Source organism: Echiichthys vipera (assembly GCF_963691815.1).
Source record: "Echiichthys vipera genome assembly, chromosome: 22".
NCBI lineage: Eukaryota > Metazoa > Chordata > Actinopteri > Perciformes > Trachinidae > Echiichthys > Echiichthys vipera.
Genome location: NC_139847.1, coordinates 11616636 through 11670413, shown reverse-complemented (window position 1 = coordinate 11670413; position 53778 = coordinate 11616636). Strand labels below are relative to the sequence as shown.

The 53778-nt window shown below is 39.9% G+C and overlaps 1 protein-coding gene across 2 annotated transcripts; it reads right to left on the bottom strand.

Annotated features, from left to right (window-relative positions):
- Positions 1–3360: 3360 nt before the first annotated feature.
- Positions 3361–51514, bottom strand: mpdz (multiple PDZ domain crumbs cell polarity complex component). 2 transcript variants are annotated; one of them, XM_083937594.1, is made up of 47 exons: positions 51464–51514; positions 48411–48495; positions 46382–46548; positions 42846–43007; positions 42351–42490; positions 41810–42023; positions 41221–41343; positions 40736–40933; positions 40087–40189; positions 39423–39511; positions 38567–38801; positions 36757–36843; positions 36361–36440; positions 34548–34694; positions 34013–34183; positions 33094–33279; positions 32482–32691; positions 31249–31407; positions 30328–30480; positions 28088–28432; positions 27702–27813; positions 26605–26803; positions 25353–25394; positions 23940–24047; positions 23455–23535; positions 23019–23196; positions 22712–22822; positions 18877–18939; positions 17424–17595; positions 16234–16430; positions 15970–16061; positions 15014–15092; positions 14558–14626; positions 13227–13322; positions 13068–13142; positions 12716–12908; positions 12486–12631; positions 11529–11612; positions 9972–10165; positions 7444–7591; positions 7249–7335; positions 7054–7150; positions 6453–6616; positions 5647–5751; positions 5187–5284; positions 4873–4996; positions 3361–4780 (listed from the first exon to the last, which is right to left on the bottom strand). In XM_083937594.1, exons 2-47 carry the CDS (start codon positions 48424–48426, stop codon positions 4634–4636), a joined length of 6246 nt encoding a protein of 2081 aa, XP_083793720.1. In that variant the 5' UTR covers positions 48427–48495; positions 51464–51514; the 3' UTR covers positions 3361–4633. The 2 variants fall into 2 exon arrangements, with proteins under 2 accessions (XP_083793720.1, XP_083793721.1); XM_083937595.1 differs by lacking the exon at positions 31249–31407.
- Between the last annotated feature and the right edge of the window lie 2264 nt (positions 51515–53778).

Below are 53778 nucleotides of genomic sequence, written 5' to 3'. Positions count from 1 at the left end.
TCTCAGGCAATATTCCCCTTAAAATTTGGGCTCATTTCCCAATGTCTGTTATCATTAATCCCATAGTTTAATCACCCAAACTAATCTTGTAAAAAAAAAAAAAAACTGTCAAAGTTAGTTGCTTCCTCCTCACATTCCAATGTTTATTAGCAATTAAATGATAATGATTTGCAATCATCAATTTAAGATAGAAAGTTCATCTCACGTTTGTCTCCATTATGTTGTCACCAACCATCTCCACCCAATTTGTCTGCAGTTTTGTTGAGAGGAAGGACTCTTAAAGAGCAACTGGTGTGTGCTGACTCAAACAATGCAGAGGATTGTGTGCGCCTGTGATGTGCTTATCTTTTTGACAGCTAAGTAAAGACTTGAGGCAACAGTCACCGTGCAGAGAGGTCAAATGATTGCCACAGAAAACTTGTTTGAGGAGCTCTCTCCTGCAAAGCCGGTGAGCTGGTGAAGGGGAAGTATTGTCTTTTTTCAGAGCGGTGTGTTCATCAAGCAGCAATTTAACACCGCCGCCACAGTGGAAATTTAATTCAGTTTACTAGTTTGTGTATGCACGGGCACGTCATTGTGAGGCCGGGCTTGGAAAAAGTGACCTTTTAAGACCCTCTGTTCTCCAAGTCACTGGCAGTGTAAAGGAGATGTCCGATTATATCTGACTCTTTCCGTGACGTTGAAGAAAGTGCAAGATGGATCAGGTAGTCAGGAAATGAATGATGTTGTTCAACCAAGCGTGCCAGCTCAAAGGTGTATGTGTTCTGAGTGACAGTTTAATGTGACGGGGCAGGTTTGAGAATGGCTTGATTATTTTAACGCTTGTTAGAACAACAAATAAATACTGGCTGTTGTAAAGATACTCAATTTCCTAATACTGTCAAGTGAGAACGTGCATCTGTGAGACTTGTTTCATGAGCTGCAAGTTTTTTAACAAGAATAATGGCCAGTCTGTTCTTACAGGCACAGCTAAATGCTAATGCTAGCATTGCAACAAGCTCACAATGACCATGCTAACATGCAGATGTTTAGCAGGTTAGTTGAGCTTTTTAGTATTCTTCTAACATTTGCTAATTAACACTACACACAAAGTAGTGGCTGATGGAGATGTCAATAGTTTTGCAAACCTGATGATGGCGCTAGATGAAAGGTTATAGTAAGTTAGTTTAGAAGTTAAAGTTAGAACTTCCAAAACTGAAAATCTAGTTTGGTTTGCCAAATGCACAGTGTGGGTATAAACCTGACATCCGGTGCTGGCCCCTCTGTCATCCCCACAGTCTCTTCTGGGGGGCTTAGCAACGGCCAAGATGACTGAGCGCTGTATACATTATATTTTTTATTCTTTAAAGAAATACAAACAGCCCAGAGCATTTTTTGGCAGAAAAAGCTGTGCTGTTATCAAATAATCTGTGCTGTGACAAGGATTCTGACGAGAGTTAAAAATAATTAACATAAACATTAATCTCAATCAAAATGTCGGTCAAAACAAAAAGGAAATATCGTGAGAAGAACATTGGAGTGGTGGACGGTAATGAGCTAATTAATGATGATGCCAATCAGCCAATACAAGCATGACTGTCATGCTCTTGTATTGATGAACCTTGATTTGAGTATTATTTACACCATGTTTGCTGATACAATGACATGTGGGCTTATGCGCTATAGAAACCATGTTTAAACGTTTCTCTGATGTGTTGCATGCCTAGCACAAGTTCATGGCCACATTTCTCAGATGATAAATGATAAATTCTCAAGTTCAAAGGAATTCACTGCTTTCAAGCCTGAACAAAACCACCACTTTGTCCCTATTTGCCTTCTGATAATCGAAACAATTGAGCAAAACCTCCTTTAGTGGTTTAACCGGCATGCTGGTGTCCCATTTGGCATGTTTGCTGAGTCATCACGGCCAACTCATCAACTATAGGTTTCAGTTTGCTTAACCTTTTGATAGCGAGTCTGGAGCTGTCATGAGTCACGATGACTGAACTGTTTGAACGGGCTGTGACAACCCTATCTCACAGGCTGCATCTAAAGCTGCGGGGTCCAACGCTTTAGCTATGGAGTTTTGCATGGAACAGTACATAAAAAAACGTCTTTGTTATAACTATTGTTTATGAGGTTGAAGAAGACTTGCTTGTGGTCAAATCCCATGAAAATATGCATAGGTTGACATCTTGATAATGTAGTCTTTTAAAGTGATTTAGCTTTGGCGCCATCAACATGGAAACTTTAAACCGTTTGCCCGCATTCAAGTCAAGCATGACGCAGTGGCAACATCTGATCTCACATCTGAAAGGCTTGTACAGACAAGCCTTGTGTAAACCGACCAGCGTCTCCTGAACCTTGAGGGAGACTGGGTAACCTCTAAACCCACTGGGGCCATTAAAACAACAGGTGCTAGAGGACAGCTCAGCTGTTGAGTGCAGGCGACAGCTAGCTAGTTAGCTTGTGCTTTAGCTAGCAGCAGCTGTAGGTAACTGTTGGGTCTTGTCTTCAGGGTGAAGGAGTCACCCAACTGTTAAGCATATCTACTATACAAGTGAGTGAGCCCACTGAATCTGAACAAACCCCAGATCTCATTAGACAAAGGGCTTCAGAGGTCTTGCATGACCTGCATGTTTAATTGGTAGCCCCCATGTTTGCTGTAAACCGACTTAAGAAATACACTTCTTGCACAGGACTCCACACAAACCATGACAGGCTGTGAAGCAGCTGTGCTTGTCAGTGTACAGACAGATGGGATGCCATGTTTTAATGAAGGGCTCTTTCTCTCTCTATCCAGGCTTTATTAAATCTCAAGTGCAAAACAGAGTCTATTCCAGCAAGTCCAGACGTGCTGTTGCACATGGACACATTATCCCATATCTATAAATCGTTGTTCATGTGCATTTAATTTCAACATGTTTTAGCTTCTGACTTTGAACCATTCGCCTTTGGTTTAAATGTGACTCCTGTGACAGTAAATTGCGTTTGTCTCCTGGAAAGAACATGTATTACTCTGAGGTATGGCAGGTGTGATGTATACTGTACAATAACCCAGGCATTCAGTACGGAGCAGTTAGATTGAATAACAGCTTGTTCACTGGGAAAGTTGCCCTGCTTTTCACAGTGCTCAACTATAAGGGAGGACATTACATTTTGAAGTTTAAAGTCACTCTGCTGATATTTAACAAGCTAGTTTTCTTGGTGGATTTAATTATTGTTTTTCAATTACTGTACAAAAGATGAGGCTGCAATAAGAATGCTGTCTCTTTAAGACATACAAAACACAAAAATGAATTGAATCCAAAGGTCACTTTTATTTAATTCAGTGTGAATAAATCCATTACTGTCACATTGACAGTGCTAGAGCTCTTATGAACTAGACCACACAACACATCCAAATGACTTTAGGAACTACACACTGTATGACTTTGTTTTGGGTAAACAATAAGGTCAAAATGAGATCAGGTCCATTGTATAATCTTAAACACTTAGGAAGAACCACTCGTCCACTCATACCTAAATAGCAGTTAATTTGCTTTTCTAGGCACTTCCATGAAGTGAACATTAATTTATACTTTAAAAAAAATCCAAATACTGACATAATACATTATATATCGGCTTTAGCAGCACTATACTTCAGTGGGTAGGTCATACATACACATAATTCCTCATCTAGTCAAATGTGCACTCAAACCACACTTCTTAGTTTAAGCATTTCACATAGTTATATATATACATCAGATCAGACTTCCAGCCATCAGCACATAAAAATGCTGTACTTTTTTTGTAAAATCCACCCTCTCTGCTAAAACAACAGTGATTTCATGTCGATTAACACCAGTTACAGCAGCATCAGGAAAGTCAGCATGGTGAATTGACAACAGCAGTGCAATGTAAAAGACAGATAATGCTGTTATCAGCTAATACAGCCATCACCCAACATTTGCTAATTGCCTCAAGGGGGTTTTCATGCTGTTTCATGCTCAAAATGTAGTGGGGGGTCACCCATATAAGTAGAGCCAAGACTGTTAAAAACCTTGAAAAATAGGACTCTCCTCTGTAGAAATTCTGATATTGCTTTAGGGTGCTCTCTGTTGTAAAATACTCCTGAAAATAAGGATCTCACAAGTCATTCATTTCAATAAAGGAAAATTGTGAAATACTTAAGCAACTGTATTTAGTGAATACTTCAAGCCAGAGCCATGGAATTTGAGTTGAGCTAAGATTCCAACCTCTTTGAGATTCATATAACAACTAATTAAAACTGTATGGCAAACTATTTATGAATTCCTCTACTTTACATTCTATTTTAGATGACTGTTTCAGTGATAAAAAAATCCTTTGTCACGACGCACTACATAAGTCTACTTGCTGTAGTCTTACATGGATCACAGTGTTCAAAGCTACATGGAGCAATAAGCTCCTTCATGATTATCAGTGTATGGTTGTTCCTATTTCAGTTTGCATATTTTCACAGAATCTGTTGATTTTAACACAATCTTCACGGTTGTGAAATATTGCTGATTTGAGTACCCAGACATCACACCTGCGAGTAGTATTTTGAAGTTTCAGTCTTCATTAACTTTCTGCTGTGATAAGAAGTGTAGGGACAGTAGTGAGCAGTGTGTGTGTGTGTGTGCATATGTGTCTATGATAGCACAGTGAGCGTGACAGTTCCTTTGGTCCTTTTAAGGATGCCAACGGCTTCTTCATGAGTGACCCCCTCCAGAGTCTGCCCGTTAACAGCCATTATCTGGTCTCCTCGCTTTAGTCGGCCGTCCTCCGCTGCTGCCCCCTAAGAGCGCACACACGCGCAAAATGGAGTTTAATTAATAACAAGCAATTTGTCTATTTTGCAAATGGAAAATGGAGAAATGTGCTACGTACCTTTCCAAAAACAGTTTTGACATAGATTGGCAAGTCTCCATGAGGGCTGCCGTACCCTCCGACTATACTGAAACCCAGTCCGTCTGGTCCTCTTTCAAGATTGATGGTCTTATACTGAGGTGGGCTGATGGAGAGACAGGCAGTGAAGGACTGTTATACAGATGACATCTCCTTCAGCAAAAAGGAAAAACACACAACCCTTCCCTTTGTGTGACCCCCACTAGTACTTTCCATCGTCCCTTAGACAGACATAGGGGTAAGATGGATGTTATGACTCAGTAAAGTGTTCTTTCTGTGTAACAACCAGCTCCTACCCGAGGTCATCCTGGAAGATGCAGCTGGGTGTGAGACCAACTCCAACTGCCTGCTCCTGAGAGGGGCCCGTCACGGTGGTGTCGCCGCCCGCTACCACCTACAGGTGCAAAAAAACGCATACACACACTTACACCACCACTCACTTTTACAGTATGGTAGACTTGCAAGATAAAGACTGATAGCATTGAGTATGAGGGACACAAGTTTTATGGTACTTAAAAGTCTGCTTCTGTGTCTGTGGTTTATCTAATTTCAGTAGAAAGGGTGAGAGAACAAGTGTGTGTGTGTGTGTGTGTGTGTGTGTGTGTGTGTGTGTGTGTGTGTGTTGTGTGTGTGTGTGTGTGTGTGTGTGTGTGTGTGTGTGTGTGTGTGTGTGTGTGTGTGTGTGTGTGTGTGTGTGTGTGTGTGTGTGTGTGTGTGTGTGTGTGTGTGTGTGTGTGTGTGTGCGCGCTTCAGGACCTGCAGCTGTATTGTGCCTGTGGCGTTCTTGAGCAGAGTGACAGCCTGTGAGTGGGTCATGCCATCAGCAGAGGTTCCACAAATACTGACAATGCGGTCCCCAATCTAGAAAAGTGTCAGTGTTGGAGACAATGGTAACAACAATACAAATGTCACAAATGTTGGCTCGGACCTATTTCATATAATGAACACTCTCAAATGCTTTCTTATTCACTAAAACAGCTGTCACTTTTAAAGGCATGCAGAAGTGCAGTCCTGTGATTTATATGATTTCAGTGTTACTTCACAAAAGTCTGAATAGCTCTGCATGATAACAGGATGTGGCTTATACTGTTTGAAAATGTAATTCACTACGCCATACAAAAGCAAAACTACAATTGTGTTCAGCTGAGTAATTTCATTATGTAGCATTCTCATCTCTCATTCTGGCTGAAAAGATAAGGCAGCATGAATATACTATCCAAGACTTCTCCCCCATTCACTTCAATAAGCCCTTCTGTAGGCTAAATGATCTGAATGCAGGAGTGGGAGATTTATTATCCATGTTAGGAATGGCTATTGTCCTCCTTTGGTCTGTGTCACAGAGCTACAATTGTCAGTCTCTCTGTCCTTTAACTGTGAAGGTCACTGCTAAGAGCTGTAGGCTCCTGACCTTTGGGAGTCACAAAGTGAGTAAAGTGAGTGGGAATGAGATCGCTGTAGATAATTAAGATTCACATTAAGTCCCACACAAGAATTACTGGCATGCAAGTTCTTAGTTTTGTATTCCGCTGGAAGCTGAATCAAGGGAGATGTAAATCTCTTACCTTGAGCTTCTGGGTCTGAGCAGCCAGGCCGACAGGATTCATCATGGCGATAAAGATGGGGATATCGCCCAGAGGGCTGCCAATGCCCCCTGCTATACTAATACCCAGAGAATCATTGGGACCTTTAGTGAACTCAACTGTTCTGGTGTCCTGATGCTCTGGAGCTGTAAGGAAGTAAACATGCCAAATGTTAGGACGCCTTTTCCATAACTAACATGGTTCCTGTGACTGTCTTACTCATGTTTCGTGATTTAAAGGTCCCATATCTTAAAGAGTGAGATATCCATGTCTTTTTTTATTATTATAAAGCAAGGTGCTATAAAGTTAATATAGATATAAAGTATCAAAACACTCAACCACAGAGAAATGCACACAGCCTGTATTCAGTAACTGTGTTTTTAAACAAGCCATCAGGACTTCTGTACAGTTGTGATGTCACAACTATATTATATAAAGGTAGAAAGTGCTGCTACAGTGCTGTTAGTCATTCCCTAACTGCAGAGACCCAAAGAGCTTCGATGCGAAAGACCCGGATACACAGACCATCAGAGCAGACTGGGCTTAATATGGTACCTTTAATATCAGTTCTGGGGATACTTACAATCTGGACTGCTACTTAGTTTGTCAGGGTCAGCAGGAAGATTCCCAGAGTCTGAACATGACTGAGAAGCCAACTTGGTGCTGCCTGTTTCACTCATCTGAAACAAATACGTTCAGCACGATTACTTCCTTCGTTTTGCCAAAGTAATTTCTATTCAACATTAAAATAACATCCTTAATTGTGGAATTACAGTACCTGACTACATTGAGACAGCCTCCTTTCCGAGTGGAAGGGGCCTGCCTTAAACCTCCCTACTTCCATGTTTATAGGCCCCACGCAGCACTGCAACACAAGGTACATTACTTTTAATGCTGTCATCCAACGCAGTTTAAAGCAGATGTATAATGCACTAACTGGGCCTCTTTCTGAGGGCCAGCGCGATAGATGTACCTTGAGTAGTGCAGCTACGGCCTCCTGAGTGGTCGACCTGACATCCTCACCGTTGACTGATAGGATCTGGTCGCCCTGCATCAGTCGGCCGTCAGAGTCTACCAAACCTCCTTTCACAATATCAGACACAAACACTCCTGTGTCATTCCTGGTAGGAAAGGTTGAAAGACAAAGACATGAAAGTGAGATAACATTTATTGCTGTGAAGTCACATTGGAGTTTTCTATACTTACTGACCTTTAGTGTATCATACTGCTGACTTCTGTTGTTCACCATGTAATTAGTAATACACTATTGATCCAGCAATTTCCTATTTTTCCAATGGACCTCTGCACAAATGCGGCAGACAGCTGGTATGATGGAATATTCAATAGCAACCGTGACCTCAATAAATGGATTTTCCATCTCCAATCCTGTTATGTTTATGCGTACTGTGAACTTGTAGCAGTCAGGCCCAAAAACACAATACTGACTTCAACTAACTTTAAGTTGTTTCTTTTCCTAGAATGTGTATTAGTGACAGTTGTAGGAGTCATCCTTCACCAGTGAGATGTTGAGGAGATTTTGAGCCTTTATGAGAAGCATGTCTTTGTGGTTGTTTGCTTGATTGACAGGTGTCTAAACCTGCCAAAGTCAGCTGTGGTGATTTCCACCTGCTTGTCTCACTTACACCCCTCCAAAGCTTTTACCTCTTCGACCAAATGTTCGGTTTGAGGCTCTATTATCTGCCAAAAAAGCAGTGAGTGTTTAAGCTTAATATGATCCTCTTATAAAACAGCGGGTTTTGTCAAAGAAATATAGAATATGTCCTTGTTTGTCTAAACTCAAAGGGCAGCATAGTCACAGAATCTGTGCGCTCTGTGAGCACAGGTCTCTGGGAAAGCATTATGCTCATTTTCAGTTTCATAATTGTATTTTGGGTTTCTTTAGAACTTGGCATATCTGAAGTGCCAATCTCCACGTGGATAAAACTAACAAACAGAAGCGGTAGAGCAAGGTAACTTGATCATACAATCCCCAGTGCCAGAGATACTTGGCTGTCACAACTCCTAACCACCAACTGCTAGCTTGCACTTTCCATTTTAGCCAAGGGTTTTAGGTTGTCTGTTATGTAGTTGCCTTTTCCATTTTATTGAGCATTTAAGTTTTTTTCCTCTTGTGTAGCAAAACCGCGGTGACAGAGGCTACGATGTACAACTTAATTTAAAGTTGATCTGTTCAAGTCATGACCCAAACTTCTGCCTTTTACCCCTTTTCTGACAAATCGGTTTAAACGTAGAACAGTCACACACACACACACACACACACACACACACACACACACACACACACACACACACACACACACACACACACACACACACACACACACACACACACACACACACACACACACACACACACACACACACACACACACTCAGCAGTGCATATGCATGTGCAGTCTGTGCAAGCCATTCTTGAGGGTTGTCTCAGAGGTGAGATCAATCACCACCCTTCACACACACGACAGTAAAAAACACTGTCAACATGCGTACGAGCAGGCCTTCTCCCACATGTGCCTCAACCCTTCAATGCTACTGCGAGAATAGGAGCCTGAGTTGTTTACGCGTAAGGCGGTCTGCAATTTTCCAGTCCTAGCAAAATTTCTGTAAATTTCCTTCCACCACTCTATGGGCACAAAAGTAGCAACATTCTAAGCCGTTTACTGTTGTTTACAGCCCTGTCTCTAGCAGTAGAGTCATAATCACCACTGGTGCCACTGAAAATGATCAGATGACTAATACGATGCTTTCTATGTCCTCATTAGAGGTATTTTTGGAATGTTTGGAGTGATGAAGAGAACCACAAACCTATTCTGGTGAAGTACTGACTCATTTGTGATGTATGTTTACCATGTTAGCAATCCAGTCATTTAGGCATATACGCGATGATTCAACCATGAAATAGAATTTAAAAACCACAATTTAGTCATGATGTGTTGTAGTTAGGTAAGGCAGTGCAGAGTCCTTTTTTCTAATGTTCGGACATTTCTCTGAATACAATCTCTACATGTAAACACCAACTATAACACCTTACTATTTGCATAACAAAAAGAACCAAAGATGGTAAAAACAAATACTTAAGACTACATATGGTTTATTATGTATTGGTAGATCTAAACACTATGCCTTTTTTAAACCCTTTCTCTGGCTCTAAACACTACACACTAAATAAACAGGTATCTTGAAAATGTTTACCTCTCGTCCCGTGATCTGCATTAGAAAAGGGAATTCATACAGTTACTGTCAAACTATGTTGACTATTACATTATTGATTATGGGTTTTTTATGTGATCAAGTGTTTTTTCTAATCTTCTATGCTCTCGCTACAGGTTACCAAGATTCCTAACTCTTTTTGTGACCCCCAAGAGCCACTTCATAATAATAATAATAATAATAATAATGATAATAATAATAATAATCATAATTGAAAACACTTAGTTCCCACTTCCCACTATGCATGTAGCAGTAATAAATCTCTCTCACCTCCTCCCTACGATGCTCAGGCCCAGGCCCTGGCCAGGTCTCTTGATGAGCTCCACAGTGAAGGAGTCCCACAGGTCTTCCTCCTTGTACTGAGCCTCATCCCTGTAAACCACCAGTCGAACTCTCTGCGGGGTCTGCCGCAGCACATTGATAGCTTCGTCATGACTGGCTGCCCGCAGGTCGATGCCGTTCACCTGTGACGAGATAAATGAGGTTAATATTTAAAATATGGCGTTGTCCTATTGTAGCAAGTATTGGCCTCTTTTATGAGAGAAACACAAAATATATAACTTCTGTATGATACAAGACAGAAGGGCCTATCAACTCTGATGTTTTAAAGGTCCCATATTATGATCATTTTCATGTTTAGTTTCGTATTTTGAGTTCTACTGGAACATTTTTACATGCTTTACTGTTCAAGTAACATATTATTTTTCTCATACTGTCTATCTAAATATATCTGTTTTCTTTAGGCCTCCCTCCTGAAAAAGCCCAGTGTGCTCTGATTGTCAGAGTTACAGGATCTTCTGCGTTTCGATCATTTCACAGTATTTCTACAGCACCTTGACCTGCATTACATACAAAAAATATAATAATAATATATAATATGGGACCTTTAAAAATCATAACCATTAGTCATGGCAAATATACATTTTTAAGCATTGTACAAAGTAACCAAGTATTCCTGAGACAAAGGGATTGCAGCAAAGGGCTATAAAAAAGTGCTAACAGCCTAATTTGATGCAAAAACAAAATTTTCCTTAAATCATTGAGGTCACATTTTTGCTTCAGAAAGTCAAACTGCTGAGCTATCTGAACACTGAGTCATAAAATGAAAACACTCAGATGTTCCTAAAGGATAGCAGCCTTCCCACAGTGAGAAGCTTGAGTGGTCAGTTTAAGGATTGATGTCCAGCTTCTTTTACTACATTAAAGGAGGGAAATGCCCCATTAGTTTTCACCATGGGCACGCAAATGATTTTTTCCCAAAGCAGCTAATAACACTGCTTTGGACTGGGAAACTTTTCCTCCCTGACCCTATTCTCTAAACACAACAGCGTGGCTCAAGGACAGAAATGAATAGTAGAGGGCAATTAAGTCATGTGGGTGTGTGCATGTGTGCGTGCATGCATATGTGCCTTTCATTTCAGGTCTACTGATTGAGCTACTATAACAAAACTGCTGCTCTCCGCCCCTGCCCTCCCTCTGTGACAAAGCATGAGGTCAAATGGAGGGCAAATCCAAGTTGAGCTGGGATACTTAACTTGTCTCTCCACATACAGGTTTCATACAAGTTGGTACCTCCCCCTGACTTTCTACTTAGAATCACTTCATTCTTACAAAAGCAATAAGTTTAATGGTTTAAGTTAGTTTTTTTGCTTAATAAATATATAAATTTAATATATAAGCCGTATATATGTAAATCAATGCATTTATCACACTATTTGATCCTTGAGTAAACATGTGAACTGAAGCTATCATGTTAAAGCTCCTCAAGCTGTGTTGTAATTTGTTAAGCCTCTTTTCAATCAGTGTCAAATGTGATGCTCATTTTACCTCTAGGATTTGGTCTCCTGCCCAAAGCCTGCCATCTTTGGAGGCTGCCCCTTCTTCATAAACTTCATGGATAATGATGGCCCCCTAAAGAGATAGAAAGAGGGCAAATAAGTACAGAATAGGAGAAGAGGGTAAGCAAGAACTTTCAGAGATGAAGTGAGAGCGGTGATGATTTATTTTGAGGGGATGTAGGAAAGTAAATAGTGGAGGGCAAAAAATATCAAGTAACTGTACAAGGACCATGTTAGTGGAGATCATTTAAAAACCTTTCTGCATTTGACAGCAGACATATATTATTATGGATTCTCATTCTGAGCGTGTATGTTCCTGACTTCCAGAGTGTTTTCACTGTGTTCCAGTGTGAGTGTCATTTAGGGTTCAGAGGTTACATTCCAGGGCTGGATATTGTCTGCTGCGGTCGAGGCCAGACAAAAACCTGCTCCCCCAAGCCTGACTGAGCATACAGAATAGATGGGCCGAGGAGAGGACGGTAGGAGGAGGAGGACGAGGAGGAAGGCTGTGACAACATCATTTCCTACATTCCTGAGCTGCCATGGCTATTTTGAACCTGGGTTATACCACCACCAAAGATTCTAAGTGGGTGGCATAGCGGTGCGAACTTAAAAGTGCAGTCATGCAACTTTTTTGTAGTTTTTAAAAATTAACCGTCTATTTTAAAGGATTGTAGTTTATAGAAGGTGCAAAAATACTCATTTCATGGTTCCCACAGGTCCTGGAAATCCTTGAAAGTTTGTGAATTTGAGGGAATAAAATTAAGGCCCGAAGGTTTTTGAGAATAGACAAACAGACATGGGTCTTTGAAAATGCTTGAATTTATATATCCTTGGCAATTGGACCTGGAAAGCCCTAAAAAGTCCTTGAATGTGATGCTGAAGAAGGTGTGGACACCCTGTTATTTATCAACCCAGACTGTAATTCATATTTTTTGTTTCCTACCAGCAGAGTGTCACAGCCTCCCACGATGCTAAGGCCCAGGCCTGTGCGGCCCTTTGAGATGTCGATGGTGGTCTCACAGCCAGGGATGATGGGACAGGTCGCTGGGTCACAGGCCAGAGTGGAAGGGGTGGATGACCGACTCAGACCTAAAATAAAGGAAGCATAGTAAGCCGCTTGATCTGTCATTCATCTTTCTGAATAAGAAGTCAAACTCTTTAAAGTAGACTCACTAGTGACTGCTTCTGCCTCTGGTTGGCTCAGGGTAGTCGTGGCAGTAGACAGAACGCTGGGTAGGCCGACAAGGACGTCATCTGAACAGTCCCCGTCTTGGCGGGTTGACTGGAGAGAGGAGGAGGAGGGGGTCTCATTTGTAGAGAAGGTAAGCTTCACTGGACCTTTGCTTTTTCTCAGTAGAGAATTCACCTAAAACACAGTCAAAGTACTATTCAGATTTTATCTTTAAACTGTGACTGTTATTGTTTTCTAAGTCATTCTAAAAGCAACTAATGCCATGTTTTTTACACTAGGATAAAAAAGTAAATACTATATGAGGATTGCAGTTTATTTCCAATGACACGGTACCTTTTCCACAGTGTATCCTAGCACTGATTCACCATTCACAGCTAAGAGTTTGTCCCCTGGTTTCATGCAGCCCTCCTGCATGGGGCACATATTGATTAGAAAATATGAAATCATCTGTATAATATACATGAACCATTGGCTGTAGTATGTAATGCATACTTTGCCTGTGTGTCCTTTCATTTCAGATATACTCTGAATCTCAACTCCACTTTCAGTGTTTCCCTCCTCGAAAGTGATGCCAAGTCCTCCGTCCTCCTATTGGAGAACATTAGTGCATACGTAGGATTTAAATTTAAATTTACACCATTTTACAGTAATATAACATCTGAGCATGCAGACTGACACACAGCTTTAACATGCTGTATAATAGAGTAATGGTAAATGGTAAATGGACTTGTACTTTCTAGTCTTCTGACTACTCAAGGCGCTTTCACAGTGTTTGTCACATTCACCCATTCACACAGACATTCACACTGATGGCAGTGGACATCTACATACCATCTAATCTAATGTAACCATTCACACCACATTTACACACCCATGCGCAGCACAGGGAGCAATTCGGGGTTCAGTGTCTTGCCCAAGAACACATCGACATGTGGACCGGGGGAGGTGGGAATCTATGTTTATGCTATGTGTTCTAGCATAGACTGTATAAAAAATGGACATAGCCTCTATGTCGAGGTCCGTTCTCTCAATTTGATCCAATCGTCCTCATCTATGGAAGTCGCTATCTTGTCAGACTTTGACTCCGCCTCATTTCCTCTTAACAAAAAAGGGCACTTTCTACCTATATATAGTTTCGTTGTGACACATTGTGACATCACAACCTTACATAAGTCCTAAAGGCTCTTTAAAAGGCACAGTTTCTGAATACGGGCTGTGTGCATTTCTCTGTGGATTGAGTGTTTTGATACATTTGCAGTTTTTATATAGCACCTCCACCTTCTCTTTAATAAAAAAAACCCCATAGAAATCCATCTTTCTACAATATGGGACCTTTAAAAAATGTACCTTAGCATAAATGCAGTTTTCTATGGAGAATATTTTCTGAAAAGATAGGTTGCTGCCATATCTTGACGTGTTATTTTTCAATGCTTGACATCTGAATACCTTGGCAAACAAAACATAAAAATATGTGACACCACAAGGGGTACAATTCTGTTCCTCTTTTTATTATTTGGGTGAACTGAGCCTTTATGTCTCACTGGAACTGCTCTTCTCCCAGTCATGTGTTGTTTTGTTTATTCACCCTTTTATTTGACATTTTTCTGTCTCTTTCCTGGCAGTTTGTCAGACTTGACTGCTCCTCTGTACTCTGTGTCTCTTTCTCTGTCATACCCCATTGACTTTTTTGTGGACACCTCCCTCATTATAGCACCGCTTCCAAGACTTCCTCTCTATTATTATCTTTATTTTGGTATTTCAAAAGAACGGGATTGTCCTATATGTGTGTGTGATGTGTGTATGGGGGGTCCAGTGTATCTCACCTTCAGCTTTATGGTGTGATGCTCATAGTTTGATGTATTGGCATCACCATTTGCATCAGTAGTTTCGAGCTGTGAGGAAACAGGCAGGAGTTGATACAGCATGAAGTAAATAGGCAAAACTTGTGTTCGTGTCTGTTGGCTCGTGGGAGTACTCTACTGAGTATGTTTGTGGTTTCAGGTTGTCTCAAGAGTTACACACGGGCCTGGAATAATGTGGATTCCAGGACCACACAAAGAGACTTTTAGGTGAAAACATACATGAAAACAATTCAGGAGCATGATACAGCTTAAAACCTGTATAAGACCTGGGTAGAGTCAGAGTACTAATAGTTATTTGTGTGAGTTTAATAGCTTCGTATGCAGCTAGAACACTCCCTAACATCTGCATAATGTTTCTCTGTTGTTGCGTTTGTGCATGTGTGCAGTGTGTATGTGTGGCCATGAGCGCAGTTATACCTCGGTGTGGGGCTCCACTGTGTCTCCCTCGTGTTCTCTCACAGGTCCCACAGCCATCTGGTGCAGCGCTTCCGTGTTCCTGTTCCAAAGAGTCATAACTCACTTAAATTGTTGCTCCTCTGCTTTGTGAAAGCAGAGCCATGATTTACGTGGGCCGATCACAGTGTCTCTTTCCCGGGTCAGGAAAGGGATGTGAGTTAAGTAGAAGGTTAAGTACTGTAATTTTGGTAAGGACTGTTGAGGAAGGGTTAAGGGTCAAACATGATATGTCAGCTGCAAGTGGCCCAATTCAATACTGCATACTTGGCTAAATACAGATTATACTACATACTAATCTTTATAGTGTTCTGTTTTTGCAGTTAATGCACAAAAGTGAGCATTCATTGTTTTATACTATCAGGAAATGATACAATCAACTGCGACTTTAAAGGCCCTCAAATTATGCTCACTTTCAGGTTCATATTTTACTATATGTGACCTTTAAAATGCCCCTCCCAATAACATATAACAAAGAGAAAAAAAAAATCTAAATATTTTAGATATTGTATTTAAATATATTGTTTAGGTGTTCCAAGAGCCTTTTCACTGCCATCCACACATTTTTAATTCTTTGCAGCTGCCCCTAATGGATGGTCAATCACTGTTTTCATAGTCAAAAGTCACATTGAGAAATGTGTTTTAAGCTAATAAATACGTTTCTTTTTCTTTGATATGTACATGAGGAAGAATCTGTTAGTCACAACTGAATGTGGATCGAATGTGGCCTTCAAGTGCATCCTTCTGTTGAATTATTGTACAATAGCTCCCTCTATTGAATTTTGAATGGCATTACAATAGACTTGAACTCTCTCAGGTCACTTTTCATCATGAGCAGGCTGACAATAAAATGTAGTTGCTGTTACCATGGAAATTTATTCATAGGAGCTTTCATAGGAATAATAACGTTTTTTTTATACCTGACAAAGATGATTGTGACTTTGGATGGAGAGCTCTTGATTATAGAGGATGCATTCTGGTGACTGTGGCCATACAGGACTTGCCCATTGATCTGAGAGGATACAAACATATAGATTTATACGGTACATGCTTTTTCTCCAAGGGTAAAAATGTAATACAAAACACTGCCAAACACCATAAAAAGACGTGAAGGAGTCACATATCCTGTCAACTTTGTTTACAAACCCACTGGAGTGGAGCACCACAATCAATACATATCTTACCTCCAGCAGCTCATCGCCCACTACCATACGTCCGTCCCTGCTGGCCGCCCCGTTGGGGTCTATTCCCACCACAAACACACTCATGCGAGAGCGGTCCCTGTTCCCCGCCAGGCTGAGGCCCAGGCCTGTCTTGCCTTTCTCCAGCTCAATCATGTGTAGGACACCCGGGAGGCTGCCATAGCGCTGGATTATGTTCTCTGAAAAAGGCAGGTGAAGTCGTGGAAAGACAGATGTAAGCTGACAATACTGCTGAATAGTGCCAGATTTGTCTTGAGCCTGGGCTTCCATATCAGTCATGTTGCTCACAAAAGGGCCAGGTGTTAGGACCGGGTGAGATGCACAGGCACAAAAAGTAAATGGTGAAAGTTTTAAATGTCAGACTGCTGAGTTTCTCTTTGTCTCAATCTTGTCTCCATTGTTATCCCTCCCATTCTCAATCCAGTACGCTCTCTTTCTCTCTCCTTCTCTTCCTGTCTCTGGTTTGTTAGATAGCCACTGTTCAGACCAATGGGCTCCTGTTGTTCTGGGCTCCCTGCCACTGTTGGACCATCAGTCCTGTACTAATCTCCACAACTCACCTCCCAGGGCCCAACCTCATCAATCTTATCCCTGCAGGATGGGTACACTCACACACACACATATTCATCACGGTCCCAGGTGTTTGGAGGCTGGAGGTTGGTCCTTTATGCTGGTTGCCTCATGTTGAATGTGACTGATTGTGACCCGTTCTCCTTGAACCGGTGAATTCATTGTACATTTGAGTGTCCTCGGGATGCTAATAGTCTAATTGGGACATTGAGTCCTTCAGGTTCTGCTGAGGTACAGCTGCCTCAAGCATGTAAATCAGTGCTTCTTTTATTGCAGACTCTGGATGGATTTATGGGCAGGCGAGAAAAAAAGTGTACCTTGGAGGACCTCTAGTGGCATTTAGTTGCCAGTAAGCAAAGGAATATACTGTACTGCCTGTTTCTTCTAATTAGTTCTATTTAGGTGAAACTCTGCTATACCTAAGCCTACTGTATCTAACAAGTCACATTCACACCAAGAATTCACACAAACCAGCATTTACTTAAGAGAGGCCAGGGAAATAAAATAAACCAATGACAAAAATAACAAAATAGAGACATTTTTACTGTTGTTCCTTACAGAGTATATAATTGCAACATCAGAATAAGATAAACTGAACTCACTCCAGTTGTATCCAAACTCATCCTCAACCTCCTCGTTCTCCTCCTCTGCCTCAGCAGGTCTGCCAGGAATCTCTGTCAGCGTGTCTGTATCAGTCTCTCCCACATGGGGCACCACTGGCAGGAGGAGGACAGTGCTGGTGGGAGATGCCTTAACCGCTTCACGCTGCACCGGCTGTCACGCCACAGATGGAGTTGGCAAATAGTTTATTAGTGAAAGGTAAAGAGAAATAAGGTTTTTTTCTTTGTACTTTAGTTTGAATCAACCTTATAGGAAGGCATGTGAACGCTGATAATGTAATCAACCAAAGAAAGATGCTTGGTTTACATAAACAGCTTCACTGTATTCAGCAGTATATGTTAGTTTCAGGCTGAGAAATAATAATGTGATATGGGTCCATATAAATGTCTATATACTAGATGCAAGAGGGTCAAATCACAATTAGGTCAATTAGGAAATAGCTTAATTATATAATTAAATCAGTATACTTCAAATCAAATATCCACTCAACATATGTACACTTACCTGAAAACCTAGAACAACAAATCGCACATTTGATTTGATTATTTTAATTAGGGCTGGGCAATATGTCAAATTGATAAGGCCTGTTTTGTATACCTTTTATGACCGTGACAAAAGAAAACTACTGAGCATTTTCTCACAGAGTATTAATAACGTCAGTGCAAAATGTATATAACGTGCAAGATTCCGACCACAAAGCATGGCCAAATTCGGTTAGAAATTGCCATAACGCAGTTCAGTCGCTTGATTTTTTAACACTGAGATAGAATCGATAGATCTATATTGTTTTGACAATATATATCTTCATATCGCCGAGCCCTAACTTTAATTGTTGTTTAAGTACAAAATCTGCGTACAAATGAGATATCAAGCTCAAAAATCTAAAAATTGCTTTTATCCTCCAATGAGGTGAGTATCAATTTGGTTGTTTTTGACAAAAAGCAAAGGACAAAAAACATTGTGATTCCACAAAATTGCACAAAGAAGTTTGGACAGAGGGAGATGTTAGGACAGGAACGAGTGTATGCGTGTACAGTACGTTAGAATGAATTCAATACATGAGCTGTATCATGGTATATATATCAACATATCTGTACAAGCACACACAGAAAAGTAAAGTGGAGAGCACAACACAGAGACCCACAAACCTTAAACGGGGTAGGAATGAAAGGGTTAGTTGGGGAGAGGCGGAGGAAAAGTCTACTGTGACTGTAACCCTCCTACGGAGAAGAGACAAAGGGCGACAACTTTAGCAGACACATACAGTACACCTACATCTATTGATAGACAGTGTTGCATTTGACAACATATTGGTGAACACATACTTGTTATATTTCAAACCTGGTTCCTATTGCGGTGAGCAACACTTTCCTGAAAGTTGGCTGTGGAACAACAATACATACAAAACACTGATACAAGCTGTCAAACACCAACCTTATCCTTGTTGTCCTGTGTCATAGCTGCAGCTCTCTCCTCACTGGAGTCTGCTACCGATGTCTGCGGCATATAAAACGGACATGAAGGTACGTTACTCTACTCTGCATCAGGCACTCACAGTAAGGAAGTTCAAATTTGTCACACATGCAGAGTCAATTCCTAATGTTCATGTCAGTGTCACCACACAGTTGAAGATAGTGTAATCATATTGTAATCCCATATTAATAATTCATACAAAGTTATAAGTGTTCTGAATGAATAAAGCCAAGACTATATGCTGTAGCATGAAAAACCATCTGTTTAGAAATGATGCTACTGAAGAAAAAGCCACATTTCTTGAATAAAATAAAAGTTTCACTTGTTTTTCTTCTGGCAAAACCAGACTAACACACACACACACACACACACACACACACACACACACACACACACACACACACACACACACACACACACACACACACACACACACACACACACACACACGCACACTCAACCATGCCAAAACATTGATGTGTTGAGTGAAAAAGCTCATCCAGCATCACATGTCTATCCAAGCTTGACCACTTCTACCCAATGATTGAGCTTAAAAGGTTTTGCTAGAAACTCTGGCATTTTGAAAAAGAGATATTGCAGTTTACAGTTCTTCACATATTTGTGTTGAGTGCCGACTGTCTTATCAAGTTGTCTTCTTTACATTGAAAGTGAGACGCTGTGAAAGACAATGTTTGAGGGATAATTGGGCAAGGCAAAATTGGGCCATTGAAGCTGGGGACAGGAGGAAAAATAAAATGCACTTATAGTAAAAGCCTTGACAGTGATTTAGCTGTTTGGTGCAACAGAAGGACACAGCAAAGCACAAAAGTAGAGATGTAAATAAGGTAAAATATACAAACAGATGAGAGAACAAGTGTAGATTCAAATTAGGCATAAAACATAAACTGATTAAAAACCTTTAGTATAATCATTTTCATGTCTGACAACAGAGGTTTAGTGTAAAGGGATTTCAAAGTTTGGTATTTGTAACAATTAATACAAAATGTTTTCCAACTCATGGCTATCTTGACTTTGAATTAAATTCCCATATGTGACAATGTTTAAAGGACCCATATTATGCTCATTTCTTGATTTGACCTCTATCAGTTTCTCCCTCTGTGTGAGATTAGTACTACCTGTCTGAGATCCCACTTTTTACAATATGGGACCTTTAACCCAAGTCTTTCTTTCATCATCTTCTTCATGTCAAGCAGCTCATTGTTACCACATTTCACCAAGTCAAAGCAGTACAGGTCAAGTGAAAGGCACACACATACACAAGCAGGCAGACACAGACATAGGGGAGCTTTCTAACCTGAGGGAGGGCAGGTGCTAAGAAGGTTTGATTAGTGCAGCAAAGGCTTGACCCGCGGTGGCTATTTAGCTGCAGAAAGGGCAGGGGCGGCCTCTAAAAGCAATACACAGGACCAACAAGCTGACGACATGACAAATATTGTATATGATGGCTGAGCCTTTCTGACAAAATTGAATCGGAGGCCGTCTGGTAGGGAAAAAAGGGGGAGTGTGTAGAGGACAGAGGTACCTCTGGTTTTATTTAAATGAGTAACCATTAAAGCAAGCCGCTTCATTGAGGACTGCCATTCGTCTACATCGAAAAAAAATCTGAGCAAAGCTTCTTTCTCTGAAATACTTCAACAGAAATGTTTCAAAGATTCCTCCAGGCTATCTCAAGATTATTCACTGCTTACATGAGAAAGATTTGAAAGTTGGAAAGGGATATAACATGTATGTGCTATTATACTCTCTGGGTGGACCCCAGTGGCTGCGTTTAAAAATGGCGCATCTGACCTGCTTACAGCAAGTGTCAACCAATCAAAATAATATTTGACTGTTAAGTACTTTGTTTGGATTTCAGTGGTGCTGCAACTCAATGTCAGTGACTTTTTAGTTAACTGAAAAGATGTTTTCCTCCTGAATTTGTGTAGAAGCAGTCTTGAGCATATTGTGACGCGTAGCCACACAGGTGGGAATGATTTCCTTATTTGCTTTGCCATCCTTTACGCAGGGAGTTTCATTATAAGATATAGTGATTAAATTGATATATCCCCTGAGAATCTAGTCTTAAAGTGTGTCAACATTACACACCTTCAGCACAGAGGTTTTAAAAATATTTGCTATTGCCAGAGACAAAATGAATTCATCGCTCACCCTTTAGATTAAAAACATAATTGTGAATCACTTCACTGTATTTTTCTCCCAGAAGGTACCTCCGATTCTACTTTGTCTTAATTTCCATCAATTCACACATTGCGTGTATATCAAAGTCAAAGATGCAGTTAAAAAGAAAGACTACACTAACAGTGGGAGAGACACAAAGAAAGAGGAGGCAGGAGAGATAATGCAACAAAGATTAACTGTGATGAATAGCTGATGCAACAGAAATGAGAGAGACAAAAAGGGACGGACAGATTACCTGACATGTGCGATGCGGCATGCATGTGAAATAGGTGGGGTGTTGCTCTACAGCAGGCGATGGAGCTGGGTTATATATTGACTCAGGCTGAGAAAGCAGTGCGGAGGAACATAGATGCAGGTTTGAGGCAACTCATAATGTAGTGACTGCAGTTAAAAATTAAGTATGAACACTATACATGAGGTATTAACATCAGAAGTATACTTATAGCTTACTTGCAGCAAAGAGCTGCCATTCTCATGTCTTTATGCTAAATCTGAAGCTATCGAGTAAGCTTAACTTAGCATAAAGACTAAAAATGTAACAACATGAAAAGTAAAGTATATTTCCCAAAATGACGTACAATTGCTTCAAGGGTAAGGTGCTATAGTTTTATTCTGTCATTTTTGTTCTTTTAAATTATATTGATGTAGCTAAGGTAATGTGCAACTGTTGTAACATTATTCAAACCTGCATAAGATAAGTGATAATTTAGCCACTTTAGGAGAGTGGAAACAAGCTGTAAATGCAACACTGACTTGTTATCACCTTTTTTCATATCCAGCAGACATGTAGCAACATTAGCATTTATTTGTTTCCGTCACCTGGCAAATGTAAGAATGTTCATTTGGCTGAAGGAAATATCTGGCTACTCAGTTAAGAGTATACAGTAGCTGCTTCAGACTCCACTGTTGTTATTAGCTAGTTGCTAATTTTCTCTCTGCTGTCAATTAGCATATAGTGGGTTTTAGGACTTTTTCACTCAAAAAGCTATCTCCTATGGCCGAAAAACAGAGTTATGAGAGCAACACCCTGTTATTATTTTTTTTTAAATGATTAAAGCAGCTTTAAAATGTTTTAGAGTCACCACAGTTCACAGAATTATTGGTCTTCTGGATGTCCTTCCCCTGCATGTGCTACATTACATTATGAGTTGCTACAAGGCTAAATGAATGACCACAACGTAACGGAAAGTGAGTGGAAAGCAGCATCTTATAGATGACAATGCAAGTGACTGACACTGGAGCAAAACCAGTTGCAGCCCCAGCAGGAAACTACTCATGTGTTACAAGCCTGAGGGCACTTCCAAACAAACAACACAGGATGTTGTTTATACAATGGGTTTTTTTTTAAAGTGGAGGTTAAAGGTTAAACCTTGCTAATATATGCCACAGAGAGTTTGTTGTTGCTCTCATGAAATAAATGGACTTTCTTTCAACAATCAAAAGCAAAATGGATTCTACAGGGGCTGTGTTTTGAAAGTGCCCTTAATGGCCTGCGCATTTAAACTTTTATATAAGGTGAATAGCAAAAAGCATACTGTGACCTTCAGCTTATGAGGTCGTTACTAGCAATTGGTTTGACACTATTAAACAGACTTACCCTGGGTCTGTGGATAATACTCTGGACCAAGAAGGAGACAGGGTTGCCTGCCCTGCGTATGGCCTCCACTGCCTCCTCGTGACTAGCATCTCTTAGATCTGTTCCATCGACCTAATGAAAAAATATCAGGAAAAAGACTGTCAGGTTCCCACAATCTCCACTCCAGTTTAGTTTTGAAGATTTCAAACTCTCCTCAGGCATTATTAGTTTTCTCAAATGCTCCTCAATAAAATAACAGTGGATTAAGTAGTTAGTTCAAAAAACAGCCTCAAGTTTATTTGGTCTGTGACCTGAAAAGTTCCTTTACCTCTACAATTCTGTCTCCAGTCTTCAGGGTGCCGTTCTGTCCAGCAGGACTATCCTCCAGAATGTGCTTGATAAAAATGCCTCTCATCACCTCTCCATTGCTCAGACGGCTGCCCATCCCTCGGCCCCCGACGATACTGATACCCAGGGACTTGCCTGGAGCTCGGAAGAGCTCCACTCTGAGGAAAGTGTGCATGCTAGATTTGAATATTTTCCCCTTCACAGCTGTGACTCTGCTACTGATTTGATACAGTAACCTTTATTGTATGCTAGACTTAAATTTGAATTTCATCTCAGAAATCTACTTTTTCTGAAGTTTCTTTGTGCCAGTTCTTCAAGCTTGTGAAATCATTCCGCCGTATAAGTTCTCTTAGCCATATCTATCATGGTCATGTTCACAGAATTAGATTAGATGTGGAAAAACAGTTTGTACTCACTTCCTAGGTTGGTTCCAGTTGCTGTAAGAGGCACTCTCCTCTCCCTCACCATCTTCCCGTTCAGGGAGGTTAGGAATATCTCTTAACAGATGAAAGTGGAAAAGAGTTTGGTGACATTCTAAAAACGTAGATTGACATTATGGTCAGAGGTTCATTGAAGCTCTATGGACCAAAAACAAATGATATGTCTTGTTTTTTAAGACTTAAAGGTACCCCGGGGAGTTTTTCACCAATAGTATGAAAAAATATGAAGCAATGGTATATCAAGTTTGTTTCATGCTATACCACTGATCAACAGTTGGTGACAGTAACACACAAAGAAGCATAGCAATGTGTTAACAAAGGCAGGGAGTAAGAAGACTACTGGCTAGCAAACATGCTTGTAAACATTGCACCAAAAAATTGGCTTTGCAGTGTTTTAAGAAAAAAAAGAAAAAAAAGGAAATGCATTTCACATGTTACTGGGGTAGAGACTGAGGACATACTTTGGATCTGGAACTGTGACTGGAGCTGTTTCAGAGAAGACATCATCTTTAGCCTGCTCTAGGCTGGCCTTATACTCCTCCAGATACTCTGCTGGAACATATGTAATGCTGCACACACACACACACACACACACACACATACAGACACATAAGCACAGACACACACATGCACACAAATGAGTTTCCTAAAGAAAGAAACTTGGCATCCCCCATTTTCAGACACTCCATTACCTTCCTTGGTAGTAATTATACCCCTGTTCACTATGGACTTGCATGGTTATTTACCAAAAATAGAGAAGAGACTGGCTTTCAAGTGCAAACGGGTATGAAAGCGCTAAAGCTACCCCTTTTTCACTGAACAAAATAGATTCCTTTAAATCTGCTTATCTACATTCAGACACTTGTTTTTCTTAACTCCAGCAAATTTACCTGAAAGCACAAGAGCGCAAAAACACTGAACTGTCTAGTTCTCAAATGCATTCTCTCTATAACCAGCCCGAGGTGAGATACAGTAAATTATATACAGTCCCTTGACATCTGATGGTTCAAAACAGATGTTTACCTTCATAAATGCCATTAATGTCTGAGCCGATGTGACAAATCTGAAGGGCGTCATGAGCAGGCTACTAATTGATGTTAAGAAATGAAGCAAAAGCTCGCTGACAAAATATGACACCCACTTAAAAGTCTAATTTCCAAACAATTGAGAGTGAAGTTGATTGTGAAGGGCACATTAACACATGTAAGTGAAGCTGGCAGATCTTCAACAGATGCGTTGATGTGGTTTTTCAACATGATGGCATGCGGACAGAGAGGGAAATGAATGCCAGTGAGATAATGAAATGGATGAGTCAGTTGAGAGCATGCAGTGAGAGTATTGGTGGAGCATAAATATAAATGGTTAATATAAAAACAGTGAGCTATAAATCGTGCAAAAGGAAATAAAGAACATTGAGGTAATAAGTGGACATGTTAGTGATAGAAATGAAAGAAAAGAAGCTACGCAGCAAGTGAAGTGATGCAGTCAATCAATAGATTTATCCAGATATTGTTTTGACAGTTTGTTAAAATGTGAAGTGACAAAGTTTTGGGGAGACAAATCTTAACTATAGGTGGTCAATACAGAGTTTAATAATCACAACATAATTAAAATGTTACGGTATCTGAATGATATTTATAACAGCATCCTCACCAATTAAATAGCAAAGCATTGAATTATTATATCTTGTTGTTTTCATGATGTTGTTTTGACACTTCACTAAATGGAACTGACTGTCTAATTGTGTGTCTGGATAAAGCTCTTTAAGAGAGTGAAATGAAGGCCGACAGCAGATGGAGAGAATGAAAAGATGGAAACCAAAGATGGCAGCTCCTTGCCGAAACACCACCAGCGTGGAGGTTAGTCATACTCACACATAAAATGGGCACAGATCGTCCTCAGGTGCACAAGCAGATCTAGAATGTGAAGAGTTGGCTTTTATGCACCCAGCTAACAAACTGCCAGCTTTTTGTTCAGTGAGCAGAACTTGTGAACCACCAAATTAAACGTTATTGTAGAACAGTAACTCCTTTGATGCAGCATATGACTTTTTATGCAATTTATGTCATTTGCAGGAATAACAATGTCCAGTTATGTGAGAGAATTAACTTATTTTGCTTTTAGAATGAATTGCTACACACTTAACTCTAAAAAAAAACAAAACTTTACGTCACCCAATTTATAGAAACAATAATGTGCATGTAGTACAAATATTAAATAGTAAATTCACAAAACTAAATATTTGATTACTTTAGTGTATTTGATATAATTAATTTACTTTAATTAATTTAATTAATAAATTCATTTAAGTTAATAAAAGTTGTTTCAAGTGTGCTTAAAGTATATTTTACATATACTTCTCAAAAGTGTGCTTCAAAATAGATGTCCTACATTTTGAGTATATTGTCCTGCATTTTAGTACATTAAAGCTGAACGCAATAATTCAACTTTAATGTACTAAATGTAAATATGCAAATTCTGCAATACTTAGAGTGGTATTTTATGAGAAATAAAGTTGTTTCCTAGTCCTTTGTATAACACTGTTGGCATGCTTTATTAAAGTGTACTTTAATTTAACTTCATTAGACGTGTATTTAAGTATACTTACAGAAAGGGTTCTTAATATAAGTTTATTTTAAGTTTAAAAGTATATTAAATTAAGAATTAAGTAGTATGGTGTATGGTGGTGAGTTTACCTAGGAGTCTACGTTCTTTAACAAGTATAATTTATTATTTAAGTGTTTGAGGAGGGTGTGAATCAGACATAAATGATGATATCAGATCAGCAGAGTTGAGGGATCAGACTCAAACATTTTAAATATATTCTTATTTTTTATCTATATTGTACTGTACGTCGATTCATTTAGAAAAAATCTGAGAGAGAGCAGAGCTAAGAAAACATTGAGCACAGGTAGCTTTCGGGGTTTGATTTTGTTATAAAAATGTTTTACCAAGCAAAGTATTGGAAAAAGATCATTTTAGTATTCATTCTAAAACTGTGCTGTGCCATATTTAATACCCGGCATTTGTGGCACAATCATCTACTTCCTTTACAGAGTTTAATCATGATGTGTAAACATGTGTACAAACATCTGTGACCACTGCAGTGTAATTTCAGTGTCTTACCCCAGGTCTGGTCCAACGAGTGAGTGCCGTCTAAGCATGGCGCGAGCCTGAGCATTGGTCAGGTTGTCTGTGGGCTCTCCATTGATGGCCAGGATGAGGTCTCCAACACCAAGACGACCATCACGGCTAATGGATCCACCGTGGATTACACTGCGGATCAGCATTCCCAAACCATCTTTCATGGCACTCACGGTCATCCCTTTGAGGTAGATTATAAAAAAACTTTTACACATAAGGTTCGGATTTCGATCTGAATAATTAACAAATAGTTTAAAGCTCTGACATGGAAGAGCAATCACTGATAACTGAAATGAACTGATCAAAACCCTTTATGGCACCAAGAGACATTTCCAGGACTAACTCCCTGTAAATGAAAAGGTACCCATAATACAGTAGAACCATATAGTTTCATTGATAATTTCCACTTAAAATAAATTCACAGTAGTGATCTCAGTTCTGAAAAAGGAAAACTTTATCATATCCCAGCACATTATCCAAGAACTGTTGTCACACATCTTTTTAAATCAGTCTCACTTGAGTAACTTTACAGTGTGGCATATTTGGAGACCAGTCTATCTTAAACTTTCAAACTCCTCACTTGTAGCACAGCTCTTCTGCAGCATCAGTATGTTCTATTAAGGAGTAGACTTTGGTTTTGAGTTCCATGTAGTAAAAATATTAGAAATACAAAACCCATATGTATTATGTAGAAATTTTGAATTGAGCATGAAATAGATCCCTTCACAGAAGAAAAATGAGGTACTGTTTTCAGTGAGGCACTGAGAATTCTAAACAGTGTCTTCATAACACCTCTGTGTTTTAGAAGCTAAAACTTAGTATTCTCTGAGCCAGAAGCAGCCCCATGGGTAGCTTTTGAAATGCAAATACCCTGCCTCGCAATGAAATTACCCTTTCAGACTGAAAAATAGGCAAAAATGTTTTTATCATTTTGCTTCAAAACTGGCATTCATTTGAAAAAAAGTCGTAAAAGTAAAAGGCCAATACGCCTCTCAGTTCTACAACCTCATTTACACTTCTGTGAAGAAGAAAATAAAATAAAAGAACAAATAAAAGAATGTGAAGAAATTAACACAAACCAAGGCTTGAGTTGCCCTTGACAACTGTGATAGTCCTTTCAAAATTGCTCCCTGAGGTCAGTACTTCCTTGACACCGTCTTCTGCTGATTTTTTCACGCCAGCCTCCTCGTCCTTGAGGGTGATAATTCAACATAGTTATTCATGTTCAAGTAAATGAAAATATGAGGCCGGATTCTAAAGAAAGCAGGGGTCTCTAAAAGGTAGGTGCAGCACACTGACTATGGAAATGACTCATAACAAAAAAAGTTTAGAACTTTGTGTATCTAATATTTGAAGGATGATTCGAGGATGATTATTTAGTAGATTCTATAATGCATCTCGACCATCTTCATGCTTTTCTTATTTTATCTTAAAAATGGTTTGTAATGAGACAGATAATTTTTACCTTCATGAAAATATTGATGTCTCCAATATCTTCAAAAGACATGGATGGCTCCTTCTGATAGTGAAGAGACTCCACAGGTTCATCTGGGACGGACAGACTGGTTCCTATTTCAGTAAATGGGCTGTGTGATTTTGAGCCCTCTATTTGTTCTTCTTTGGTCGAGTGCTGTGCCAGGAACTGATCAGAACTGCTTAGTATGGCATTAAAAGTCGGGACATGACCTCTTAACGTCGGAGGAGTGAAAGATGCAGACTTCTCCTGGGAGAACGCTTGAGTGTCGTCTGCAAGGCCGGACGGTGTTGCAAAGCAAGGGTGGTCATCCAACAAGTCCAGGCGAGCTGTCAGCTAGGGTAAAACAAAGCATAGCAGCTGAATGAACGTTCCACTCTGATAGTAAGACAATTGCCCAACAGGGGGAATTCATCTTGCTCAGTCGCCATCCCGCCCTCCTTGTAATGAGCCATAGAAAAGCCATCAGTGGCCAAGAGAGAGCGGCAGAAATTACTGGTGATCTAGAGCTTGCCATGCACAAAATGTAGTTTTATTGTAACAGCATTTAGGAATTTATTAGAACCAGACTGAGTAGTGATGAATCTCAGAAAGCACTTCCCTTTGGGAGACAGAACAGAAAGAATCTCTTGAAAAAAGTTCAAATATGCAAATGTGTAATACAAGTGGGGCTTCATAAGCAGACAGAAGAAGTGTAGTAGAACAAGAAATAGGAGGTTTCATTTTAATGAGGTGGTGCTATAAATTCAGGGTGAACTGGGCTGTGACAACTACAGGTATAAGTATTCATATACAGCAATTATGAAACTAGAAACAACATACAGGCAAAAGTGAAATGTGTTTAGTTTCTAGTATACTTTAGTTAAAAGCCAACAATCTAATTACTGTTTTATAGTATAATTTAGTATATGGTATGTCTGTTCACACCACTGAAAAATGTACATCACTTTATGTACAGGAATAAGCTATTGTATGGCATGTAGAGAAGAAGAACATTATTTTTTTGCAAATATCTAAGGGTATAATCAGACAGGCATCTCTGAGAAATTAATTACATATGACATTAACTCGTTATCATAAAAACAATTCAAATATCTGTCATGCTCCAGGCGTATCCAGATAAAGCTCAAGTTGTCATTAAATCCATGATCTTTTCTTTTTTTTTTTAAATCACTTTGAAAATGAATCTACTTCACAGCAAGATATTGTATTATTTGTCTGGTTTGGTCTGTTAAGTTCATCTAATCGCTTGCATCACTTTAAAAGGACACAGTCTTCCTTAGGGAGAGATGAGACTAGAGTGCCTTAAAAAAAGACTTCAAAAGTAGTTTTCTCCAGTCCTGAACAGAACAACCAATGCATGTGCACATGAATGGCTCTCTTTAAAGCTCGACACCCGAAAAGCAAGTAGCATGACTGTAATCTATCAATGCACTCATGAGAAAAAGAGCTGTCACTGCTTTATTGACAGTGGTTTGGAGGCTGACTTTGTGGACTCACTCGTTTTATCTTTAACACCCAGTCGACCTTTATAAGTATTGGCCAGAGAAGAAAAAGAAGTCATATTCCTCAAAATAAAAACTAAAAATCACCTCAGATACTGTCAGCAAGTCTTAAAAAAAAGCTGCTTCACCATTTACTGTCACTGAAGTACATCTGCAATTTATCAACAGACTTGATGTCTCTCTAGAGCTTTAGGGTAAAAGCCTGTTCATCACAAGAAGACTGAGCTACCTGACCTCATACATACATTTGAAAATACGTTTTGTGAAATCCCCCAGTAGTATTGACCTGGCTCATAACTGTCCCTCTAGGCTGCCCTATTATAATATACATTTCTGACGAAGACCCTACAAATAAGGTCAGCTGTAACCTTTGGGAAAACAGTTTGTGAACCCCTTGCTCTTCTTTGTTGATTTCCCTTATAATTTAATATCCATTTGGGAAAGTTGCTGCTCTAGGGCACTCGGAGCAGCAAAAACAGCCACAGCTACAACCCATAACAACAAAGTCAGTCTTGTTGTTACTGCCTTAACAAAATAAACATTTCTCATGACATTTGGCTTTCGATAGCAAAAACCAAATAATAATGAGTACATGCTTTAGAGCTCATTGTGGCAAAGGGCAGTTACTGTTCCAGTAGCATTTAATGAAATAAGGAAATCATTTCAAATTGTAATTTGGGTTTCAGTACTTCTTCCATCTATAAAAAAAAAAGAAAGGTTGCTTACCTTGGGCGTAGATGAGTGCAGATAATCCAAGTCTGGGCCACAGCTGCTACCATGAAGAGCAATCATGGATGCCTGGAAAGTGTCGTCCTCTATCCCAGAGTAAGTATGATCTAACAACTTTTCATCAGAAAGGTCTGCTTCGCTGGTGTCAATCTGTGGTAATGAATGGAAGAAGTGTTACCAACTTGGACACAAAACTGGCCTTTATTATTGATCAATTTGGTAAAGTAACCACTCACAGACAACTTATCTAACTATAAAATACTGCTGAGACAGCATATATGTATCCCTTTAAGGGATGTTTTTTTTTAAGTGGGGTTCTATGAGGTACTTATCCATATACAGAGGCAGTGTGTACGTCCCCAGTTTGGAGAAGAAGGCAGGGGGACAGGCACTGAAGCTAAACAATGCACTGCTGTGTACAGGGGCAGCAGCTAAAAAAACAACCTAAAATAGGGGCCCCTAAAAAACAGTATCAGTTAAAGTTAAATTAAAAAAATATTTTACCTCTTTACCTTTCTATCAGACAGACCTGTTTAAGTTTTCTAGGTGGCTACATTTATCACGTTTAGCTGCTGCCCCCATCAACAGCAGTGCATTGTTTAGCTTCAGTGCCTGTCCCCCTGCCTTCTTCTCCAAACTGGGGACGTACACACTGCCTCTGTATATGGGCAGCTATGGGCTTAGCTTGACTACAGATAAATACCTCATATCTCACTTCAAAAAGTCCAAACTATCCATTTCATCTATTTGTCAGAACAGCACTCATATAAGCTAACTGTATGTATGATTATAAACAAACTACCAGACATCTCTTGGTAAAATTAGGCAGAAGCAAATATCACATGTCAAGTACAACTTGTTTTCCATTTTTCAGGATGCTCTGATTGATTTTTAATTTTTTCCCAAAAGCTAACTAACCAATGCAGGCTCTGCTCGGTAAACGATGCCCTCAGTCAGTCCTTCTTCCTCTCCTTCTTCAACCAAAATATTGTTGAAGTCAAATGAATGGATGGTGGATGATGAAGTAATTTCCTGCTCACCATATGGGTGTGGAGAGGGGGAATATCCACATATTCCCTAGGAAAGTGGAGAAATTCTTTCAGTGTCTCCAGCTTCATGTTATTAGATTTTTCTTTGTTTGTGACCAAATCAAGTACAAATAAATTAGTATGGAATGGAAAAAGATGTTAGAAGTTAATGAGATTTTTATTTAATATGCTAATTATAGAGTTAAATATTGATTTTGGTGCACAAGCATTCACACAGAGAAATTGCTCATAACGGCACATTCATGACTGTTTGGATTCATTCTTAACAAAAAGCTCGTCATATGTATTCTTTAGTTATAGCTCTTGATATTGATTATGTGTGGCATGCCGCCCAGACAGAGAGAAGAAAACCAGCAAGGCATACTGGAGGATTACCCTCGTCAGACTCAATTCTGAGAGGCAATACAACAAAATACCCCTCAAAAGTACATTCCACGTCCTGCAGGAAAGCTGGATAACTCCACAGAGGCTTCCTACAGCTCTGTAATCCAGCTAACCTTGGCTGCTCAGAGGTCTCACTGTGTAATCCAATGGCAGGTTCAATACCAGAGAAATGCAGCTCTAAAGCTGAAAGAATGCAAGCAATTTTGCAGAGAGAAACATCCCGTACAAAGAGTGTAGGTGTCTGGAGTGATGAACATGCCATTGTACAGACCCCATATCTTGACAGCTGCCCCACTGTGTTTAAATGTACAATAGGGTCTGTGCATTTGGAAAATTCAATAAGATATTATATGAAACAAAGAGCGCAGAGGATTTAAGGCTGGTTGCCTCCTCTGAATGAACAGTGGGTAGATTGCTAAACCATGCACCCAACCTCCACTCTTTCTCCTGCATGAAAAATTCAAGCCCTAGTAAGCCGAGACGTCGTGACTGGATACTAAAGGAACAAAGACAACCGGACTCACAACCGTACTTACATAGCAAACGCAATGCTGAACAGTTTTACAAAAAAAGAAAATCTCTAAACTCTTAGTAACCCCACACATATGCATAAATTATATCACTTTATCCCCCCCACTACACAAGTCATATTCTACTTTAAATTTTCAGACAGGTTTAGAGCAAAGAAAAAAGAAAGAATACTAATTCTCATGCTTACAGGCAGTGGTTTGGCAACTCCTATCTGGACCTTGCCGAGGCTGGCTCCCTTCAAGGCCTGGACGGCATCCTCCAGGCTGGCGTTCTCCAGGTTGGTGGTGTTAACATACATTAGTCGGTCTCCTGGCAACAGTCTGCCATCCTGCTCGGCCACACCACTGGGAACCAGAGAGCGAATCACGATCACCGTCTTAGAAGGGTCCAGTGGGTCCTGTGGCGGAGCCGGTACAGTAAAGTTCAATGAGTGTACATCAACAGGTAAACTATCACAGAATTAAATTTAGATTTGATTCAAATCACACTTTTGGTTTGAATCAAATCGAATTTGATTTATTTGCATTATACATTATGTCCCTTTTCTTTTGGAAATACTTGTATGACTGTCAGAAAAAGCAATTTAATGTGGAAAAAATATCCAGTAAAAAAAACTATCAATAATGTCATAAGGACTTCTTTAAAGATTAAGTATTTATTTTTGTGCTGACGTAACTTACTTGCTCTATACGTTTATGACAAAAACAATACAAGACCGTCATTAAAAGTACAAATACATTGGTGTGAAAGAATAAAAATAACAATATAATAACTATAAATCCCAGGAAAGATATCCCACCTGGTAGTCAAGAATGCTGAATCCCAATCCCCCTTCTCCCTTTTCAAGTTCGATATTCTGGATCTCCAACTCCCACATAGCCAAAGGAGATGCGATCACCTCCTCTGTCACATTATCCTCTGTCGCTGCTGCTGCATTCACCTCTGAGTCTTCAGCAACCAGTACGCTGCTCAGGTCTATTTGTTTCTGCAGAGGAAAAGCCCCACATCTCTATGTAACAGCTTCCTCACTTTTACTCCCAACCCATAGGCTTCTACCCTCTAGTTGTGTTTCTGGCTCAGTTTTCTGGCAGAAGATAAAAGGGAAATATCTTTGGGATGCTAGGGCCTCAGTGCATTATCACAGATAAAGCTGGAGAGATGAAAACCCCTTCCCCAAAGGGAAACTGCTTTTGATGTCTCATATCTCTAGCAAATGCTATTGGCTGCTGCTGCTGAGGTATTACTAGAATTGGTCTTAATAAACTTTCAGCCTCCCCTGCTCATTGCTAAGTCTTAATCCATCATGGTTGACAATGTGGTAAGCCAATAGAGCGATTGACAGCTCGGACTAAGCTAATAACAGTTGATGGGTTATAAAGGAGGAGGAGGACTTGCAATTCGAGAATTGCTCTCCAATCATATTCTCTTGCTGATATGCAGAGGTGGAGAAACATTTATCATGATACATTAGTGCATGTTGAGATGATGTAGGGAGTTTCCAGCTCTACTTGCATTCATCTTCTGCTGCAACACACTGCATGTTTTAGCCTTGAGAATGCAAAGATTCAGTCACTTTCTTTTCTTTCGAGGGTTTTATCTAGGGTTAACATAACAATACTTCACAAATTCATGTAATGATGGGTTATGAAAGTGGAAAAACGTACATTTCAAAAATAATAAATCTGAGTAAATATGCTATAGCTCAGCAATACAAATACCTTTAATGTAGAGGTTGTTGCCAGAGTCCCTGATTCTGGTAGGACAACATCCATGACAGTCTGCATGTTAGGGACGGGCCTACAGCATGTCATGTATACACAAAGTGGAAGATCCTTCAAGATTCTCACTACTTCCTTGTGGGTTTCACCAATCAAGGATATACCATTGACCTAAGAACGGAGAGGTTATTATTGGCTTCATTCAAAAGTGTAGTAACTAATATTTAAAGCAATGTTTATTTATTTAATATTTTTCTTGAGGGCAGCAGAATAAGTTTCAACTTGTTGTGGCAAACGTGTAAGTAAAATGCATAGACAGAGCAACATTAGCATTCATATGGAGTCCCATCTCTGGCCACCTTTTACCTCTGCTATGTGTATACTGTATATCAAAATAACTTGTTCATTACTGCCCCATAAACAAACTAGCTTTAAATACATGTAGATAGTTAGGCCTCTGTAAGTGCAAATGTGATATGAAAAGGTCGGCACTGCTGTTAATTAAATGCTCTTTTTCAGTTAAGGGACCACACACCTCAAGCAATTCATCTCCACTGAACAGCTTGCCAGAGCACCCAACAGGTCCCTCAGGTAGAATAGAGCGAATGTAATGATGCCCACTGCTGGCTTCGAGACTGATGCCCAGGCCACTGTTCTCACTAAACTTTTCCACCTGAGCCACCTGTTATGGAAACAAGAAATCACAGCTCAGTTAGCATGTGATACATCATTATTTAGCTATAAATGTATGTATAATGACTCAATATATTTTCTAGGTACCAGTTTTGCGTTCTTTTTTTAAGAATATTTTTTTTGTTTTACAAGCCTTTACTATATAGAACAGACATGGAATGGGTTGAGAGAGGGGAGGCATGCAGCAAAGTCAAACCTGCGGCCGCTGCCTCAAGGACCTTCAGCCTCTTTGCATGGGGTGACTGCTCTAACCACTGTGCCACGCCCCCATAATTTACCATTATGAAGCAACTGGGAGGTATAACTTGATGCTTGAGAGATAGGAATCACTTTTAGGGTTTTCCCCGAGTTTTTAGAGCACAAAACAAAGCAAAACTTGGTAGAGCAGCTTGTCACTAAAATGGTATCAGCTGGTCCACCTTAGTTGTGCTGGCTGAAGTTGTTCCTACTGTAGCTTCAGCAGGTAACATTAGCAAGCAAGACACGGTAACTTGGCTTGGGAGTGGCGTGGAGTTGTACATTTATTTATTGACAAAACATACAAAGCAGTAAGTGCGGCTGGCATTGAGCTGCTATGCAGTGTCTATGAAAACCAGCGGTGGCTGCTCCGAGCTTGGCTCACCGCTGTCTTCGACAAAGTGAAGTTGGGGATGGTTTAACTTTTAGTGGCGAAGTGCGGCCAGATAAGACCTGTAGCCAATAACTAAGGGCGTACTCACACTGTCCTTCCGCACCGCGACCCGGGCTTTAGGGTACTTGTCCCCCCTCCCTCTCCCCCCGCGCCCCAGCCCCGTTTGTACTCACACTGCCAGGGCCGGCCAATGCTTCTTGCTGTCCATACACCATCACGCCGTAACACGTCACACGCATTGATCGCGTGTGTGTGGCTTTGTTTACAAATCTTTCCACAGACCACGGAGTTTTTGTGCGTCTTGTCGACTGTTTTTGAATATTTTCATCCGACCAAATCTGCAGTAAACACTCCACCTCCGCACCACCCCAACATGAACCTTTCACCGCCATTGTTGTTGTAGTTAAATGTCCGCGCATGGTCCGTCCTTCTATTTACATGTCCGAACAGGCGGACATAACGCTACTGCCGTAGGGCTCGTGCTCGTGCTCGTACACGTGCGCACGCTCATGCTCGTACATGTGCAAACGGCTCCGCTAAAGCCCACCTCTTTCAAGCGGGCCGTGGACGGCCCGCTGGCCGCAGTTATGCGCGGAGCGGGTGGACTCACACTGCTTAAAGGTACTAGGCTTTAGCTGAAAAACCGGTTTTGGCCCCGACCAGAAGGACAGTGTGAGTGCGCCCTAACAGAGTCCTGTGACACCTGTTAGATGTTGACCTGTGTTTACAAAGAATTTCTTCCCCCCTTGAAACAAATATACCTGCCTCTCAGCCACAGAATTTTGTTTAATATTAAATATTACATCGAGTGGCACTTCATCACTGGTTGATGTATTTTCGGTGTTACTGTTAATTTTAAACTCACCAACACACACATCCCTCTCTCTCTGTACCCTGTGTGGGTGGGCTGCAGCCACTCATTGTGTTTAGGTTCAAACACTTAGGCAGCGGACAATAACTCATAGGCGCTGCACCTAACCTGTATAATGGCAGGGAAAAACCTAAATTTGAAAAATAAACTTACTACAACTTCACTGCTTGAACCCAGAATTTCAAGCCACTTCCTCATTAGGTCTTCCTCTTCAAAGGGTGTTAGCTTCATCCCTTGGAAAACCCAATACATAAGTATTAATACATAAAACAACAGAAAAGGCATGATGATAAATGATAAACCATTTACAGCCAGCAAAGCAACATACATTTGTAACAAAACAAAGAAAGCTTTTATCCATGCTTATTTAAAATTTGAAATTCCTGCACTTCCTCTACTGTCAGTGAAAATACCACCAACACCCATCTTAGCATTTTCTAACCCTGTGTATTGCAAGTCAGTGTGTTCCTGACAACAATAACCCTTATCTGTCAGATGTGTGCCCAGTATCTCTGCCGGTATACTTAAAGAAGAATCCAAGCCTCCTACCACGTTTGTCTTCTGTTAGCTGGTCCTTGGCTAGGCTGATATCAGATCCTTCACTCTTTGTCTGGAGCAGCTTTTCATCTGTGGTGACTGTATACACACAATGAAGAGTGAGACCGACAGTATAGACACACAGACACTGGAACACGTCACCTACTTTCCACTAACAGCACACACAGCCACAAAATACAAATATACACCAATGCCAAATGTATTTGAAATAGTATCTTTTTATTTGACACTCTATGACTAAATTCTTCCAAAATAGTTTTAGCATTTCCTTCCCTTTTAATAATGACCCTAACTTTAGAAGAAGGGCCTATCTCTTTCCTTACTGGTCCGAAAAGGAGACATGCCCTTGCTGACGTTATCAATAATGACAGACTCAACAGATTCCAAGACATCAAATGTCTGTTTAATGATCCGTGTACTGTTCTTAACAACTTTATGCCACAGTTTATGTCTTTGGGGCTCCACAGGGCACAGAAGTCGTCGCCCATGAAATTACTACCATGCGCCTGGACAAGCCATGGCCTGTGCTGCACATCAGCATCTTTTAAGTGCTGACATAAAACTAATACTAGCTAGTCTGGTATGCCAAATGAGCTCAACAACATTAACACTGACTTAACAACAATTGAAGTGTTGTTAAATTTATTTTATTAATCCCAACCATCAAATGACCCATTAGAACTTTGTACATCAAACCTATAATTTCACGGCCAGTAAGTTAGCTAAAATCTATTCTTACTTATCAAACTATTGTGTTTTTACATGAAGCTCTAGTGACATAACCTTATATAATATATGGATGCACTGATGTAGTCCTATTTAATATCGTATCTGTAACACTCGATAGTGCAAACTGCAAAGTGAAACAGGATTCACAGCAGCCAAGAAAATCCTGGCCTCTTCAGTTTGTTGACTGCTGGCTGCTAGTTTTTCTGTAGATTTTTGGGCTGGAAATTCATGTCGCCAGATTGAATCACTTTCAAAGTCCATCTATCACTATTGTCAACTCTTGCAAGTTGCTTTTCTTGCCTTTGTACTACCCTGGAAGTTCTGTCAGTGAAGCTGGAGACAAGAGTCTTTAGGTTCACTCTCTGTCTGTCTTGTTTGATGTAAATATTCAAAAAGGTTTCAGTGTTTTAGTTGTGTGAATGTCCTTTCAAATGTTGCGAATCATATGCTGATTTATTACTGGATGTATTTCTGGGACTTAACAACATGATGGAGAAATTTGGGTTCTTAATTTAGAAATGTGGTTGTTGGGTCTGTCAAGCCACTGCAATATAATAATGAATGAGAAGGATAGGACTCGACAGAAATTGTTTTGCAACATGTTCAAGTCTTTTCTATGGGTTTTCCATAACTGAGAAAATGGTTTTGTCCTTGATTTGTCAGTGACTATTAATAATGAGTGAATTTCCCTCTCTTATTAAGTGACCAGTAACGTGGGTGTACTCATTCTCTTGCTATTATTCAGAGGATCTGGAAAAGAGGTAATTTGTTTTTCATAAATTAGAATGATGGATCAGGTTAACTGAAAATACTAATGCATAAACCATAATGTTGACATCAATTTGGAGTAAAACTCAAGTCAGTGTTTTGATAGGCAGCTGGATAAAGTTATGTTTGTGTATTTTGAACTATTGATGAAAGTGAATGAAATTTCCACTTGGAGTCACTCGTTACTGCGTCATGAAAACTCCTGTCTGAGGCATATTTACACATCAATTGACATGGTGATGAGTAATAAGGAATGTGTTTTTTATCTATGCTCATTAAATGTATCTCACTTCCTCATCCCTACCTTGAGCAGCCACCTCAGCCTTCTTCCTCTCCATCTCTAGCTCCATCATGACGGTGGTAGTGGTGGGGATGGTGGTGGAAGGGGGCAGAATTGTGACACTGGGGGCCACAGCAGGGGGGATCTCGTCAGGCCTGAAGTCCCGCCGGATCAGCTTAAGGTGGACTGTCTGGCTTGTGTGTCTCAGGACTTCTACTGCCTGTTGATTGGTGTATCCTTGGATGTTTACACCATCGACCTGCAGAGGGCGATAATTTGTGAGCCGATGGGTGAAACAAGGGCCAGAACAGCTTGTGCTGACATTGTGAGTGTGCTGAATTTTCATCTATATTTTTGTTTGATCGAGTTGAAATTAAAATAACATTTATCAAAGTGATTATAAACACCAGCAGGCATAGAAACAGAGCGCTGCACATGAGTGTTCCCATTCATTTTAGTCATTCACTTTATTTATTTAGATCATTAAGGACAGGTAAATCTGCAGAACTTTAATGAATCCCCATTCAATTAAGTATTTGCAAGAGTTTGTCTATAGAAAACATGGGGCAATATTTGTCATGATTCAAACCATGCAAGAAATTTACACAAGGTCATTCATTGTCAATGTCCTGCAGTAACAAAATGAAAAAAAAAATTCTCATTGGAGTAATTCAAGAATCTTATATTCACAGTCACAAGAAAAATCAGGAACTATCACTTCATTGTGAATTATTCATTATGAATCTCATAAATACCTTCAAGTGACTAAATGTGATCACTATAATTATTATAGATTATATTAAAAAATTCATTGCATATTTATACCACTAAATTCAGAGAAAATAGTCATAGCTAAAAAGACCATAATTGGGGTACTTACAGCTATTATCTGGTCTCCGACATGAATACGGCCATCTTGATCCACGGCACTGTCTTTTGTTATGCTCTTAACAAAAATGCCAGAGGGCTCTGAGAAGTCAGAACAAGTACAAAAATAATTGAAGAGATGAGGAACATAGCCATGAATAATGGCATTGAATAGAACCCAATGAGAAAAGCCAACAGATGTTTCAGTTTAAATTCAGGGTTAGTAAGCCTTCAATATTCAGTAAGCCATAAACGATGATGCGATGAACCCAGTGCACTTATGCTTACCTGGAAAATTCAAGACTTTTGTGCGATAGCAGTAACAATAGCATTCATCTGTAGTCCCGTTTCTGTCCACCCCAAAGAAATTTAAGTCAAAAGCAACTGGACTGTTTGTCTTGGAAGACTTTTTACCTCTCATCCAAGAGGCTTCATCCGTTCATTTACGCATCTGACCAAGCTGGGACTGGTCCACAAATTTAAGTAAAATATTTACCCAAAACATCATCTATAAGTAGCTGATATTAATATTGGGTTCATTCTACGAGCAACCCCTTTCATATTATACATCTGATCCATTGTTTAAAGTCTAAATACAAGCATGAACCTTAAAATGAGAATAATATGTCCCCTTTAAATGACCTTCTATTCTAATAAGGCAAGCTGCCATTTCTCACCTGAATTTTTATCTGCAACATAGCCAGCAATAGTAATCCCCAATCCCTGGGTGTTCTTGCTAAGGCTCACATCAAACGCTTTATCTTCCTCTTCCTCATAGGCCTGTGAAAGGAAGAATGGTGACAAATAAACACTCACTGATAACAAAATAAATGTAAAGGATGACTCATTTAACAGCAGAAAAGCAAGTCGTGGCACTTGCGCTACTGTGTGCAATCAAAAGGATATGATGTTATTCATAGTGAGTCACTGACTCATTCATGTTCAATTAGGGCTGAGTGTTGAGAATAGTAATGAAATCACTACTTTTTTAGTGCTGTTTCTCAGAAAGTAAAGCAACATTTGCTCTCCGAACTTTGAGTCACAGGTGTAACCTGCTCTTTCCTTTAATTGCATTCATTCAGCGCTGTCAAGAGTAAGAAAGGATAAAACTGGAGATAAAAGAGCTGAACCTTAGATCTCAAGTGTTTCTGATATAACTGTATAACTCTGAGGGTGTGTGATATATGGCTTGATGGCAATGATCATCTTGATCATTTGTGATAGAGAAACTGCTTTACTAACCTTATACTCCACATGATGAAATCAATTTGAATGCAACACATCTCCTGCCATATTTTAGTGAAATATTGAAATAGCACCTCTCACCTGTTCACTGACAGTGGGAAGCACCACAGGCATGACAGCGGAGACAGAGGGAGTTTCTTCCACGGGACCCCTGGTAACCACCAGCTTCACCCTGTTACCACACTGCCTGAGGACCTGGGCCACCTGCTCGCTGCCCATGCCGTACAGGTCGGTGTCTCCAATTCTGAGGATGTGGTCCCCACTGCGCAGGCGGCCATCCTGAGGTAGAAAAAGTATGTTTTCTGACTTAGTCTGTGTAGCTTGAGCAGAAATCAAACCCGTAATGACAGGATCAGTACCAAACAAAAGACAAGAGTGACAGTTAATTATGTGCTTGCTTACAATTCTCATTATATCTAACTGACAAGAGCCGTCTCTCTAGAACACTGAAAGTGTCATAAAACACTAACAAATTTCCTTGTTGTGGTAAACACTATGTAAACAACTAAACTAAGCCCTTTTAATTAAAATTCTCAAAGAAAGTAGGGATGCATTTATTCATATACCTGATCAGCTATGCCTCCAGGAAGGATGGTTTTTACAATAACCCCGGTGGTCTTTCCTCCTACAATACCGAAGCCAAGACCAGTGCCATCGTTGACCAGCTCAATTGTTTCCACGTGTTGCCACTAGGCGTTGTAAAAGAGAAGAAACAACAAAGCATATTAATATACTTGGAGCAAAAAGACTTCAATTCATTCAGTCATAAATGTGAATATGAGATGAATAAAGCAGATGGTGTTTTTATTGAATGTATAGTATATTTTATGAATAACTTTGAATTAGTAGTTCTAGCAAAGCTTTATTTTTTTTCCTGATGCCGTAGTCACATTTTACTGCCATGTTGGATTGCGGGAGCTGTTTCTATGCTCAAGTGTGTGTATGTGATTGTGTCTCTTGTGTGTTACACTCTTTCAAAGCATGCATGTGTGTGTAGTTTTTTGTACATCGCCACAAGAAAATCTTGTCAGATCATGTACCTATTCCACGTTCCTTGCAGTGATCTTTTTGCATAATTCTTGTTCTCCCAATTAGCAAGGGGGGTGGGGGTTGCAAGATTTCATGCATTATATTAGTGTGAGTGTTTTTCTGTACCGCGCTGGAGTTGGCTGACAATGTACTGGCAGCTGAGGGCGTGCGGGAAACAGCAGGACTTGCCAGCTGAGGTATTGGTCCTCTTGCCACCGTGAGCTGCACCGTCTCTGAAGCATTCTGTAGGATGCCTATAGCTTGCTGGTGGGTCACTGTCTGGTCCAGGAGCTGGCCATTGATGGCTAAGATCTGGTCAGCTTCTTTGAGCTTCCCATCACTGTAGGAAAGAGACATGGAATGTCATAGTTAGAGGGACATGTTGAGGTCAAAGGTGTCAGAGCCTCTAAAATGTGTACTATTAGTCTGCCCCTGATCAAGTAATTATTCTCATTGTGTTTCCTAATTCCACATGTAGTATATAGAACATTTCCTGTGTACTCATCAACATCAGTGTAACTTTATCATTTCTTCTTAGATGTTTTGCCAGATTTTGTCAAATTTCTCTCTGACAGGGACAAATATTGAAAGACTTTTTGTAAAAGTGACTTTGGTGTTGTGATATTTTAATCACTCTTTGGATGATGGCATGTTGACTCTTACGTACCAGTGGGCCACACTGCCTGGTTGAATTTCCTGGATGAAGATGCCAAGCTCTCCGCGGTTCTCACTCTTGAGGCCTACCACGCTGAAGCCAAGACCTCCTGACACTGGCTTCTGCAGGTCCACGTGTGTCACGTCGCGCCCCTGGATCATACACAGGCATACACACATATATGCAGTTTGGCCCTGTGCTGATTCACTTTAGTATCAAAGCTGCAGACAACCTTTAGAAGTCTGTTTGAAGTGCCTCAGGAGAGTGTGCAGCTTGTAGTTCTCTTCTTTAGATGTTTAGTTTGAGATAAGAAATACTTAATCAAGATACTTTACCTGTTTACAGATGAGGTGCTGATTTTTGTGCGTATGTAAAACAATGTGGTAACAAATCTACTGGGAACTCAACAACAGAGGAGCAGCAGAATGTCACACATTAGCTAATGTCTCGCATTGACATTAAACTCAAAAGCTGTGTAAAAAATGATTGTTTTGGCTTTACAGTTACCTGCGCCATGGAGTGAATAAGGAGTTCAAATTCTTCAGATGAAGTCTTGCCATTGATGAGTGTAGAAGCTGATATGTTTGAGTAGGAAACATGGTCGCCATTGGGCTTGACTGCTGCTACGTGATCGCCAAGATCACTCCCCCATGACGCTGGGGCTCTCTCCTGGAGAAATAGAAAGAAACATGTAGTGAGTGATTGTCAAAAACTGCAGATGTTGCAGTGACAGATTGTTCTAATGTGCCTTTTATGACTAAATACCTAAATATAAATGTTTGTGAGTACTTAACAGCTTTGAATTTCTGCAAAATGCTCCTGCAAAAAGCCTGAGATATAACTGTGGATAATCCAACCAAAAACAATTAAAAGTTCAAACAAAGAAATATCATGACTCATTCCTACTGTGGATGTAAACATTTAGCAAGTTTAATTTTAGACACCAAAACCCAGAAGTCTGGATATCTGAAACCTCTGGGATGCCAGATAGTTTGTTATCCCACCATGATTAGCTGGATCTATGACAGCCTAATCCTTCAGGGTATAATGGCTCTTAGCTGATGTTCCAACAATGACTAGGCTCCAAACACAATATTTCTATCATGGCGGGGGGAGAAGCATCACTGGCCATCTGGATGCCTTAATATGCTTGGGTTTTAATTACGGCAATGACTTTACTTGTGTGACAGATGAATTACATGAACAAGACAACTATATAAAACAGTGTTTTTCCAATTTCATTAGCCAAAGGGCATAATGTTTATGACCATCTGAATTGAATTCAAAAGGACGGACATAGAACACAGCCATATTTTCATAAACACTCCATTTGGCATATGGCATTGCCAGGCTAAAAACGTCCTAGCATTTTGGGAAGTCGACTGCACAACTTTGAGCTTTGGAAACATATACTCTAAATTATGCCTCCTTTAAATACAGCCCACTAAACAGATTAGTCCTGAGAAGAAAAAAAACTTCACTGGACACATTAGTGCTGCACACTGCAAACAAAACCCTATGGGCCAGGCTAACTTAGCGTAGCATGCTGCTAAGTTGCTGTCCTCATGCCTGAGCTTTGTTAGCTGGGGCCTGGCTAAGAGGATTAAAGTTCCAGTTTGGTTCTTGCACATTTAAGAAATTGTTTCTGCCCCACTTCACAGAGTGGCCTCTTTCTCATTGGAGGGTAGGGCCTTGTCACCATAGCGACATGGGCAGTGCAAGGCCTAACTAACAGAGCCAGAAGACAGACAGTGTGTGTTTATGTGTCTAGCTTTTGTCTCACAACAAAACATAAAAATGCACCCTTCCTCTAAATTGGTTTTGCATAAGGGGACCAAACAAGTGCAGTAGGGTTTGGAAGCTCTATAAAAAAACATAACACTGACTTGTTATAGTTTCTGAAATCTGTCTTTTTACAACATGGAATGGGTCCATTTCAAGATCAGAAGGGAATTTATGATGAAAGAATGTTTGATCAATTTCGCTTAGGAAAACAAACACATGCATCAACACACACAGTAGGAATGTACCTCTTTTGAAAGCTAAATCGCCAGCACAAAAAAATGCCAGCAGGGCTTTTATAATCTAAATTCCACAAGGGGTAAAAAAGCTTGAGCATCCCTGCCTCCCACTGCATAGCTCACATATTTTCGTCTATTTCTCAAACGCTTACCCTGGCCCCTTTCTACTGTGACTTAAGAGCTCTTTCCTTCCGCTCAAATGTTATATTCTCAATGGAGAGAATCAGCTTTAAAAAGAGTTCCTGACTTAGACCAACTATCTCTGCTCATGTACCCATATTATATCTTGCTCTTGTGAACCCTGACAGCAATTTGGCCATAACCACAACACTATTGGGGATGGGGATTTAAAGAAGGGTGTGTGTGTGGGTGTGTGTGTGTGTGCGCGTGTGTGTGTGTGTGTGTGTGTGTGTGTGTGTGTGTGTGTGTGTGTGTGTGTGTGTGTGTGTGTGTGTGTGTGTGTGTGTGTGTGTGTGTGTGTGTGTGTGTGTGTGTGTGTGTGTGTGTGTGTGTGTGCGCCAATAGAGTCAGCAAGGTCACCCAGGAAACCGAGAAGATAAAGGCAGTAGCAATTGTGGAGAGTATGGGTAACAAAGTCTAACCTTACTGTGATACAGGTAATGCAGGAGGAGATTCAATGTAACCTTCTTCTTGATGATGTTGTGGTATCATGTAACCATTGACTTCAACTCGGTGTTAAAACAATATTTCCTTCGTCTTATGCACATCAAAAGTGTTCCAACTCGTTGCAGTTGTTTTGCTTGTCCATAGCAGCTGTTCAGATCCCCCTCCCTAATGTGAATCCACACAGTCCTCTTTCTCTGCAAAAATGCATGCTAAAGTTCAGCCAGATAATATGAAAAAAACAAACTGCTGCTGAACTCCATCACGGCATTTGGACAAAGCTTTACATTCTGATCCCTACATGTTATATTTATTTTGCACTAGTTCTTTATAAAATTAGATAATATTTCATTTGTTTACTATTTATTTATTAAATTACCAGAAAAGAGAGTACCGTACAATTAAGTATTTCTAAAGGCAAAATATATGTTACCATATTGAATGTATTATTATAAGTACTGTGGTTCTGCAGAGATGTCCCGGCATACAGGTAATATAACTTAACAAAAAAAATTCTTCGTTTAGTACAGATCCTCGCAAAAATCACACCATGATACTTTTCAACGGAAATGACAATAAAGATGCAAAAAGTTTCATTACCTCCAATATTGTGAATCATAACGCAAGTGATGCAATCATGTATACATGTATACATATCATGTACACTAGTATTTTTTTTAAGATAAAAAAGATGCTAACATATCCTTTATATTAGATTTCATTGAACCAAATGTACATTGTGGTCGGAAAAATCCTTTCAGTGTTTCACCTTTGTTTGGTCGAGTCCTAAAGGTTAGTTTATATCTCAACATTAAAATGTCACCAGAGCTAAGCCATGAGTGTTTGTGTGTGGTGTCTACATTGGCTGCAGGGTTCAGGCACTTCACTACACAAACACAAGAACTATGACTGTCACTTTATATTACCCCTGCCTCAGCCCCACCTTATCGGACATTGTTGATAATAAAAAATAGACAAAGCATGTCTTATTTCTCACTAAACATGACTACTTCTATCTATATTACTTCTGTGCAAACAAAGTATGATGCTGCAATCTGGCATTTTGGTAGTTTATACTCATACACTAATAATTCAGAACTCCAAATAACTATAAACTTGTAAGCTTGTAATGACCTTCCACAGGGCCTTAGCACTCTGGGAACCTTGCACAACTAATTTGTATTCAGAATTGTCATTCTAATCCAACATGTTTATAGTCTGACAGGCCCAGTTAGGCTTACAATAAGAACTACTGCAGAATTGTTTATGTGTGAATTAAAACTAAACAACTTTTATTGATTAAAGTCCTGTAGTTGTGTTTATTGTATTATTATGGAAACCTCGCCCTACAAAGAACAAGGACAAAAAGTAGACACCCTGAAACAGTTTTGAGTTTACCTGGTCTCTGAGATGCTGGACGGACTTCTGCAAGGCGAGGATCTGGTGGAAGAGGGGGCTCTGGAGCACTGATTTGAGCAGGCTGAGCTTCTCCTCAGTGGGCACCTCCCCCCGCTCCTTCAGTTTGGCCTGGAGACGCTCCACCGCCTGCAAGGCACGCTGTGTATCTGCAAGCCGTCACATATTTCAGTGACAGCGCCAGTCGGAGTGAAGGAGGGATGCAACAACAAGAAGCAGGCATGGGAGAGATAGAGGTGGAGAGAGGCGATGAGGACAGAGGCTTTATCAGTACATGGGCAGAGATAATGAGACAGGGAAGGGCGTTCAGACATGGCCTCATTTATTCATTTAAATATCCTGATTTCATTTTTAATTTTTATAATATCCTTTTTAAAAACATATACAATATTCCATACTGCCTTTAACTTGTTTATTTATGTTCACAATGCCATGTAAATAAACAGACCTGTAGGCTTAGCTAAGGATGACTGGTGCTCAGCAGACCTTTTATATTGAAATCATATAGCATCAGGTATTGTATCAGAGGGGGAAAAATCTGCAGTGTCTGTCTTCAGAATAGCAATGTTTCCTTTTTTTTGTATTGAGGATCAATGTTGGGCTGCACATGAGCATTGAATGGGTATCAGAAGGAAAGATAAAAGAACCAGGCCTTCCACAGTTTGCTTGCTGGACCTTGCATAAGCCCCACAATCGAGCAACTCCAGAGTGGCTTGTTAGTGAGGATGGGCCAGACCAACGTCATCTGAACAAAAATGAAGCAATTTCCAAAGCTCACCAACTGTGACTAACACCTAATAGGGCGTGCGCAAGGTCCAGAGCACTTTTTGCCCTTAGAAGCTTTGTTGTTTGAACAAAGGTTGTAAACAAGCTTATAACACTCGGGTCTCAGCAGGTTTTTTTCTATTTGCCACTGGTTCTATGCAGGTAACTATCATTTTCATTGTACCTGCCTCAGTGACCATATCACACCAGAGAGTGGCATGTATGCATGTATAGCATTTCTGTGCATTTCAAAAGATAGGGTGGTCCTGGAGCAAAACATCTGCATGATACTATACAATTGTCCAAATTGATACTAGGGTGAGAGTGGGGCGCGGGGGTGACATCAGAGAGAGGCAACAAGGGGTTTTGTTGTGTTCGTGGGGAGTAAAGGAAATTAATGTGTTGCTCAGCTCCAAAGAGTATTCTGTTTGTGACTTTTTGTCAGCAGGAAAGAGTGACTTTATATGCCCTGTACACTTCGGAACGCCTCACTAATTTGATTAATTGAAAAAAGATATTTGATATGGAATTCAGTACTTCTGCATACAGTTATTTTAATTATAATGTAAAATGTAAATTGACATTATCTAAGCCTAAATAATCATATTACTAAGACTCACTGGTGTATCACGCCCCACTTCCCCAACCTACACATTTTAGTTGGTAGCACTTAAGTACATGGTCAACATGGCCATCTTGACAGTGACCACAGATTGCAGCTTTAAAGAAAGAAGCTGACAGCACTAATTTGGCTTCATGCTTGACAGTTGGACAAATAAATCTCTATGGGGGACAAACAAACAATCAAGTATATGGCAACATTATCAGATATGGCAACACTGGCAGTCCTTGAACTGAATCCAGTGTCTCTTATACTGGTTGAGAGAAACTCACAGCAGAAGCCAAAGGATGCAGAGCCAGCAAACATGGACACCCAACTGACTAGACCAAACCCCACTGCAAAATCCGCTCATTTTTGATATGATTAAAAATAAAAAAAAAATGGCACAGTGAGTGTGCGGAGGCAGTATTTAATGTTTTGCCTTGTTTATTATGGCCGTACTGACACATAGTATTTGGAGACACTAAAGCTTAGCCTGTTAAATTAAAGAACAAGGAAGGAGGTAAAACGACATTTGATAGCGACATCTTTCATTTCTTAACATGTATGTTCAATCATAACAAATAACACACTGACTCAATTAGTTGTATCTGACTGCCATAAATCAATCAAATGATTACTTACCCATTGTTTCTATCATTTTTAGAACTCCAGGTGAATGTAACGTCTCCCCATTAACAGCAATTTCAAACTCTTTCCTTTTCAAGGCCTGCAAAGAACAATACCACGTGTTATGTCTTTTTCTTAACTTAATCTCATAGCACAAATTGGTTCATCTTTTTTTAGCTTCCACAACACACTCGATACAAACAGGAAGTAAGGCATTCTCCTCTGAACCCAACTTCTGAAAACCTTTCTACTTGAAGGGTCAACATGAAAGGGGAAATTGACTCATATACATGCCTTATTTATCTCTTAAGAATGCTTCACCGTGACATCACAGACTAGCCATTGTTGCTGAAGGGCTGTAGTATATTTACTCAGCCTCATGTGCAATAAAGCAGTGTGTCTGTTTAAACACACTAGCTTGTTAGTTCCCTTATATTTGACGAATGCTCTTATTGATGGATTAGCACTTAGAAATTTACATTCTTGGGACTTCATTTACTGCACTTTGACAGTAGTTTTAATATGCACAACTTGTCTTCGGCGGGCATTAAATATGATTATCCATTTTACTCCAATCAGACAAATACTGTATAGCCATATTTTCTTCCTGAAACAACAGTCTGATGATTAATAAACAGGCAAACAGTCTTAGCAGTTATTGTAAAACTATCATAAGACCCTGTTTGCATCATTATAGGGCTGCAACAATTATTTTTATCATATATTAATCTGCCAATTATTTTTACAATTAATCGACTAATTGTTTTGTCTACAAAATGTCAGAAAGTCGTGAAAATGACCATTACAATATCTCACAACCCAAGATGATCTATTAATAGCTTGTTTTATTCAACCAACAGTCCAAACCCCAAAGATATTCAGTTTTTTGTTATATATGACAAAGAATGTTTGGCATATTTATCAAAATACTTGCAGATTATTTTTTGTCGCTTGACTAATCAATTAACCGTTGCAACTCTTGTTGTCATTTGTTTTATTTTTTCTTAGAATAAAATTTTAAATGGATGTTGTTGTGCTCCTTGGCTGTAAATATTATGATATATTGAAGGTCCTCAATCTTTAATGAGCCACCTTAACTCTACGTCTGATGATAATATGTTTGACAGTAACAGGACTGTATAACATTGCTGTATTAAAGAACAGCTTAATCGAGTCCAAGTCAAGTCCATGACCAGGTCCAGTCAAGCCTGAGTCAAGACCCAGCCCAAAGGCAGTTGAAACCAAGTCAAGACAGAGTCCAGAGCATAGTCAATAGTGTTTTTCCAATGCTTATGTAGTGAGTTAGGATGGATCTAAACAAGATTGATTTATCTAACAAAATAACAAATAAATGCATAGATTTTAGGCAACGTTCTGTAACTGATCTCGAAGCAGCCAGGAACAACTGGACCCGTTCCCATGAAGTGCAAGACTTCAAAAAATGTTGAAGACCGAGACCGGACCGAACACCCTACCATATAAAATTGCATGTGGTACGTGTGTTGTGCTTGAATCAGAGAAGCCTTATTCTGTAGAAATAAAGCCTGTGAAATCCTCACCTCTTTAAAACCTAATGATAACGTATGAAGGTCGTTACGTGTTTAATATCTGACTCATGCTGTTATCAGTGCTGTCATGGCTGTCAAGTCCCATTTTAGGAACATCACACTTAACTTTTGTAGTGACTTTGTTACAAGCATGACATGACTCAGGGAGACATTACGTGATTAAAGGAGACTGGTAATACAATTAAAAGCCCTATATAGAGTCTTAGAATAGCTACAGTACCTGGTAACAGGATCACCACAGTACCTACTGGTTTGTTTATATTCATTTCAACTTTCAAACTGATTAATTCGCCTTAAATACAGCATGTGACTGCTGTATTGTGTTTTATTTATCTTAGACCTGTATATTCTATTGGATTATTCTGTTATACTGGTGTACAATTAAAACCTAGTTTTGATTAGTTTTGGAATTTCTCGACTACCAGTAGCCTAATACACAAATTGCTGCAGGAAAAAAAGCATAAATATGCGACTGAAATGTATGACCACCCAAATGATAATTCAAATGACTACTGGTATCCAGTTCCAGAGAATATATTTACATTTTGGAGTTAATAAATACACGTTCATATAATATTCCAACATGGTCTTGGGCTTTAGCAGTTTGTTTGTCTCTGTAGACTCCCCAGTGGTGGATTTATACTTTTTTTAAAGAATAATATGTCTATATTAACATAAATAATATAGGTGTTGCTTTCGGTAACATGTAACGTTAGTGCAGTGTCCATTCAGATGTATTGGAGGGATATGGTTTATATTCTTAAGCAAGAGCATAAGTGATTCACTCTGCACATTTCCAGTGGCTTCTAATGATTCACAGAAGGCCGAAGGAGCTCATTTTTACACGGTGGACTTCAACCCAAAACACGGGGGCTTTAAGGTGCCATTTGCCTCCGATAATAATCGTGGGTGAAGTCATTCTTTGCCATGACCACAAATAACAGTCAGCTAATAATAGGCATTTTCTCGTGCATTTCTTCTCCTACAAAATACGCAATATCGGTCCAGAACGTCCCCATTTAACACTTGCTTTCTTAATAAAGCGTTTGCTATCATGTAGCCTGTATATATTGTTGTTAAATCCAGTCAGGTTTGCTTGTATTTTGAATAAAGTCGCCGAGGCACTTGGGACAATCCGCTTTTCTCAACTCCTCCTCCTCCTCCTTCATCTCATCCATGGAGCAAGAAAGCAACAGGCTTCCGAGAGAGAGAGAGACGGTAAAGAAGTTAGATAGTATGGCTGCTTTTGGTCTACAGTCGCCCACGGTAGCTATAACAGTACACAGAGCATACTTTAGATTTGAAAAAGTGACACGAAAAGCCATTTAAATCCCGTGGTTCTTGCTTAGTGACCCACCGCGACAACAGAATATTCTCCCCCGCATTAGCGACAGTGTAGCGAGCAAAGGCGACACTCGCGAAAGTTGGAGTTGCACATTATTAAAAAACTCTTCAGTAGCAATTGCTCGAGTGAAACTGTCGAGAAAAGAAATCACTTACATGAGTGTGGAGACTTTGCTTTCCGGCGGCCAGTATCCTATCCTCTGTTGTTCTGCGGCTAACGGCGCACTGACTGGGGCTTAAAGATGGGGCGTAGCGTAACTCGATGCTCTCTGGACATTTGCAGCGGTAGCGGCACCGAGAGTTGAGCTGGGACTGAAGCGCCGCTTGCTGGTTGCTCTGACATCTAGGCCTGATATGTTCAGGCCCACAGTCCCCAGCTCCAGGGTCAGGGCTGTGGTCACATAATAAAATACTGAAAATCAACTGAGTTATTTCAGGCTCATTAAGCAGAGGTCTACTTGATACATCTGGGGAGAAAATAAACTGTTAAACAGGCAAGGCTTGTCATTTCCTGTCCCCAACTAAGTCTTGAACTAACTTGGTGGTGGCCCCCAGTAAAATGTGTGCTAAGTGTATTACACCCTTTTTTAGCACTGTGATATAATGGTATTCTGTGCTTTTCTACCTCATTTATCTCAGGCTTTTTTAATGTATAGCCTACAACCCAAGCAGTAGGCCCTACATTGCAAGAATAAGTAAATACACTTTTTTAAAGGTCCCATACAGTATATGTTCATTTTCAGGTTCATACTTGTGTTTTGGATTTGATACTGGAATGTTCACATGCTTTAATGTAATGTAAAAACATTAGCTTTCTCATGTCTCTCTGAATAAACTCTGTAGTCACTTGTGCCTGCCTGCTGGGTCTTATGCATCTGCGCTCTCGGCTCTTCTCTGCACTGTCATTGCAGCTGAAGAATGAGCACTGTAGCCGCAATTTCTACCGATATATAGTATAGTACGTAGTCCTGGCAGCTGGTTTAAAGGCACAGTTTGTGAATATGGTGTGCTTGGGATCAATGAAGTATTTCTATTCTATTTTATTTTATATATCACTTTGACCTGCTTTATAATACAAATTACATAGAAATCTCACTTATTACGATATGGGACCTTTAAGAAAATACAATAGGCACCAGGGACATCAATACATCTGTTAAAGCAATTAAGTGGGTAAGTGCCCAAAGGCCCCAGACACCCAGGGGCCCTACTTTAATGGGTCTCTAGATTAAATACTGTAGTCAGCAGTGTGTACACTGTAGGCCCTATATATACAATAGGTAACAGGGTCAACAGGGCCCTACAAGCTTATTTTTGCTCAGGGAGCTCATATTGTGTCAATTCAGTCCTGCCTATCAGAAAATATTTTAGCCTAGACTGAAAAAACTGTTAGACAATTTTGGCAAAAGACGATGAATTACGGTAAAATTACCTTGAACTATAACTTCTTAACATGCAGGTTTAACATATAGAATGGCAAAAGTTTTGTCTAGACAGCTGAATTAAGTCCAGGGACTACAGATGGAAATGAGCTTGTATGGCTAACTCTGGCACATTTATATGATGGACTCAAGTGCTCTTGTTAATTCATGAGCATAGTCCCTTCTTAATTCAAATAATTAGTCCTTGAAAACAACACAACTCCTAAAAATAACACTTGAGGACCCCTGGCCTGAGTGACCTCCTTGAGCAAAATGCTAGGCTCTGTATCTAACATACTAAGGAGGAATAGCATTTAAGTCATTCTTCTTAGACATAATGGAGTCACTGTAGGGCAAATAAGAAAGAAAACAGACCTGAATTATTAGGCCTATTCCAAACATTGCTGCAGGAAAGCCATTCTTGGCAGAAATGTGATTCAGATTTCGTCAGCGTCTGATTGGGACACTTTTTAGTGAATCAGACACATAGGTCAGGCAAGAATAGTGTGAGTTAGCCAACTCCAGTACACATTAAGGTCATCTGTCAACCACATGCAGATATACTGTAATACTGTTCACCCACATGCTCATAGTGCTGATACCTACACAAGTATTCAAGGTTAATAAGCAATGTATTGTGTGAGTTTGATTACATGTTCAATGTAATGTATTTTTAGGCCCAGGAAGCACCTTGGAAAGGACACAATATTCTGATAAAACCATAATTTTCTGTCTGTGCCTTGTTTACAGGATTATGCACTCTATTTTCAGGCAGCAATATACCACACTTATCACATTTGATATGAGCTGTTGCTCAAAATAAAATGTATTAAATGCCCACTGGGATAGAAGCTGTTGCCTGTTAAAGCGTAATTCTGTAGTGAAATCATCCCATGGTCTTTTTCTGCAAATTTGGTCATCAAATAAGCCATCAAGACTATTTTTCTTGTGTATAAACTATTAATTAAGATATCCCCGGGAGCGGCTAACACTGATTAGCTCGGGGCAGCATGGTGCAGGCATTAAAACTTATTTTTTAACCACTAATAC

Bases quoted from the DNA above. Each gene is read 5' to 3' on its own strand.
- mpdz (XM_083937594.1), bottom strand. The intron at 42,491-42,845 runs GTAACTGTAAAG...TGTATGATCCAG, and splicing joins TTATTCACTCCATGGCGCAG to GGGCGCGACGTGACACACGT. The intron at 41,344-41,809 runs GTACAGAAAAAC...TACAACGCCTAG, and splicing joins TGTCAGCCAACTCCAGCGCG to TGGCAACACGTGGAAACAAT.